Below are 72,089 nucleotides of genomic sequence, written 5' to 3'. Positions count from 1 at the left end.
ACATGACAGTGGTCGGTCTGATCTCGAAAGGTGACGAGGCAGCCAACGGGGAGGAGGTCCAGAGACTAACGGCTTGGTGTGAGGACAACAGACTGCAACTTAACATTTCAAAAACAAAGGAGATTGTCATCGACTTTAGGAGGAATTAGACTGTGCCACACGTCCTCTACATCAGAGGCGAATGTGTGGAGAGGGTCCACACGTTCAAGTTCCTGGGAGTACAGAGCTCCGATGACCTCTCCTGGACACACAACACCACAGCAGTGGTAAAGAAGGTCCACCAGCGTCTGCACTTCCTGAGGGTCCTCAGGAAATTCAACCTGGACAGGAAGCTGCTGCTGGCCTTCTACCACTCGTCCATTGAGAGCCTGCTGACGTACTGTGTCTCCACCTGGTACAGCGGCTGCACTGAGGCGGACAGAGTGAGGCTCCAGAGGACAGTCAAAACAGCGCAAAGGATTATTGGCTGCCCTCTCCCCTCACTGTCGGACATCTACACCGCCCGGTGCCTCAGAAGGGCTCTCAACATCGTCAAAGACAATACCCACCCAAACTCACACCTGTTCGACCTGTTGCCCTCTGGCAGGCGCTACAGATGCATCAAATCAAGGACCAATAGACTGAGAAACAGTTTCTTTCCGAGAGCCATCTCCATTCTGAACTCTCACACACACACGAGAAGACCCTTACCTTGCAGAACAGCATTGTGATGTGTTTTTATATACCCTATTCAGTACTAAATTCCATTGCACTCTCTTATTTATTTATCTAATTTATATATTTGTCTGTATTATTGTTGTATTGCACTGGAGAGGGGAGCCCTCTAATCTCGTTGCACACTTGAGTACAATGACAATAAAGGGAGTTCTATTCTATTCTATTCTAGTTCAGTTTTTCACCTTTTCACACAGCGTAATGAAGGCCAGTTGAGCAAGTGGAACAAGTGATTTTATTGATGATTGTGGAAGGCAGCAATTTCATAAGCACCGTTTCTTCTCACACCTTTTCCATTAAGTACGATTAAAAAGACAACTGAAAAGCATAATGTTAAAAAATGTTATTCCAGGCAAAGGCAATTAATTTCATTTAAAATGTTTCATATAAAAACAAAAAAAAAATCGTCACTCAGACACAATGGTTCTTCTGGCAATAATCACATTGGCTTAGTGTCAATAAAAGAGCTTTGCAAAATTAAATTTATATTACATTCAAAATCACATTTACATCTTACCACAAAGAGTCAGTTCCTTCAGTTTTTTGTTGTCTTTTTTTAAGCTTCAAGGATTGCTGCTATTATCACCAGCACAATTGTGACTCTCCGCATGCTTTATAGTGAAGAATGTTTTAGCACAAACGCTGCAACTGAATGGCTTGTCTCCAGTGTGTGTTCTTGTGTGGCTCGTTAAATGCGACTTACGATAGAAACTCTTTCCACAAACTGAGCAGGAAAAGGGTTTTTCTGCACTGTGTATTCTTCTATGACTTGTTAAAGTTGATCTTTGAGAGAATACTTTGCCACAAACTGAGCAGGAAAAAGGTTTTTCCCCACTGTGTGTTCTTCTATGTTTTGTTAAAGTTGACTTTTCAGAGAAGCTTCTGCCACAAACTGAGCAGGAAAAAGGTTTTTCACCACTGTGTGTTCTTGTGTGTTCTGTTAAATATGTCTTTCTCGATAAGCATTTTCCACAAACTGAGCAGGAAAAAGGTTTTTCACCACTGTGTGTTCTTGTGTGATATGTTAAAGTTGACTTTACAGAAAAGCTTTTGCCACAAACCGAGCAAGCAAAAGGTTTTTCACCACTGTGTGTTCTTGTGTGGCTTGTTAAACGTGACTTTCGGGAGAAACTCTTGCCACAAACTGAGCAGGAAAATGTTTTTTCTCCACTGTGAGTTCTTGCATGTCTTGTTACATTAGACTTCTCAGAGAAGTATTTTCCACAAACCGAGCAAGCAAAAGGTTTTTCACCACTGTGTGTTTCTGTGTGACATGTTAAAGTTGACTTTACAGAAAAGCTTTTGCCACAAACTGAGCAGGAAAAAGGTTTTTCACCACTATGTGTTCTTGTGTGGCTTGTTAAATGTAACTTTCGGGAGAAACTCTTGCCACAAACTGAGCAGGAAAAGGGTTTTTCTGCACTGTGTGTTCTTCTATGACTTGTTAAAGTTGATCTTTGAGAGAATACTTTGCCACAAACTGAGCAGGAAAAAGGTTTTTCACCACTGTGTGTTCTTGTGTGGCTAGTTAAATGTGACTTTCGGGAGAAACTCTTGCCACAAACTGAGCAGGAAAATGGTTTTTCTCCACTGTGTATTCTTCTATGTTTTGTTAATGTTGATTTTAGAGAAAAGCTTTTACCACAAACCAAGCAGGAGAAGGGGTTTTCTCTACTGTGTATTCCTGTGTGGATTTGTAAATTTGACTTTCTTGAGAAGTATCTTCCACAAACTGAGCAAGAAAAAGGTTTTTCTCCACTTTTTTTGTGCGCTTTTAAAGACAACTTTGAAGTTAATGAGTCAGTGTGACATGCCCTTTCACCTTTAGCTTGCCCATTATCATCATCATTAGTATCATCATCATCGTCATGAGCGTCTGGTGTGTCCTCATTATGTACTTGTGATGGCCCCCAGTGGTCTTCATCACCTTCTGTTGTCACATGATGACTTGAACTGCTGCTTGTAGGCTCCGCCCCTCTGTTGTCCTCACTCTCATCCTTGTTTTCATCTTCAGTCTTTATAGGGACAACGTTCAGTGGTGACTTGTTGATCTCCTCCTCCTCCTCCTCCTTTTTGATGTGAGTCAAGTCTGGCTCCTCTTTCACAAAACGGAGATCGTTTTCACTGACCTCTGTCGGACACAAAAAAAAACCCACACATTTGGTTTGGTCGAGTCAAACCTCATGTGGCGACTATTTTTTATATAGTTCCTACCGTGCTAAATTGACTTGTGCATGCCGCACACGGAGCAATGCGTGCGACCCCGATTTGGACCGGACCATGGGGACATTTCACAAAATTACGTCCTACGATGTAAGCCTCCCGTTAGCCGCACAACAGTGATAAACGAGCATTTAAAAAGGAAGCATGTTGCGGCTGATGCCCGATTTAATTCCTGACATAGTCACAGACGTTTCTGGAAGCGAACTGAAGTTAGCACACACAGGCTATTGTGTGCGTCTGATGGAACACCTGTTGTGGGACCCTAACATATTGATGGGGGCCACCGCAACATAATGTCATTGATAAGAGGAATCCTTCAAGCGAAATACGTTTTCAAGTATTTCATTTTGCATTTATAGATAGTTTCATCGTGGGTAGTTTTTGCTTTCATGATAATCTGGATACCTAAAAGAATTCAAGGAGCCCTGGCATCATAGTCGCTATTTATTGCATGATTTACGTAAGTTTTTTTTTTTTTCCCAAAATGACATTTAGCCTGCTAGTACGTTCCGACATTACCCTTTTTATATTTATAAAATTTATGTTTCAAAATAAATTTCAAAACAAAATTAACGTTCGAAGAGTCAAAATCCCTACACATCGGCTGCCAGGATGGCCGAGTGGTCTAAGGCGCCGCGTTCAGGACCCAGTCTCCCCAGGAGGCCTGGGTTCGAATCTCGAATTTCCCCATTGTGGGACTAATAAAGGGAATATTATTATTATTATTATTATTATCATAAATGAAGCAACAACACTTTCACTCTGACTTTCATGTTGACATATTTGAATAATGACTGTATATTTTAAAGTTATCCAATATGTATTAAAATTAGACTGAGATACACCATAATATTTTAAGAGTTCACTGAATTATTTTGTAACCGCAATGATGTATAACAGCCATAGGGTGTCAGTAATGAGTAACAAAGGAACACAAGACCTCCCACTGATACATCATCATTGTCATTTGCATAAATTCTCAAGAACTTTGAGTTGTGGGGGGGATGCAAACCACCTGGGCCACAGGAACTTTATTACCAGGAACTAAATGTTCCTGGACTTGTTGGTGGAAAAGGGGGTTTTGACGTTCTCCATTTTTAAGCCCATAGCAAACCAAAGATGCAGATGCATTCCTTGCAGCATGCACTTGTTCACTGATGAGATCCGTGCAACCCTGGATGGATGCATGAAATGTATTTTAAATGATTGGATGGGGTGAAACTATGCACATGTGCACAAAACAGTGCAGAGCCACCGGAGGTTTATTGACTCTCACCCGACCAAGCCAGTACAAAGTTCATAAATAAATAAGACCAATACGTACTTGATTTAAAAAAAAACTCAATATTTTGTGTTTTAATGTTTTCGCCACAGTGTGCACATATTTTAGAGTCAGGCAGAATTCCTTCCGGAAGGAATTGCTTGAACAAGATATAAAAACCAGAAAATGTAAAATGTTAAATAATGAGTTTAAATTTGATATTCGGAAAAACATTTGGTTATTCTTTGGCATTTATTTTTCCGCACTGATTTAATTTGGCATAAACAAATGTTCAGCAAACCGACAAGTAGAAGGCAATATTAAAAAATAAAACGGCAATAACCTTGAACGCATTTCCCCAAACAACTTAATGTTGTGATGCATATTTTTGACGATAGAAAGTCGTTCTTGACAAAGCAAATGAGAGTAAGACGTGTAAAAACCTGCTTTGTGTAGCACAACACGAGGCTGCTTGCTAACTTCGCCCAGCAGTTGAAGATGTTGCTCGTTCTCTTCTTTTATTCTACGAAGTTCCTCTTTGTACTTGGGTGTCGTTCTTGCACACATTTTCAAATGATAATTCCCAAAAATCCGCACTTGATCTCTGCTTGGCGATGAGTCATGTGCCTCTTTTTGTTAGCGGCTAGCTAGCTAACAAGCCAAGCTAACAAGCTAAGCTAACTACGCCGAAAAGCATCAACGCGCGAAGATGAGGTTATCGGGACACAAAGACTTAATGAATTATGTCGTAGTCCTTTAGAGTAGCACTGGACATCCTGTAAAAAAAATTACAGTCAGTTCTACACTAAATCAGAAAAATCTAGCAGTGGCTGTTTTTGTTCCGGTGTGGACGGGTCGGTGGATGTGGTCGAGGTCCTTCGGAAGCTGCGCGCTTCCTTATGACGTCATCCTTTAAGCGCGTATTTTTCAAATATATTTCTTTGCTGAAGGAAAAAAACGACGCCAGAGTACGGAGCCCCTCTGGTGCCACAGTATGAGAAAAAAATATTTTTTGCTAATCTGTACCCACAGTTTAGTAATCTGTACCCACAGTTTAGTCATCTGTACCCACAGTTTACTAATCTGTACCCACAGTTTAGCTAATCTGTACCCACAGTTTAGCTAATCTGTACCCACAGTTTAGCTAATGAGCTAGCGTTCACGCCCATGCCATGACGTCAAACGTTTGTGGGTGTTGCTTGATAGAGCAGTACCCACAATTCAGCAAATGAGCTCCCGTTCCGTCGTATACGCGGTCGTATATCTCTCAAGGTAAATTCTATTAGATGTTATATTGATAGTACGAGAGTATAGTGTGTTCTGCATCGCTTAAAGACTTGTAATTCCGTGATTTATGTTCACGCCCATGCCATTCCGTCAAATGTAAGTAAGGTGTACATCGCTCTAGTTCGTGACTGTTGCTTGATAGAGCAGTATTAGCAGCGAACGGCTACATTTAGCCTCCGTGTTTTCTATTCGTGCGTCACGTTTTAAACAGTTTTCGCGCATTATTTCGCTCGCCACAAGTCACCCAATCATGACAACCGTCACCCTAGCCACGGTTTGATTTTATTGTCGTCTTTTTGGCGTATCAGCAGGCATCAGTGGTTTTAGTCGAGCCCTCGTCGGAGAAGTGTACAAACACTCACTAATCACCACAAGAGGAGACAAGTACGTCTCTGACATTCACTGTAAGTACATTGTCTAAAGTTACTTTTATTTCACGACAACAATTTGTTGTGTTTACTGCCGTGCTTGTCGTAAATTGCTTAATAACTCGCTTCTGGGCTATGTTGGGTTGCTAAATATGGCTGTATAATGAAACTGTGAAACGATGGAAACAATCATGCATTCTCATCTATTCATTTTGTCAGGGTGACATGACATTTTTGTAAACGTGCAGAATCATATTTTCAAAGTACAATACTGTAGTTTTACTTTGCATCTTGTCTCTTTAATTGCCTTGAGACGATGTGTAATGCAGCAGTAGAGCCATTTTACTCCTCTGTTTCAGAAGATGGACTTGAATTTTCTAAAATTTCTCCAAGACCAGCGAAAGTTAGATGATAAAGTCATTGCCACCTTTATCGAGGAGAAGGTATGTACAACAGGCAATAACATGTCATTTAACCAATGTGGGTGTTTAAGGAAAAATGCTTCGGGCATATTATATGTTGTGAGACATGGTTGATCATAAAAAGAAAATTGTAATGATTCAAATTTTTCTATTCTTAATATCAATCTCAATAATCAAGTTTAATCCACCCAAATGGATTTGCATTTCTTTGGGGCAGGTTGTAATTCTAGTAGAAGCATTTAAGTGTAAATGAAGTACACACACATTGACAAAAATGTTGTCTGTTCATGGAAAGAGGGAAACGACATATATAACAATCATAATACATAAAAATAAAAAGGAAAAATAACCATTCATAATCGGACATTGATTTTTTTTATTGTGGTTCATTGGAATTGTTAAAAAAAATCAAAAATTTTGAAACAGGCCTTGACAAAAATTATGGTAGAAAACACATTTTGTTGCAGAACCTTTTGAGGAAATCACGACAATCAGATTATTTATGTAATGAAATTTCAATGAGATGTGTGCAGCTCTCATTTTGTCCCTGTCTCCATATGCAAACCACGCCAGTTGTTTTACGTTTATATATATACAGTTCGAAATGGAGTAGGAAGAAGTATAAACTGTGTTCCTACCCCTTTACACCATTTCTAATTCATATTTATGAATGATGTTTAGCGTAGTTAGTACACTATTGGAGGTTCAGCCAATCATTTTTCTACGTTGCTGTTCAAAATGCGTCTTACTTTCCATGTTTTAAAATGATTGCTGGTCATGTACTTTGTGTATTTTTAAAACTTGTTTCATTACCAATGTTCTATTTTTCCTCAGATTGATTGCTATGCTGTCAATGCGATGACAGACCAGCAGCTCACAGAATATGTTCCCAAAGCTGGAGACCGAATTGCAATACTCCAATACTGCAGAAGAGAAGTAGCTGCGCTTGAAGGAACCAACACAACAATATCCAAAGCAACTGAGTCTTTGATTTCAAAAATTCAACAAAGGCGGGGTTTTGACAATGGCCGCACAGATGAGCGGGTGAAAAAAATGTCTGGCAACACTAATGCTATGAAAGAACACCGCAACTACCAAATGGGCCTATTTGAAGAGACTCAGGACCGAATTGTGCAAGTTAGAGAGAGAAGAGGAGGAGGCACAAGACATTTAAAGGCCCTGAAGAATGCAACAATGTCAGAATTAATGGAAACAGGCAAAATTTTTTTTTCCAAATGGAAAATCAAAACTAGGGAGGGAAAGCGATTTTGAATTTCTAATACGGGACTTCACTGAAGAGATCATTTCACCACAAACAACATTAAATGAGCAGTATGAAAAGAGAAAGGTGAAAACATTACGGCTTTATTTGTCATGCAAAAGAGTTGGTGCTGATGCCCCTGCAAAAGTGCTTGATGAGCCACATGACACCGCTTCTGTGCATTTTACTGCATTGGAGGAAACAGCCAAGGTGCCTCCATTGGACAGTGAAATGGTGGGAGCAGTAGGTGGACTGTTAGAAAATGTTATTGCTGATGAAGAAATAGTCTTCAGACATTCATTTGCTGATTATGCCACTTATGATGTCGATGACACCCTCGACGACACCATCCCCATGGAGCTGTTGGTTGAAAATCCATCCCCAGGGCAAGAATCTCATCCACTTAAAGCAAGAAAACTTAAACTGCACAGGGGAAATGTTTTCCATGAATTAAATGCAGCCTTTCAAAACGGCACTGTAACTACTGATGAGCTGCTGGTGGAGATCGAGATGTTCCAACCCAATGGAGCAATGGAAAAGGGAGAAGATAATGGTGGTGTGTTACGTGATGCCTTAAGTGAATACTGGGAAACATTCTTCAGTAAATGCACTCATGGAAGCACAATGAAGATACCAATGACACGACACGACATGAAAGACGAATGGGTTAACATTGCCAAAGTTATGGTCCTTGGATACAACATTGTGCAATATTTTCCCATAGCATTAGCCAAGCCCTTTATTTTGTATTGTCTCGGCGTTGACCTGATGGAGAATGACCTGCTTTCGGCATTTTTAGACACAATTCCTACTGAAGAAAAACAAGTGGCTGAACAAGCGATGATTGATTTTTTTGTCTATCGCTGGATCTGAGGAGTGGATGGATTTCCTCGACACTCACGAGGTTAAAGTTATTGTCAATAAGAGGAACGTGAAGAAGACTTTAATTGAGGTGGCACATAAGGAACTGGTTCAAGATCCCGCCTATATTGCTGAGTGCTGGTCCAGTATATTGAAGGAACTGAAATTACCTGTCACGATCCGTCTTTCGGCGTCTCCAGCAGGTGGGCGTGGCCCGGCGGCTCCGCTCCGGGAAGCGGCCACGAGCGAGACGCGCTCCCGATCGCCACAGCTGAATGTCATTAAGACACTAATCATTGGACTACTTAAGCAGCCGACGCGGACATACCCGCGTCGGATTATTGTCCCACGTTGCTCATGCTATTGCTCATGCGCTTGTTCACAGATTGTTCTGCTCGCGATTTGCTCTTGTTCTGTTGTTTGCGTTTTCATGTTTTGAATTTCACCAGCTACTTTTCGGCTCGCTTTAAGTTTATCGTCTCAATTGGATTTTGTCTTCACCCTTTCGTGGTAAGCATTGTTTTTCGGTTTCTTGCGTTGCAAGCGTTTTCTGTTGATCCCTTATTTTTTCCTGGAGTGACTCGGTCTCCCAGCGTTTTGTGTTTCGCCTCTCCGGCGGCTGTACTCATAGAACCCTTGCGGTTACTAAATTTATAGATAACTGCATCATAGTGATTATTGTGTATTGCTTGACGGCTTCCAATAAACATCCTGTCAATCAATTCCTCCTGAGTCTGCGATTAAGGATCCACCTACCACAGCTTTCCAGCCTCGGCTGGGAAGCGGTCCTGACATTACCACTGGGAGGCCTGGATGAAGTATATGGTAGCCTTACCCCAACACCAAGAAGAGTAATCACCATGTTACAGCATGAGGGCCTCAACATGAGAGAAATGCAGAGTTTTGAATTTCTGAAAAAATTCATCAGGAGTTGCAACGAACATCGGCTCAAGAAACTTCTTCGATTTTGTACTGGTAATCTTTCACATCTTTACGATTAATCCTAATTCTGTCATTTGTTTTCACTTGTCAAATTTGATATGTATATGTATATGTATATGTATATGTGTGTGTGTGTATATATGCCAAAAGAAATGTGCCCTCAGCTGACTTTGAAACACGGGGGGGCAAAATTTTTGATTTTTGGGCCACAATGGGTTCTCTTGACAGAGGGGCCGGACCAGCAACACTTGGATGGAGTGTTTTGGTAACCTCACTTTATCTGAGAAAGAAAATACATATCGTATATAGAGAAAATATATGCTCTAATTTTAAATGAAAATGAACGAAAACATTGCAACAAAATATCTGTCTTAGGGTGTGTCTCCTAGTGGGCACACTTATCAGAATTACGGGGAAAATAAAACATGAACAAGGTTTATTTATTTAATTTTTTCAACTTCGGCGGGCCTGATGTAAACGTTTAATAAATACACAGCTATTGAAGGCAATGATTAGAGAGCCTTCATTTGAGGTGATAGACACGAGTGTTCTAGTATAGAGTTGGTGGTGGTATGTGGTTCTAAACTAATATTTTATTTTTGTTTTCCAAAGGTGCAGATCTTTTAGTGGCTGAGAAGATCCATGTGCGATTCTTTGAGGCTGAGAACCTATTTACACGAAGACCAATGTCCCATACATGTGGCTGTGTTCTGGAGGTGGCCAACAACTATGGGTCGTACCCTGAGTTGTCTGAGGAATTTGGGAATGTACTTGATGCCAACATGTGGGTGATGGACATAATTTAGTGTCTGATCTGCAAAATCTATTCCCATATACTCTTAGAGGGTTTGGCGGCTGTTTTGTCTGGAATTTGTTCATAATGGTATTTTATAATGTAGTTGCATGGTCTGATTCATGGGGGCCAGATTTACTGTTTTATGCCGGTATTTCATACTCTTGGACTGCAAGTCGAGTTGTTTATATTTACTGACTCATTGTTTGCATAGTTGATTCTTTGCAAAATTAGGAAGCAATTTTGTTGTGGTAAGACACAATTTTGTTGACTATGGTTGTTATGCAACAGCTTTAAGACGTGTTTTTTTTTTTTGGTTTTTATAAAATTGCTCCACTGCTTGTATTGCAAGCAGATAGTTGTGTCGCTGGGGTCGACTACGATGTCTTGTTTTACACAAATTTTATAAAAATTAAATGTGCAACTGCTCCTATCTGAATTTTTTTCTCAGTTAAGACAGTGACATTCACTCAGCTCTCAGACAGACTGTATGTAGGAGACATTATTTGCTGAATTGAGTACCCAAATCTCAAGTCTACAGTTATCAAGTTGTCACCTTGTTGCTGTCTGATTTGACAGTGTGCATTTGTGTGAATTTGACCACTTCGCTTCACATAAATAGTTTCCACAAATACATTTAAGGATTGAATAGCAGTTTCAACTCAAGATACTTTGGCTACCTGAAAATGTAGAAGACAATCAATTTTACTTTTAGAATTTATTTGAATCACACACGTGTATTTTAGCGAGCTTGAATGTGGCTTTTTAAATACCAATCAAAGATCTTTACATGTTGGCTCAATGCATGTCAATATGCGGAGGAGTTTGCAGCAATTTATTTATTTTACAAAACCATAAATCAGCAACAGTTAATTTGGGTAGAACCATCAAGCAAATTACAAAATATATGTACAGTATATATCAAATGAATTTCAACAATTCTCTGTACATTTCCCATGTATGTACAAGAATGGGTGCACACACAGTCACAATAAGTGTACAAAAAAATATTCTAAGTAAAATTACACATGTTGTAAAACACTTGATAAAATCCATAATGAGCAGAATGCTTCAAACTTAAAACAATTTGTCATTTAGTTATGGGAGGGCTCCATATAAACAGCAGTTGAGGTGTGGCGAGGGGGCACACACACCATTAGGGGGTAAGACAGGGCACATTGATTAATGGTGTGATACGTTATGGATTGTAAAAGGACTTTGAAGCCTTTTACACCTGGACTGCATCCATTAAAGACCTAAGTGTCAGGAGGCGCCTTGCGGCGATGAGGAGGTGGACCCAAGAAGCGAGGAAGCAGGGGTAGGTGAAGCTTTAAGGAGATTTATTGTGGAGCTTGGTGGGGACGAACAACGGGGCGTGGGCAAGGAAACAACACAGGCAACTGAACGAGACTAACTGGACGATGACAAGGACCAAACACGAGACGGGAACGAGCCAGGCGGACAGGGAACGAAGACAAGTGCAACAACGGGAGCGAAGCGCAAGTCGTGAGAGTCCGAGGTGACGTGGCAACAGGAGGCAAACAGGGTAATGACCCGACACTGCGTTGTCGGTCTGGAAGGTTTAAATAGTCCGGGTACTTAGGGGAGCAGATGGGAAGCAGGTGCGTGATGATGACTAGGAACAGGTGCGTGATGATGACTAGGAACAGGTGCGTAGCTGGTGAGAACGAAAACAATAACAAAGGCACATGGCAGGGAGGTGATGAAAACAATAACAAAAGGCACATGGCAGGAAGGAGGGAAGAAAATAACAACAAAAACACTGACGTGGCAGACACGGGTCATGACAGTACCCCCCCCTCAAGGGACGGCTTCCAGACGGGCGGACGTCCGGGAGGCGGGACCAAGGCCCGCGAACTAGGCTGGTCTGGCGGATGTCCAGGGGGCCAGACCAGCGAGTCCCGACGGGGCCATTCGGGCGGACGTCCGGGAGGCGGGACCAAGGCCCGCGAACTAGGCCAGTCTGGCGGATGTCCAGGTGGCCAGACCAGCGAGTCCCGACGGGGCCATTCAGGCGGGCGTCCGGGAGGCCCGATCAACAAGTCCACCCGTGAACACTCAGGCGGACGTCCGGGCACACCCGAGACCGGAACGTGGAGCGGCGGCTGGTCGTCCAGCCCCGCCGAGTCAGGAACGTGGAGCGGCGGCAGGTCGTCGAACCCCGCCGAGACAGGAACGTGGAGCGGCGGCAGGTCGTCGAGCCCCGCCGAAGCAGGAACGTGGAGCTGTGGCTGGTCGTCGAACGCCGGCGGGACGGGAACTTGGAGCGGCGGCTGGTCCTCGAACCCCGCCGAGACAGGAACGTGGAGCGGCGGCTGGTCCTCGAACCCCGCCGAGACCGGAACGTGGCACGGCGGCTGGTCCTCCAACCCCGCTGAGACAGGAACGTGGAGTGGCGGCAGGTCATCGAACCCCGCAGGGACAGGAACGTGGAGCGGCGGCTGGTCCTCGAACCCCGCCGAGACAGGAACGTGGAGCGGCGGCTGGTCCTCGAACCCCGCCGAGACCGGAACGTGGCACGGCGGCTGGTCCTCCAACCCCGCTGAGACAGGAACGTGGAGCGGCGGCAGGTCATCGCACCCCGCCGGGACAGGAACGTGGAGCAGCGGCTGGTCCTCGAACCCCGCCGAGACAGGAACGTGGAGCGGCGGCTGGTCCTCGAACCCCGCCGAGACCGGAACGTGGCACGGCGGCTGGTCCTCCAACCCCGCTGAGACAGGAACGTGGAGCGGCGGCGCTTCGTCGGGAGCCGCTGTGACAGAGACGAGAAGCGACGGCGGGTCGTCGTCCACCGCCCAGGCAGGAAACTGGAGCGCCGGCGAATCGTCGAGTTCCGCCGAAAAAGGAGCTTGGGGCGACGGCGGATCGTCGAGCACCGCCGAGGCAGTGACGGGAAGCAATGGCGTGTCCTCGGGCGCCGCCGGGACAGGGAATTGGGTTGGCGGCGGGCCGTCTGGCACCGCCGAAGCAGGGATTTGGAGCTGCGGCGGGCCGGGCGCAGCGGGGACCGGGACTGGTAGCGGACGCAGGGCGTGCCCCGCTGCAACAAGGACTTGTGATGGACGCAGGGCGTGCTCCGCCAGAACTGGGACTTGTGGCGGACGCGGGGCCTGCTCCGCCGGAACAGGGACTCGGGGCGGACGCAGAACGTGCTCCGCCGGGATAGAGACTTGTGGCGGACGCATGGCGTGCTCCGCCGGAACGGGGACTGGTGGCGGACGCAGGACGTGCTCCGCCAGAACAGGGACTGGTGGCGGAGGCATGGCGTGCTCCGCCGGAACAGGGACTTGGAGCGGACGCATGGAGTGCTCCGCCGGAACAGGGACTTGTGGCGGAGGCATGGCGTGCTCCGCCGGAACAGGGACTTGGGGCGGACGCATGGAGTGCTCCGCCGGAACAGGGACTGGTGGCGGACGCAGGGCGTGCTCCGCCAGAACAGGGACTTGTGGCGGACACAGAACGTGCTCCGCCAGAACAGGGACTGGTGGCGGACGCAGGGCGTGCTCCCCCGGAACAGGGACTGGTGGCGGACGCAGGGCGTGCTCCGCCGGAACAGGGACTGGTGGCGGACGCAGGGCTGGGTCCGCCGGACCAGGGATTTGAAACGCTGGCGAGGCGCCGGAGCGGGGGTCAGCAGCTCTCGGGAGGCCAGAACGGGCCCCCGCAGCTCGGGGTGAACCGGGACAGGGCGTATCAACTGGCGGGGAGCCGGAACGGGGTTCAGCAGCTGGCAGGAAGTCCGGACGGGACTCCACCGCTGGGGGGGAGCCGGAACAGGGTTCAGCAGCTGGCAGAGAGCCGGGACGGGGCTCGGCAGCTGGCGGGGAGCCGGGAAGGGGCTCGGCAGCTGGCGGGGAGCCGGGACGGGGCTCAGCAGCTGGCAGAGAGCCGGGACGGGGCTCAGCAGCTGGCAGAGAGCCGGGACGGGGCTCGGCAGCTGGCGGGGAGCCGGGAAGGGGCTCAGCAGCTGGGGAGGAGCCGGAGCGGGGCTCAGCAGCTAGCGGGGAGCTGAGACGGGGCTCAGCAGCTGACGGGGGGCCCGGACGGGACTCGACCGCTGGGGGGGAGCCGGAACAGGGTTCAGCAGCTGGCAAGGAGCCGGGATGGGACGCTGCGGCTGGAGAGGAGCCGGGGCAGGGCTCAGCAGCTGGCGGGGGGGCGACAGAGGGCCGGGCGCAGCAGTCGGACCGGGCACAGCCGAACCGGGGGCCCTGATCCCTATCAGCCTGCCGCCATAGGGAATCAGGGGAATGGGGAACACGAGGGACCGAGGTTACTGGGGCTGGTGAACGTGAGCTAGGGGGTGCCAGGGGAACGTGAGCAGGTGCTAAAACCGATGGTGAACGAGGTGTGCGACGTGACCGTGACTTCCGAGATTTTGGACGTGAAGCGCGCGAGGTGGAGTGGGAGGTGGTCTTGAAAGACTCGAACGAAAAGGGTGTCAGGAATGGTTCGGGGGGAAGAAGGTGACTGGTACTAACTGTGTCCGGGGTGCGCTGAGCGTCTAACAAGGCGTAAATGTAGTCGGCATCGTACTCGTGATCCGAGTCGACAAAAACGTGCGGGGCGTAGTGCTCAAAAACTTCTGCTAAATCATTATCAACTAAAGCGTGAGTGGGTGAATTGGCCTGGTGATCAAAATTGTCGTCGGAATCGGAATCAATGGTACAGTGGGGAGGAAGGTTGGGAGGGAAGTCGAGGGCGTTACCGTGAAACGAAGACGAGGTACGGGGCTGGTCGGCAGGCTGGTGAGGGGCAGGCACCGGAGGCTGCACGGTCGGTGCAGCTGACGTGGGGGCTGCATGGGTTGCTGCAGCTGACGTGGAGGCGACGTGGGTTGCTGCTTCTGACGTGGAGGCGACGTGGGTTGCTGCAGCTGGCGTGGAGGCGACGTGGGTTGCTGCAGCTGGCGTGGAGGTGACGTGGGTTGCGGCAGATGACGTGGAGGCGGGACCCCTTTCAGCCAGCTGTCGGTCGGCCAGCTGTGCCAGCCTCATGCTCTCCACCATCTTGACCTCCAGCTCCGCCATCTGAGCTGTCAGCTCCATGATAGCCTCCCGGGGTGGTACCGCGGCGGCGCCCTTCTCCGCGATCGAGGCCACCTGCTCCGCTATCTGGGCCAGTCGTGCCCCCAGCTCAGCGCGGCGGGAGTCCAAAAGGTAGGTGGTCTTTTCGAACAAGTCCTCGTAATCTGGGGAAGCGGGGAGCGTGGCAGACGTGGCGCTGAGCTGATCGGCGGGTTGGTGGGGGGGGTCCGTGCGGCGGTGTCCATGACGCCGCCGCGAGCCCCTCGCTGGGTCCTTCTTTCGAGGTCGGGTCATTCTGTCAGGAGGCGCCTTGCGGCGATGAGGAGGTGGACCCAAGAAGCGAGGAAGCAGGGGTAGGTGAAGCGTTAAGGAGATTTATTGTGGAGCTTGGTGGGGACGAACAACGGGGTGTGGGCAAGGAAACAACACAGGCAACTGAACGAGACTAACTGGACGATGACAAGGACCAAACACGAGACGGGAACGAGCCAGGCGGACAGGGAACGAAGACAAGTGCAACAACGGGAGCGAAGCGCAAGTCGTGAGAGTCCGAGGTGACGTGGCAACAGGACAGCCAGCTGCTGAGTCCCGGCCCGGCTCCTCGCCAGCTGCTGAGCCCCGTCCCGGCTCCTCGCCAGCTGCTGAGCCCCGGCCTGGCTCCCCGCCAGCTGCTGAGCCCCGTACCGGCTCCCCGCCAGCTGCTGAGCCCCGTTCCGGCGCCTTGCCTCCGTCCCAAGTTCACGTTCCGGCGGAGCATGTCGTGCGTCCGTCCCAAGTCCTCGACCCGACGGCGCACGCTCTGCGCCTGTCCCAAGTTCCTGCCTCGGCGGTGGCCGATGAACCACCGCCGCGTCACGCTCCTGTCTCGGCGGGGCTCGACGACCAGCCGCCGCTCCACGTTCCTGTCTCGGCGGGGCTCGACGACCAGCCGCCGCTCCACGTTCCGGTCTCGGCGGGCCTCGACGACCAGCCGCGGCTCCACGTTCCGGTCTCGGCGGGGCTCGACGACCAGCCGCCGCTCCACGTTCCTGTCTCGGCGGGGCTCGACGACCAGCCGCCGTCCCACGTTCCTGTCTCGGCGGGGCTCGACGACCAGCCGCCGCTCTACGTTCCTGTCTCGGCGGGGCTCGACGACCAGCCGCCGCTCCAAGTGCCTGCCTCGGCTGCGCCCGCCCCATCGCTGCTCCAAGCTCCGGTCTCGGCTGCATCCGGCGTCCCGCCGCCGCTTCTTGTCTCAGCCTCGTCAGCGGACTCCATGCGGCGTTCGGGTCATCCCGGACGTCCGCCTGAATGGCCACCCTTGGACTTATGGGTCTGGCCTCCCGGACGGCCGCCTGAAGGGCCACGAAAAGACTCGCTGGTCTGGCCTCCCGGACATCCGCCAGACCGGCCTCGAACTCGGGTGGTGGTCCCACCTCCCGACCCCTTCCGCCCACCCTCATTTTTGGACTTCGTTTTCGTTTTTTCGGCCTTGTTTAGGACGTCTGGAATCCGTCCCTTGAAGGGGGGGTACTGTCATGACCCGTGTCGGGCATGTCTGTGTTTTTGTTGTTGTTTTCTTCCCTCCTTCCTGCCATGTGCCTTTTTGTTATTGTTTTGTCAGCTGTGTAGGGGCGTTTCCCTCTCAGCCGTCTCGTCCTCACCAGCCACGCACCTGTTCCCTGTCAACCATCACGCACCTGATTCCCATCTGCTCCCCCTAATTACCGGACTATTTATCCACCCCTTGCCGACAGCTCAGCGTCGGAACATTTCTCCTGCTACGCCGCTGTATGGACTTTTACTCCGTTTGGACTGTCACGACCGCTCCCTGATCTCCTTCACGGCCATGTTCTTGCTCTCGCTCCCGCTCATGTCCCTGGGTTTTGTCACTGTCTTGTTCCGCGGCTTTTGTTCTGTTTATTCACGTTTAGTTCGTCTTAGTCATTTTGCACCCTGCCACGTTTGTTTGTCCACGCCATGTTGTTTGTCCTCATTTGATTAATTTAATAAATTCCCTTTAGTTTACCCTTTTCCCGGCTTCCTCGCATTTTGGGTCCACCCCCCTCCTCGCCGACCGGCGACCCTGACAGGGGGGGCGCGAATCTTTTTCTTCTTGGTAGGGGCGGGCGTGAAATAATTGAGAGGCACTGCGAGTATATGCCGACATTATATTCATACAATCTTGTAGCCCGAGTGAACCACAGCATTGTTGCAAGTTTGGTCAGAGAAACTTAAACGTCCCACTGCTGTTCCAGCAGCGGCTTCTCGGGGCAAAGGCGGAAGTGACGCGTGAGATGACTCGCCAATGTGGCGTTAATTTTGTTATTTTGTTAATTTTTTTTATCAACCGAATTAAAATATTATATAAAATAAATATTAAAATAGAACAGCCAGGTGTAAAAAAAAACACTGAGGCAAATAAATATATTTGGAAAATACGCGCTTAAAGCATGACGTCATAAGCAAGCGCGCAGCTTCCGAAGGACCTCGACCACATCCACCGACCCGTCCACACCGGAACAAAAGCAGTCCACCGCTAAATTCTTCTAATTTAGTGTGGAACTGACTGTAATTTTCTCAAAGGATGTCCAGTGCTTCTCTAAAGGACTACGACATAATTCATTAAGTCTTTGTGTCCCGATAACCTCATCTTCGCGCGTTGATGCTTTTCGGCCTAGTTAGCTTAGCTTGCTAGCTAGCTAGCCGCTAACGAAAAGAGGCACATGACTCATCGCCAAGCAGAGATCAAGTGCGGATTTTTTGGAATTATCATTTGAATATGTTTGAAAGAACGACACACAAGTACAAAGAGGAACTTTGTGGAATAAAAGAAAAGAACGAGCAACATCTTCAACTGCTGGACGAAGTTTGCAACCAGCCTCGTGTTGTGCCACTCAAAGCAGGTTTGTACACGTCTTACTCTCATTTGCTTTGTATAGAACGACTTTCTTTCATTAGAAATATGCATCACAACATTAAGTTGTTTGGGGAAATCGTTCAAGGTTATTGCCGTTTTATTTTTAAATATTGCCTTTTACTTGCAGGTCTGCTGAGCAATTGTTTATGTCAAATGTAATCAGTGTAGAAAATCTATGCCAAAGAATAACCAATAGTGGGGGGTGAACTCCATGTTTTCCCAGTATAAAATTTACATTTAAAATAACAAAATAACATTTCCTGGTTTTTATATTTTGTTCAAGCAATTCCTTACGGAAGGAATTCCGCCTGACTCTAAAAATGTGCACACTGCCGCGAAAACGTCAATGGTGGTTGATCAATTTTAGTGAATAAAACACAAAATATAGATATATATTTTTTAAATCAAGTACGGATTGGTCTTATTTATTTATGAACTTTTTACTGGCTTGGTCGGGTGAGAGTCAATGAACCTCGGGTGGCCCTGCACTGTTTTGTGCACGTGTGCATCGTTTCACCCCATCCAAACATTTAAAATACATTGAATGCATCCATCCAGGGTTGCACGGATCTCATCAGTGAACAAGCGCATGCTGCAAGGAATGCATCTGCATCTTTGTCTTACTATGGGCTTAAAAAGGCTGAACGTCACAACCCCCTTTTCTACCTACAAGTCCAGGAACATTTAGTTCCTGGTAATAAAGTTCCTGTGGCCCAGGTGGTTTGCATCACCCCCACAACTCATAGTTCCTGGTAATTTATCCAAATGACAATGATGATGGATCAGTGGGAGGTCTTGTGTTACTTTGTTACTCATTACTGACACCCTATAGCTGTTAAGCGTCATTGCAGTTCCAAAATAATTCAGTGAACTCTTAAAATATTATGGTGTATCTTAGTTGAATTCGAATACAAATTCCAAAAACGTCTGTGACTATGTCAGGAATGAAATCGGGCATCAGCCGCAACGTGCTTCCTTTTTAAATGCTCGTTTATCACAGTTGTGCTGCTAAAGGGAGGTTTACATCGTAGGACGTAATTTTGTGAAATGCCCCCATGGTCCGGTCCAAGTTGGGGTCCACGCATTGCTCCGTATGCGGCAGGCACAAGTCAAGGTAGCACGGTAGAAAATAAGACAAAGTCGCCGCCTGAGGTTTGACTTGACCAAACCAAATTTCTTTCTGTGTCCTTCAGACGTCAGTGAAAACGATCTCCTTTATGTAAAAGAGGAGCCAGACTTGACTCACATGAAAAAGGAGGAGGAGGAGGAGGAGATCAACAAGTCACCAGTGAACGTTCTCCCTGTAAAGACTGAAGATGAAAACAAGGATGAGAGTGAGGACAACAGAGGGGCGGAGCCGACACGCAGCAGCTCAAGTCATTACGTGACAACAGAAGGTGATGAAGACCACTGGGGACCATCACAAGTACATAATGAGGACACATTATCAGACGCTCATGATGATGATGATGATGATGGGCAAGCCAAAGGTGAAAGGGCATGTCACACTGACTCATTCACTTCAAAGCTGTCTTTAAAAAGTCGCAGAAAAACACACAGTGGTGAAAAACCTTTTTCCTGCTCGGTTTGTGGCAAAAACCTCTCTCGAAAGTCTCATTTAGTAAGGCACACAAGAATGCACAGTGGAGAAAAACCTTTTTCTTGCTCAGTTTGTGGCAAAAGCTTCTATCAAAAGTTTGATTTAACAATCCACACAAGAATGCACAGTGGAGAAAAACCTTTTTCTTGCTCAGTTTTTGGCAAAAGCTTCTATCAAAAGTTTGATTTAACAATCCACACAAAAATGCACAGTGGAGAAAAACCTTTTTCTTGCTCACTTTGTGGCAAAAGCTTCTCTCGAAAGGCACAATTAACAAGGCACGCAAGAACACACAGTGGAGAGAAGCCTTTTTCATGCTCAGTTTGTGGCAAAGGATTCTCTGAAAAGGGAAATTTAACAGCACACACAAGAACACACAGTGGAGAAAAACCTTTTTCTTGCTCAGTTTGTGGAAAATGCTTCTCTCAAAAGGCACAATTAACAAGGCACGCAAGAACACACAGTGGAGAGAAGCCTTTTTCATGCTCAGTTTGTGGCAAAGGATTCTCTGAAAAGGGAAATTTAACAGCACACACAAGAACACACAGTGGAGAAAAACCTTTTTCTTGCTCAGTTTGTGGAAAATGCTTCTCTCAAAAGTCAAGTTTAACAGAACACACAAGAACACACAGTGGAGAAAAACATTTTTCTTGCTCAGTTTGTGGAAAATGCTTCTCTCAAAAGTCAAGTTTAACAAAACACACAAGAACACACAGTGGAGAAAAACCTTTTTCCTGCTCAGTTTGTGGTAGACGCTTCTCTGTAAAGTCATATTTAACTTGCCACACAAGAACACACACTGGAGAAAAACCTTTTTCTTGCTCAGTTTGTGGCAAAAGCTTCTCTCAAAAGTTTGATTTAACACTCCACACAAGAACGCACAGTGGAGAAAAACCTTTTTCCTGCTCAGTTTGTGCCAGGAGTTTCTCTCTAAAGTCGCATTTACGAAGCCACACAAGAACGCACAATGGAGAAAAACCTTTTTCTTGCTCAGTTTGTGGCAAAAGCTTCTCTCAAAAGTTTGATTTAACACTCCACACAAGAACGCACAGTGGAGAAAAACCTTTTTCCTGCTCAGTTTGTGCCAGGAGTTTCTCTCTAAAGTCGCATTTACGAAGCCACACAAGAACGCACAATGGAGAAAAGCCATTCAGTTGCAGCGTTTGTGCTAAAAAATTCTTCACTCAACGTATTGCTGAGAGACACGATTGTGCTGGTGAGAATTGCAGCGATCCTTGAAGCTTAAAAAAAAGGAAAACAAAAAAACTGAAGGAACTGACTCTTTGTGGTAAGATGTTAATGTGATTTTGAATAAAATATGAAAAATTTACTTTTGCAAAGCTCTTTTATCGACATTAAGCCAATGGGATCAGCGCCAGAATAACCAATGTGTCTGAGTGATGATTTTTTTTTGTGTGTTTACATCAAACATGTAAATAAAATTAATTGCCTTTGCCTGGAACAACATTTGTTCACGTTATACGTCTTTTTAATCGTACCTAATGGAAAAGGTGTGAGAAGAAACTGTGCTTATGAGATTGCTGCCTTCCACAATCATCAATAAAAACACTTGTTCCACTTGCTCAACTGGCCTTCATTACGCTGTGAAAAAGTGAAAAACAGAACTTGAAGTTGAACTATAAAAAGAACCAGAAAGAGAAACGCAAATAGTCTCAGTTTCTCTCAAAGGTTTTGGTATGTCAGGAGTTGGCAACTTGATGGCGACTGGAGTCAGCGCTGGTTTTCTCGCTGTGTTTGGCTGGCTCGTATATGTATGGTCCATTGAACAAAACTCAAACTCTTGAAATATCCCCTCACATACATTTAATATTACACTTTATGAATAAATTTCTGACTGGCTAAATACACTTTCTAGGTTGAGCTCTATCAATCGTTTGGGGTTTGTTGCGAAGCAGAATCTCACTTCGGAAAAAAACTATCATTTTGTCAAATATACCAAATTTTTTTTTTCATGCTATATTGTATTTTTTATACATTGGATTATTTATATATTGAAATAGGAAAATATTAAAATTTAAAATTGGAAACCACATACAGCCTTACTTCAATTAATAATAATAGAAACATTTTATAAATATTGAACTAATTGAGAAGAGTCCTGATCTTGAAATAAATCTTGAATTATAAAAAAATACTAAAAAAATAATTCAATAACCCGACCCTGGATGAGCGGCAGAAAATGGCTGGATGGATGGAATAATTTAAATTGCACACATATTCAAAAGAACAAATATGTTAAGAAATATTCAAGTGTGAAATAAAAAGGTTTAAATTGTTGAGAATTTTACACACTAAAATAATTGAATAAATGTTGTATTATTACATAAGAAAGCTTAAATATACATTGAAATAAATGAAAAAAAAAGTTGTGTATTTTTAAACGGCCTAATTTAGATCTGGGAAGTAATTCTCTTTATGAAACTATGAAGGGACTGGAGCTCACAGAAGTGACCAGTCTTGGTTCTGAAGTTCCGATGTAACCAGATACTGCCCTGAGAGAAAATGGGCCTGAGCATTGTTTATGGTGGGGGCAATTCTCTCGCGAGGTCAGTGACCTTCCAGGGTATGGAAGTAATTTTAGGTGGTCACGAGTAGACTGGTCGTATCAAAGGGGAGACGCGTCTGCTCTCCCTCTGCGGGACTTTTGGAGGGAAATCCCGAAGACTAGCGGGATGGGAATGCATATGCAACAAGGGAAAATTAGATATTCATGTCCTATTTGGGCATTCCCTAGAAGAAGGGAATGTCTGAGAGAGGAATCGCACATGTGCGGAGCGCACACACGTTTTTGGGGAGACTTCTTTTGACATCAGCATGTGACGAGAATAAAATCTTTCTTCTTTCTTTTGTTCTTTTTCATCACCAATCCAGCCTTGCTCGGCTGCCTCTCCTGAAGGCAGCAAGGACCCACACTTCAAAGACAAAATATACTACATATTGAAAGAAAAATAATACTCAAATATTGAAATAAGTATAGAATTGAATGAATAAACAACAAAGAAATAAATACCTCCTGGAAAATATTATTTATCAACATTCGTCAAAGCACAACATTTCGATCAGATTGAGTTCTTTCTTGCAAATTCTTAAACAATCGTAATTTTTTTACTTTTAATTTTTAAGTTACTTCAGTGCATTTCACACCTGAGCATTCAGTGAAGTCCTACTTTGTCCTACTTGAATAAATCCCCAACAAAATACCATAATTTATGACACCACGGCTGGACAAATAATATCCAGAAACACACTTACGCACCACTGAGTGAGTGTTGGACGATATAGCTTCTCTTGAAAGGTCCGACTTGAAAATGTCCTTGCAAGTGTATCTGCAATTAAATCCACAGGACCTTTTCAAACTTGTCTTATCTTCGGGTTCATCATAAACAAAGGTGTTGAATACCTCGATGGCCTCGGCTCCGGCATTGGTTCGCAAAAGGGCTATTTTTCTTTCGTCCGCTCTGTTTCCGACTCCCACGGCAGCAAGGTAGAGCTGGAATTGTTGCTTGAAAGCCCGCCAACTCGCGTCCACATTTCCCGTCATTTTCAGCGCTTCTGGTGGCCTTACGGAGTCCATCTCGCGTCAGTCCTTTTCTTGACCCGCGACCTGGTACCATGTAATGTTCTGTCTTCTATCTTAAGAAGTCACGCAGGTAACGTGATGCTGCAAGCTTGTGTCTCTTTATTTACTGACTTGCATTCTTGTCTATGTGCATCCACACTTGTTCGTCTGTTAACCAAACACACACCAGGCAATACTGCCAACTAGTGACTAATGATATAACTGCTATCATTACAGTTATTGTTGGAGTTGGGTCACCGTGGAAATGAGAAGTAGTTAGTAAATCAACCTTTAAAAGCCAAACTTACGCCAATGCGTGTTCGGTTTTTGTACTCAAGAAGAAAAGGGTCAAATAAAGACTCAACAATTGATTAGAGTTCCGATATTTAGTTTCTTCCATTTCTGGAGTTCAGGAAATAGTACAAAGACAGATATCTGGGCGGCTTTTTCTTAATCTCACGAGAAAACTGCACTCGGGCGAGCACAGTCGAAAAATGCGCACCATCTTTCAGCCCAGCTTCAGTTTTTATAGGAGTTTTTTATGTCAAGGGTAATGTAGGTTGAATAAGTCATCCTCGCTCCCTCCCACGGCACGGGTCCACGTCCAAGGGAAGGTCCTCCCCAGGTTAGTCATCGTCTGGATAGTTGATTCCCGTCTGGTCCCCAAGACTGACACGCCAAGGCTGGCCTTCTCCGGCGGGCAGTCTCTCCGTCTCTCCAGCTGGCATTGCTCTGGAATCTTGTCGGTGTGCATGTGTGTGCAGGTATACGTGTAGGTGCGTGTGAATGTGCAAGTGTATGTGTGTGTCTCTGTATGTGCGTGTGCTCCAATCTCCAATTGTTATGTCTTTCGGAATGTGTTTTTTGCGATAGTGTCTGTGTGACAGCTCCAGTGCCCAATTTGATATGTTTGCATCTCTACCGCCAATGTGGAGAATGTGCTTCATCGTATTTGTCCATGAAGTGCTGTGAATGTGAGGGCAGCTCATGGAAAATGCTATGTGCGCAAATCTATTCTCACTACTGAGAATTTCAATAAAGTTCACACATTTCAACTAAGTACTATAAATTTAGCATATAAGAATAATATAATAAATCAGTAAACATCAGGCCTACAATCCCAGTCAATATTATCGATGCACTGTACTTCTACTTTCATTTGATAAATGCTTTTTGTTTAATCAATGTTTAAAATATTCAGTAAATATGAACCAGCTAACTTTAATAATCGACATTCTGTCCCGTATGTGTTCAAAATAATGCCAGTAATCGTAATACAATCCTTCAATCCCCGCCGAAAAATATTTTACCATCAAAATGAAAACGCAACCTGTGGCCACAAAAAATGCATGCGGCAAGAAATATACTATGACCCCCCCCCTGTCAACCCCACCCCCTAGTGGGGTTGATCCCAATCAAAGTTATATGAGACAACAAAAAGTAACAAATTAACTAGTGCCGTCCCGCAATTAAATTTCTTAACTAAATAATCGCAACACTACCGTAATTAATTGCACTCAATCACCTTTTTAAACTTGTTTGTGAAGCTTGTATCAGTCACTTGAATAAGATATTGTAATTAACGTAGACCCACCAAATTTTATATCGATTTCAATTCCCAGACTGTTGTAAAAGCTTTTTTTGAATATAATTTAGACAGTGGCATCCTCACAGGCATTGCCCCCAGAAACAATTTTCCAACGTATACATTTAGTTTTGCCGATAATCACCACAATCCAGCAGTGTTGGTTCGCATTTATGTGCGAATGATAATATATGATAAGATATAATATGGCACAATGTTAGAATTTGGCTTTGCAAGATGGGCAAATTATTCCTGAATTAAAGAAAATTTAGTTCACTGAGTTCAAATATCTAACTGTTTAGAGATTATAAATTAAGCCCTGAGCTAACGCTCCAATTTTGACCGTTTTTTGGCAAATCTTCAAAGCAAACCAAATGAAATAGTAACCATTTATGATAAAAATAAAAAATAAAATGAAAATCCCAAAACTAGAATTACGCAGATACCAAATTAAACCATTTTTTACGGGAAGAAAAGGTGCTCTCCAAGACGTAGACAGCTCCAAGAACCGCTGCAGTCTTCACCTCCTATTGTCTCCCGAATGCCTCCCTCCACCTCCAGGCTGTGCCAACTCTGATTCTGTCAACTGGGCGAGGGTGTAGAGACAGTAAAACAATTGGGGGAGCTGTGGAGCCGAGCCCCAAATCAGTCGGGCCCTGGGTCCACAACACCTCTAGCAGAGACGCACACAGAGCTACCTCTCCCGAGTGACCCGTTTCGTGAAATTTTGAAATTTAGTCACGTTCCCAAAACCGAAGAATTTGTAGTGGGTGTTGAAATATGATATCCTGATAGTGACGCGGAGTATTCAACATTCGTAATAGACGTCTGAACCCAGCCAACCGCCTCTACACACCGCTTTACCATGGGGCCTAGATCTTTAGTATGAAGACGCGCATCAATAGTCAATGTGATTTGTGGCTCAGCAAAAGTAAACAATTCATACCATTTCTGCTGCTCAGGGACAAGGCACGCATGCGAGGCAACGCCGGTAGACATAACACATATATAATCCGAATGCAAGATGAACTCCTGACTAAATTTGGATGAATGCATTTTGAGAAACCAAATCATGTGTGCGATCATATGTACAGTGTACAATGTACTGGGTCAATTGGTGAATGGGTGGAGGTTGGATCAGGAACAGGGCATACCCACCGCGGGAGGATGGAGAACCAGGTTTCGGAGCTGCCCTCAGATGTTTCAGTTCATCCAGTGGAATGGAGGAGAGCACCACATATGCGCCCCCCAACGGATGTGCACAGTCAAGTTCAGTCCCATCCGGAAATGCCACTCGAATTCCAGTGTTCGTTCAGTCAATGGCAGTGACTCAGGCAATCTCGAGAGTCCACAAGGAGGATCGTGTTGTTACTCACTGGGAGATGCGGAAAGAGCTCACAGCGCGTGGAATATTTCACCCCAGTATCAAGCACCATCGAAAACTTGTCCATCCACCGTCCCCTGAATGCAGGGACCTGCCAGTCCTCGAACGCTAAAGCTCCGCGGCCCCCTGTCATGGAATGGGGTACCAGCGGGTTGGTGTCAAGAGTGCGTTGGGAGTGGGTAACGGTGGCGCCCCCTGCGCTGGTTGAGCTCTGGGCGACAGGAATGGCACCGGACCAGAGGATGGCACATTCCAGAAAGTGGCTCGGTATGGACAGCTCATCACCCAGTGACCCCGCAGCAAGAGCACACCCCACTCACAACCCCCGTCTATAACCACCCCTACCTCTGTTACCGCAATCCCGACCTCGTTGACCGGCCGGGTACGGACAGCCAATCTGCTGTGGTGCCGCGTCACCTGAACCTTGCCTAGGAGCAGCAGAAGCGGAAGGCGCAGGTGCAATGGGAGCTGCATGCATTAGCTGCCCCACCCCTTTTTTTTCATTTTTTTATTTTATAATTTTTAGCCCTCTTGGCCACCTGAACCTGCAAGTACAACAATTTTTAGTAACGCTCCTTAATCCAATCCCACATTTTCATTTTCTGATGTCGTGCAAAATGATGTAAAAAAAAATGTAATATCCTGAGACTGATTAGCATTTTTTCATTGATGGACTGTTTCACATGATGTCCGTAACCGGAAGGACACGCCCTAAGGACGGCCAACTGGAACAGCTGCGGAATGACGACATTATTGGATGGGTCACTGCCGGAAGTCTCACTCCATTCACGTTTCGCCCTGGCCACATAGACCAGGCCTGTCTCCTCCGCTCCCCACCTGAAAGATACAGCAACATCGGCCCCAACGGGGCCAGAAATATCTGATGCACGGCACGGCCAATCTCACCTGAGGTGTCCCCATTCAGCCGGTGACCGTCATGCTGGTCTGTAGGTCTGGCCTCGGCCTCAAGTAAGGACAGTTCCTGACAAGTAAATTTTGTCCCGCATGTAACTCTGTAATCCCCTCTACGAAGAACCTACCCTTGCGTTAAGTGAGTATTTTTCATAAAAACAGCACCACCGCCAACTTAACTGAAATTAACCTCAAGTATCACCGCTGTGGTGCCGTATATTATGGAAAAGTCTTAACAATACAACACAATTCTGCTCTATCCTGGACTGGGTGTGTGTTATCTAGTCGCACACCCAATGTGAATAATAATAAAACCTGCGGAGCACATGAGCAGGCTAAAGCAACAACTATATCTTAATCTGTTTTCATGGAACCTAACTTAGAATATCTTATATCTCCCTCCTTGTTGAGGAGAAACTCCGGGATGGGCGTGATGCGGCGCTATTTGAAGCGTTCTCCGACCTTCTGGTCACACAGGTCACATGTCACCTAGAACCTGTGGAGAGAACTGGAGGAGTGGCACTTGCCAGTGAGAAGGGGTAAATTACCTCCCTTCTGAAACGTTCAGTTTTGCATAAATTTTGTGTAATAACGTCAATCAATCATTCACTTGATGCTTGAATTTGATTAGTCCAATCTGTCTCCAGTAACAATTTGAAAATCAGTACTTGGGAGTGCAATTAGGGATTCAGGTTGATCAGACCTGTCCGCCCATTGCATCCTACGTGCTGTTAGGGCTTGCCGGTGCCCTCAATCAGGTTTCTTTCCTGAGGCCCGTCCCTTAAACATTCACTCAAACCACTTAGACATACAAACACTTTTTCTGTCACACTTTCATTCACCAAAAAGATACTTTCCAATTCCACACAGAGACCCCTCCCTCGGCGCGTCCGCCTTGATTACACTGAGATTTGTGCTGGCAGAACCTTAATTTTGCCTCAATTTAGCCAGCGTATGCCAAAATTTACAACTGTGTGTTTGTGGATTTTCCCATTCAGTCCCCTGTATCTCCAGGACGTAGCTGATGATACTGCACCTGTGACGTCAAACACCTCATAGATGTGGATGTTAGCAGTCTGGCATTTATGGAATGCTGTCATATCCCTTAAAATTTGTCATGTCAGAGTTCGCGTCGTACAGTCATAAAACGTCTGTCGTCTACCTTTGTCACATTTAATACACATCAGTTAATAAATCATCTTCAGAACTATTTAATCCAACTTTATATTTGGTAAACCAATCTCCAATTGCTAGATATTTCCTGTTCCAAGGATTTTCTTTCAACATGTTCATAGAATATTTCACTTAAAACCTATCCCAAAATCATACACCCTTTGCTTAAAAATTTACATTTTAATAAGATTGTCGCCGTTCTGCTGTTCTTTAGGTGTCTCTTGTATGTTTTAGTGTTTGTTTATTTCTAATTTCCTGCAAATTTTATTCATCTTCTATTAATTACTTTATTACCTAATATTGAAAGTGGAATGCGCTATATCAATTAAGTTGTATGTTCTTTATGTCCAAAAATGTTAAATCCCACTGTGCGTTTGTGGATTTTCCCATTCAGTCCCCGTGAAATCGTTTCTCCTGTTCCTCCTGGACGTAGCTGACGATCCTGCACCTGTGACGTCAAACAGCTCATAGATGCGGATGTTAGTCTGGTATTTCTGGAATGCTGTCTTGTCCCTTAAAAGTTGTCATGTCAGGGCTGGTGTTGCATCGTCATAAAACATCTGTCGTCCACCTTTGTTACATTTAATACACATCAGTTAAGAAATCAGCTGCCGAACTATTTAATCCAACTTTATACCTGGTAAACCTCTCATCAATTGCGAGACATCTCCTGTTCTAAAGATTTTCTTTGAACATGATCAGAAAATGTTTCAATTCAAACCTATCCCAAAAACCTAATCCTTTTGTGTCATGGTCCGTCTTATCCTGTCATGTTTTTGTTTTGTGTTTGCCCAGCTGGAGTGGGGGCGTTTCCTTTCAGCACTTGTTCCTGTTCATGTCGTCATTGCTGGAGAGATGCGCCCACCAGCCACGCACCTGTCACTCGTCAAGTCATTGATTACTGCACTATTTAAACACTCCACGCTGACTACTCAGCGTCGGAATATTCCTCTTGCTCATGTCCCAAGTTGTGAATTCTAGACACCTCGTTATTGCATTCCGTGTAACTTGTTCCCGTTCATTGTTAGTGTTTCCGTTTTCTTTTATTGATTTTCTCGGTTGAGCTCGCTCATCAATTGGTTTTCCTTGCCCTTCTGTGGTAAGCGATTTTTGTTCATTTTGTTCCTTGCCTTTTGCAAGCCTTTTTCGTTCCCGTCGCTATTCCCCTGGTGTCAGTTTTTCCACTCGCGTCTTTAGTTGCACTTTGTCGGTATTGCGTATGATTTTATATATATATAGTGTTCCTGTTTTTGTAAAAATAAATATCTTTGTTAAAATTCATCTCTCTGTGTCTGCGCTTGAAGAGTCCTGATCCTATTTTCCAGCTGTGATGGAAAATACCATAACAAAATATTCCGACCATGGACTCTGCGGACACAGAGAAGATTTACAAGGCTCTGGCCAGCCAAGGACGATTGGTGGGACAGCAGGAGACTGAGCTTGCGGACCCCCGCAACGCAGTTGGCCAGCTGGCCCACCGTTTTGAGAATTTCGATGCCCGCATAGGTAGCCTGCTGTCACGCACTGTCTCGGGTTCCGACCCAATTGCCTTTGCGACCGGAGCTCTCCCGCCCGGCTACCACAGTCGCGAGCCAAATTTACCTCACCCCTCCCATTATGGGGGGGAACCTGGCCTTTTTGGGGAGTTTATTCATTAATGTAGGTTAAATTTCGATCAAGAGCCCCTCACGAATGTTCATGACAGCACCAAGGTAGCATTTATGATGAGTCTCTTGACTGGCCAAGCTAGTGCTTGGGCCATGGCTGTGAGCAATGCCCGACCAGACCTCCGGTCTTCTTTCCCTGCTTTCCTGGCTGAGTTTCAGCGGGCATTCCATCACACAGTTGAGGGAAAGGAGGCTGGAGGTGAACTGTTAGATTGCACTCAGGGCAGCCGATCGGTGGCTGACTATTCCATTTCTTTACGCATTTGCACGGCGGAAAGTGGTTTTGATGACTGTGCCTTAGGAATAAACTCGGCTTTAAAGGATGAGCTCGCCGTCCGCGAGGTTACGGCATCACTGGAGGAGCTCATCAGCCTGGCGATCCGTCTGGACAAACGCCTGAGAGAGAGAACCGAGAGAGAGGAGCAGAGCAGCTTCACACTGAGCCAGCGCACCCCCGGGTCCTAGTGCCTCTTCCTTCTGATGAACCTATGCAGCTGGGAGGAGGTCGGCTGGATGCGGTGGAACGACAGCGATGGCTCAGGTCGGGGTCTTGCTTCTACTGCGGCTTACTGGGCCACCGGGTGTCTTCATGTCCGACACGACCCTCACGCCGGGCACCACCACAGAAGCAAGGATAATTCTGTAAGTCGGCTATCCGCCACCTCGAGCACCCCGACTCCGGGGAGGAGAACTCAAGCCTCGAGGTCAGAGGACAAATGGACATACGACCTGGGGACACTAAAAGACTTGAGATGGACGGGGAAATTATTGGACTAAGTGCTAGTATCCACATTCGTGCCCTCGTTGATTCGGGAGCGGATGATTGTTTCATTGACCCCGGGTTGGTCGCTAAATTAGGTTGCTCGGTCAGAGAATTAGGAAAACCCGAGAGAGTTTGCGATCTCGACGGGCGACTCCTGGCGGATATTAAACGGGTAACGCAACCGTTAACCTTAAAATTATCAAGTAACCACGTAGAGAAATGGTCCTTTTTTTGTCATGCCCTCCAGAGCAGCCCCGATTGTTCTTGGGTTACCCTGGTTGAGGTCTCACAAACCGGTAATAGATTGGGGTAGGCTGTCTTTTGAAAATTGGAGCCTTTATTGTTATGCCCATTGTTTACGCTCAGTGGAAGAAGGACTAAGTACCCGTGCCACGCCACTTGAAATTATTTGCTTAGATAATGTTCCTGAAGTTTATCATGACCTCCGCTCCGTTTTCAGCAAAGATAGGGCTCAATCCTAACCCCCGCACCTTCCATATGATTGCGCCGTCGAGCTCCTTCCGAACTCGACCCTTCCTTCTGCTCGCCTGTATAAGTATCCCAGCCCGAGCAAACAGCAATGAAAGAATATATCACCAACACCCTTGTGGTGGGATTGATTCAGCCTTCAAAATCCCCGGTGGGATATGGATTTTTCTTTGTAGAAAAGAAGGATAAGACATTACGCCCTTGTGTGGACTACAAGAGTCTGAACGATATCACATTGCGGTTAAAAATCGCTATCCACTTGCGGTGCTGGACTCTGCTTTTGCTCCGTTGCAATCAGCAACAGTGTTTTCCAAATTAGATTTACAAAGTGCTTACCATTTGGTGAGAATACGCGAGGGGGATAAATGGAAGACAGCCTTCAAGACGTCCTTCAGGCATTTTGAATATTTGGTAATGCCTTTCGGATTGACCAATGCCCCCGCAGTTTTTCAGAGCCTAATCAATGACGTCTTAAGAGATATGTTGAACGTCTGTTGTTTTGTTTCTCTTGATATTTTAATCTTCTTGAATTCCGTGGAGAACACCAACGACACGTCCGGGCCATCTTGCAACGTTTACTTGAAAACAAGTTGTACGTCAAGGTGGAGAAGTGTGAGTTACACAAGAATTAGGCCGATCCGGCCAAGACCCGCGCTGTGGTAGATTGGCCGACACCCACTAACCCTAAACAGCTGCAGCGTTTCCTGGGTTTCGCGAATTTTTACCGCCGCTTTATTTAGAATTACAGTCACCAAGCATTACCCCTCACTCGTCTCACATCCGTCAAGACAATCAGCCGCGCGGGGAGTACGACAGCCTCTTTACAGGGGCCAAGTTCTCCGCAGCCACAGCATGGAGGTAAAAATACAATTACTATCGGGAAAAATATTTGACGGGTTATTGTCTTATTTATTTCCATCCATTTAAACTCAAAATATCAAAAGGAAAACGCATAAGAATGGCGAGACCCACTATAGCAATTTTAGTTTCCATTCATCAGCCATTTGTGTTTGAATTAGATTTGCGCTAACACGCAGCTGTTTATTCTAGCACAGAATGTGCCCTGTATAAATTCCATGTACCTCCTGCAATGTGCTCCCCAATTACTGATATTAATGAATAATATATGAATCACCCTCCACATTAACATGATAAAACGCACTGAAACGGTCATGAACTAATGTACTGAAGTACATAAATCTGCATGTTACCCATAACACCAGGATTTCTGACTAATATTTGCATCTTTTTTACCCATTTTATCTTCCTTTATTTTTGCATGCATTTTTATTTATTTAATACAGGACCATCGTGGAAAAGCTCGAGCTGCAGGGCAAAGTGACGCCCCTGCAGGCAAAAAAAAAATGGGATAATTTAAAAATGAAGTATAAAGTATGGAAGTCCACATTTCTTTTTCTTGTGTGTGAAAATGAAGATATAATTGTTTTATCTTTTTGCTTCTTTCCATATAAAGGATTGCAAAAACCCAGGGCACTGGCGAAGGGGTGGCAGGGAGAGCTACTGCCGATACTTGGCCCTGGTTTGACCTTATGGATGGAGTGCTCGGACAGAGACCGTCCATCACCCCCCCTGTCCTAATTGCCTCCATCCCTGAGGAAAGACCAGGGCCAAGTCAGGCCAGCCCGGAAGAACTCCCAGGGCCAAGTCGGGCCAGGGTGACGCAAGAGGAGGAGGAGGAGGAGGAAGAAGAAGTCGTAGAAGAAGAAGAAGAGCGAGGCCAACAGCCGGAGCAACGACCGAGAGGGAGAAAGCGAAGGAGAGAGGATGAAATGATCAAACTATCCAGACTCGACTTGGCAATGCGGAGACAGGAATTGGAGAGACAGAGGTTGGCAGAGGAGGGAAGGGCAACTGAGAGGAGGGAGACGAAGGTTTTCAGTTTAATGGAAAAAATTATTGATCAAAATAAAAATCAATGCTTGGTGTTTAAGACTAAAATTTAGATAACATTCATTTAAAATTAAACAAAAACCGGGGTACTTTCAAAACAGATGAACTAGTTCGTATCCCAGTCACATCTTGAGATCAGCTTCTTCAGACAAAAGTGAAAAAGCCCAGGTTTGTGAAAGACCAAAACATTTACAATAATATGAAGACTCCACCATGTCTGTTTTGCTTACAAACTTAATTTATTGAAAAACTGGTGGACAAACAAGGCATAAATTAAGTACATTATAATTCACAGTAACTATTCACAGAAAATAAAAAAGCATTTCCCAGTTCAGAACTGTTGCAGGATAAACCTGAGTGTGTCAGTGCTGTTTTGCCAATTTTCGCCTGAGCAGGGACTCATTTGGAGCATGGATGGAACCTTTCTTCCAGGACCCATGACATGGATGGGGCACGAGCAAGAGTCCTGATCTTCCTCTCGTGACTTGAAGTGGGGCATCATACCAGTTGCAATGTCCACTACATCATCCATTACGTGGGGGTTTGCAGGGATGGCTGCCATGTCACGACAAAAAATGGGATAGATTTATTAACCATTCATTACATTGTATATGAATCTATTTTTCCATCTTCTCATATTTTGCCATGTTTGTGTGTCTGTGCTCTTTGATGATTCAGTTAAAGATTATTTTGTGCCAAAGGTGTGGTGCACCTCCAGGGTGTGGAAAAAGATGGCCCGGAATCTCACCTTCATCATTCCAAAGGCACGCTCAATTATTGAGCGTGCCTTGGAATGATGAACGTTGAAGCGCCGGGCCCCCACGCCCTGCACCGGCCGCTTGTAAGGAGTGATGACGGGGGAGTGGTCGCTGGAGGCACGGATACCCTCCATCTGCCAAGATGAAGTGCCCTGGAGGAGGATACAGCCCTCTTTGGTAAAGAGGGCTGTGCCGGAGGACCCTGGAGTCGTGGACTGATCCAGGCCAACCCACGTATATGTCCAGAAAGCGACCCTGATGGTCACACACAGCTTGCATGATTATGCTGCTGAAAAGCTTGCGGTTCTTGTAGTCATGACCATCAGGGCCACTTGGAGGCTTGATTCGGACATGACAACCATCTATTGCTCCAGCAGCTCTTGCAAATGCATGGTGCTTCGCCAGCCCTGCAAATGCCTGGGTCACTGCCTGAAGGTCTCCTGCAGTGTTGGGGAAGTGGATGACTCTGTGGCGAAGAGCCACCACTTCCCCAGTGACCCGGTGGATGATGTAGTGGGCAGTGAACCGCGGCATCCCAAATGCTCGTGCCACCACCCGATATGATGCCCCACTCGCCAGCCAGAAGAGAAAGACAAGGACCTCTATCTCAACACCCCATCCATGTTGTCGGTCTTGGTCCAGGAGGTTCAGCAACACTCTGAAAGAGTCCCTGCTCAGGCGAAAGTCTGTTTGGAGATCCTCTCCATTGAAAAAACAATCCAACACTGGCACACCCAGGTTTATCCTGCAGTATGGACTTCTTGGCTGTTAATGTTTTGAATAAAAAAAAAAAAAACATGAACGCATTAATTATTGTACTTGTTTCGTTTGCTTGCATCATTCCTACAGTATCACCAACTTAATTTTAATAACTCTGGCCCTAAACTCTCTAGTGGTATTCTGGTGTTTTGCCATATGTACAAACTAATCACGGGGACAATAAAGCCGTCACAAGTATCTAAATTCATAAAAACTCTTTCAGAATGTATATAATTATATCATTTCCATTCGATATTTGTTCTATTATGAAGTTAACACATGTACTACTGAAGTTGTACTACTGATGTTTTTAGCTCATCTGTAACCATCACGTTATAACCCTATTGACCTGTCAATGTTGGTAATAGTGTGAAAATGCTGATAGACGGATTTAGAACTTACTTCATTCCTTCGATAAAGGACAACTCTGCGATGGGAAAGCGTGATCCTCCTCTCCTCAAGAACAAAATGGAAATAAACCAAAAAGTGAAATAAAATGAAGAAAAGTTCGGGTTCCATCGTTTAAAATGAAATAATACAAATGTTTTGCTAAGCCGATGCCTTCGGTCTGGCGCTCGTCGCAGATTATCCATTGATTATCCAAGCCGTTCATAAATCCACCACAAATACGTATCACCTGTGTCGAACAGAGGAGCAAAGTATATGGGGGCGTAACGTAAATGTTGCGCCAAGCGGCCTTGGCTCCATGGAAACGAAGACCAATTCCAAGGCTGGATTCGAAGGTCGCACGTGACAGCCGTGAATTTGGACACCACGCGCGGTCGTGGCGCGCCGAAAGTGACGTCATGCGGCCGAAAAAGCAGCCTTCGGAGGTCGCAGCCTGTTAATTTGGACACGGCCATATTCTTGCTTTTTTTAAACCACAATGGCCGAAGGAGGGAAAAGTGTGGATTTAATTTCAGATCCACTTGCAAGGACATTTTCAAGTCGGACCTTTCAAGAGAAGCTATATCGTCCAACACTCACTCAGTGGTGCGTAAGTGTGTTTCTGGATATTATTTGTCCAGCCGTGGTGTCATAAATGATGGTATTTTGATGGGGATTCATTCAAGTAGGACAAAGTAGGACTTCACTGAAGGCACCTTAAATTACTTCCATACCCTGGAAGGTCACTGACCTGGCGAGAGAATTGCCCCCACCATAAACAATGCTCAGGCCTATTTTCTCTCAGGGCAGTATCTGGTTACATCGGAACTTCAGAACCAAGACTGGTCACTTCTGTGAGCTCCAGTCCCTTCATAGTTTCATAAAGAGAATTACTTCCCAGATCTATATTAGGCCATTTAAAAATACATGACTTTTTTTTTATTTCAATGTATATTTAAGCTTGCTGATGTAATACTACAATATTTATTCAATTATTTTAATATGCAAAATTATATCAATTAATTTAAACCTTTTTATTTCACACTTGAATATTTCTTAACAAATTTGTTCATTTGAATATGTATGCAATTTAAATTATTCCATCCATCCAGCCATTTTCTGCCGCTCATCCAGGGTCGGGTTATTGAATTTATTTAATAGATAAGTATTTTTTCTAATTCAATATTTATTTCACGATTAGGACTCTTTTGAATTAGTTCAATATTTATAAAATGTTTCTATATTTCTTATTAATTGAATTAAGTCTGTATGTGGTTGGCAATTTTAAATTTTAATATTTCCCTATATCAATATATAAATAATCCAATGTATAAAAAATATAATAGAGCATGAAAAAAAATATTTGGTAGATTTGACAAAATGAGTTTTTCCAAAGTGAGATTCTGCTTAGCAACAAACCCCAAACGCTTGATAGAGCTCAACCTAGAAAGTGGTTTTAGCTCGTCAGAAATTTATTCAGAAAGCGAAATATTAAATGTATGTGAGGGGATATTTGAAGAGTTTGAGTTTTGTTCAATGGACCATACATATACGAGCCAGCCAAACACAGCGAGAAAACCAGCGCTGACTCCAGTCGCCATCAAGTTGCCAACTCCTGACATTCCAAAACCTTTGAGAGAAACTGAGACTATTTGCGTTTCTCTTTCTGGTTCTTTTTAGAGTTCAACTTCTAGTTCAGTTTTTCACCTTTTCACAGCGTAATGAAGGCCAGTTGAGCAAGTGGAACAAGTGATTTTATTGATTGTGGAAGGCACCGATTTCATAAGCACAGTTTCTTCTCACACCTTTTCCATTAAGTACGATTAAAAAGACAACTGAAAAGCATAACGTTAACAAATGTTGTTCCAGGCAAAGGCAATTAATTTCCTTTACATGTTTGATCTAAACACACAAAACAAATCATGATCACTCAGACACATTGCTTCTTCTGGCACAGATCACATTGGCTTAATGTCAATAAAAAAGCTTTGCAAAATTGAATTTATCATATTTTATTCAAAATCAAAATTTACATCTTACCACAAAGAGTCAGTTCCTTCAGTTATTTGTTTTCTCTTTTTTAAGCTTCAAGGATCGCTGCTTTTCTCACCAGCACAATTGTGAATCTCCGCATGCTGTTTAGTGGAGAATTTTTTAGCACAAACGCTGCAACTGAATGGCTTGTCTCCACTGTGTGTTCTTGTGTGGCGTCGTAAATGCGACTTTCGAGAGAAGCTCTTGGCACAAACTGAGCAGGAAAAAGGTTTTTCTCCACCGTGTGTTCTTCTATGTTTTGTTAAAGTTGACCTATCAGAGAAGCTTTTGCCACAAACTGAGCATGAAAATGTTTTTTCTCCAGTGTGTGTTCTTGTGTGAATTATTAAATGAGACTTTCGAGAGTAACTTTTGCCACAAACTGAGCAGGAAAAAGGTTTTTCTCCACTGTGTATTCTTGTGTGGTATTTTAAACTTGATTTTAGAGAAAAGCTTTTACCACAAACCAAGCAGGAAAATGTTTTTTCTCCAGTGTGTGTTCTTGTGTGGCTTGTTAAATTTGCCTTATGAGAGAAGCATTTTCCACAAACTGAGCAGGAAAAAGGTTTTTCTCCAGTGTGCGTTCTTGTGTGGATTGTTAAACTTGAATTTTGAGAGAAGCTTTTACCACAAACTGAGCAGGAAAAAGGTTTTTCTCCAGTGTGTGTTCTTGTGTGGATTGTTAAATTTGCCTTATGAGAGAAGCATTTTCCACAAACTGAGCAGGAAAAAGGTTTTTCTCCAGTGTGCGTTCTTGTGTGGATTGTTAAACTTGAATTTTGAGAGAAGCTTTTGCCACAAACCGAGCAAGAAAAAGGTTTTTCACCACTGTGTGTTTTTCTGTGCCCTTTTAAAGACAACTTTGAAGTTAATGAGTCAGTGTGGCATGCCCTTTCACCTTTGGCTTGCCCATCATCATCATCATCATCATCATCATTAGTATCATCATTGTCATAAGCGTCTGATGTGTTCTCATTATGTGCTTGTGATGGCCCCCAGTGGTCTTCATCACCGTCTGTTGTCACGTGATGACTTGAGCTGATGCTTGTAGGCTCCGCCCCTCTCTTGTCCTCACTCTCATCCTTGTTTTCATCTTCAGTCTTTATAGGGAGAACGTTCACTGGTGACTTGTTGATCTCCTCCTCCTCCTCCTCCTTTTTGATGTGAGTCAAGTCTGGCTCCTCTTTCACAGAACGGAGATCGTATTCACTGACGTCTGCAGGACACAAAAAGACAAATTTGGTTTGATCAAGTCAAAGCTCATGCGGCGACTTTGTCTTATATTGTTTCTACCGTGCTACCTTGACTTGTGCCTGCCACATACGGAGCAATGCGTGCGACCCCAACTTGGACCGGACTATGGGGGCATTTCACAAAATTACGTCCGACGATGTAAACCTCCCTTTTGATGCCCGATTTCATTCCTGACATGGTCACAGATATCCTACGATGTAAACCTCCTTTTAGCAGCACAACAGTGATAAACGAGCATTTAAAAAGGAAGCACATTGCGGCTGATGCCCGATTTAATTCCTGACATGGTCACAGACGTTTCTGGAAGCGAGCTGAAGTTAGCACACACAGGCTATTGTGTGCGTCTGATGGAACACCTGTTGTGGGACCCCAACATATTGATGCAGACCACGGGGGGCCATCACAACATAATGTCATTGATAGAATAGAAATCCTTCAAGCGAAATATGTTTCCAAGTATTTCTTTTTGCATTTAGAGATAGAACTAAATGTTCCCGGGCTTGTTGGTAGAAAAGGGGGTTGTGACGTTCTCCCTTTTTAAGCCCATTGTAAGCCAAAGAGATATAGATATAGATATATATATATATATACACATACATATATATATATATATATATATATATACATATATATACATATACATATACATACATACACAGTGGAACCTCGGTTCTTGACCATAATCCGTTCCTGAACCCTGTTCGAAAAGCGAATTGTTCGAACACCGAAACCATTCCTTTGCTGCTTGCACTGACTTTCTTTGGAGGCATGATTAGGGGCTAAAACACTTCGTACACCTATATAAAACGCGAGAGCAAAACGCAGCACGTCCGCACACGACAACAGTTGGTCACGAAGAGAGCAAGAGAGCGATCTACACCCGTACGCCGCTCAGCATCCCACCCTCGCATACGCACTCATGCGTCATACCGGCGTTCGAACTCCGAGGTTTGTTCGAACTGCGAAGCAAGAATTTCTCCATTTTTTTGTTCGAACTCCGATTAGTTCGACCTCAGAGTCGTTCGAGAACCGAGGTTCCACTGTATATATATATTTTTTTTAAGCATTTTTGAAGGTGTGCCGCTACTTCGCGGATTTTCAGTTTTCGCGGGTGGTCTCGGTCCCCATTCACCGCGATAACCGGGTTTTTACTGTCCTTCCAACTGACTCCTTCCGCGACTCGCACACTCCCCTTCTCTTCTGGTCAAGTGCGCAATCTCCCTTCTTCAAGTGCACACTCTCTCACGTCATCAATCGGGATTGCGCGAGACATCCCGCGACCGACAAAATAAGCACATTGTCCATTACATGCGCCACACCAATCAAAGGCAAACAGTATTAACAATACAGCAGAATGTCAAACGATACATAATTATTAACCATATAACTGTGTATATCATAAAGCCATCACAATTAACATTAGTTCAGAAAATATCCCCTTCTGAATCACAACTCAAAGGGATGATTCAATAAACATGCGAACTTTCAGAACACCCATGAACACGTCAACTATAATTTAGCTCTTCTTTTTTAACTAACTAATACAGTGATTCTCAAATAGTGGGGCGCGGTGCGATGCTAAGGGGGGCGCATGAATTGATGACAGTGCTCCACACAGCCAGCAGCTAATCATATCACAGCGGGGCGTGTCCTATTTTTCCACTTTTGTGCTGAACAGACTGCAGTTTTCACCCAGGAAATCCATTCAGCACGACATTAAAAAACGACAACGCCGTTCATTCTTCTCGTCTAACAAAAAGAAGCACACGAGTTATCGCTAAGCAGAGATCAAGTGCGGATTTGTTGAGATTGGCGTTTGAAAATGTGTGAAAGAACGACACCCAAGTACAAAGATAAGATAAGATAAGTTGTCCTTTATTAGTCCCACAATGGGGAAATTTGAGGTGTTACAGGAGTAAAGATATAGATCACACAGAGTCGGCGGCGTAATGTAGCCGTTAATGTATAACATTAGCAGCAGACATTCATAATAAGCATGCGTATCTAGTGTAAGGAAACACTCCTAATGCCTGTCCATTATACAGGGGGGGAAACACTGTAATGATAAAAACTACTGAATGATTGGAAATACTGCAATGATAAAAATATTGCAATGGTAAAAGTACTGTAATAGTAAAAGTACTGTAATGGTAAAAGTACTGCAATGATAAAGTATACTGTAATGGTAAAAGTACTGCAATGATAGAAAAATACTGTAATGATAAAAGTGATAAAAGTACTGTGATAGAAAAAGTACCGCAATGATAGGAATACTGCAATTATAAAAGTACTGCAATGATAAAAGTACTGTAATAGTGAACATCCTGCAATGGTAGAAATACTGCAGAGATAGAAGTACAGTAATAAGAATACTGTAAAGGTAAACAAAATACATCATTGGTCAATATTTAAATACACCCTTGGCTGAAAGTACAGTAGTAGTTTATATTGCATCCTAGGACTGCACAATTGCACTAATGCCCGCCCGTTTGTAGGCCTGACCCAATGTTCATGTTAAAAAGTCTGACAGCAGTCGGCAGGAAGGAGCGGTGAAATCTCTCTTTGGTACAGCGAGGGTGTAAAAGTCTATCACTGAAGGAGCTGTGGAGTGTTCTCAGAGTGTCATTGAATGGGTGGGCTGGTTTGTCCAGCATTGATGACAGTTTTGCCGTCATCCTCCTGCCCCCCACTGAGTCCACAGAGTCCAGGGAGCAGTCCAGGACAGAGCTGGCCCTCCTCACTAGTTTGTCCAGTCTTTTTTTGTCCCGGCCCGAGATGCCTCCTGCCCAGGAGACCACTCCATAGAAGATGACTGAGGAAACCACCGAGTCATAGAAGTTCCTGAGGAGTGTTCCCCGAACGCCAAAGGACCTCAACCTCCTGAGTAGGAAGAGTCTGCTCTGACCCTTCCTCCAGCTTGTCTCCCAATAAGGCGGGCTGTATGGTGTTGAAAGCACTTGAGAAATCAAAGAACATGATCCTCACCGTGCCCCCCGCCTTCTCCAGGTGGGAGAATGAAGTGTGGAGCAGGTAGATGATGGCATCATCCACACTGATGCCAGGCTGGTATGCGAACTGGAGTGGGTCCATTAAGGAGCTGACCAGGGGGCGCAGATGGACAAAGAGGAACTTTGTGGAATAAAAGAAGAGAACGAGCAACATCTTCAACTGCTGGGCGAAATTTGCAAGCAGCCTCGTGTTGTGCTGCACCAGTGATTCTCAAATAGTAGCGCGCGGTGCGATGCTGAGGGGGGCACGTGGGACCCTGGCGAACATGCTTTTTTGCATGGTTTTGGGACCGAAAAAGGCGATCTCAGGCAATGCGAGTTTGAGCTCGTCAAAGCTGTTTGTACCCCGAGTTCACGCAGAACTGGTTTTAAAAAAAAAAAACGTGTCGCCCTGTCACGCAGTACTGATTAACAAAAACAAAAAGCGTCGCCCCGTCGCTCGTTGACCCGGAAGTGATTTATTTCGCCGCTCCTTAAATGCCCCGCGCCAAGCTATCTTGCGCAGCAGCAGAGCGAGCAAGGAGGCGCTAAGCGCGCTAATCGCTAAAATGAATTGCTTCGATGGACGCTCGACTTTTAAAAGAAGTCTGACTTGAACTGCGTTCGGGCGGAGAGCCAGCAGCTATGAACAGAAATGTTGTATTGCAACCATTACGTATCCAAACAAAATAAGACGATGGCTACGTGAGGAAATGGCTGACGTCATCAAAACGAAGCGGTTTGACGTCAGATTGTAAACATAAAAAAAAATGTCTAGTCAACATATTCAAACATGTGCTTTATGTTATTTATATAGAATTTTTGTTTGAAATCCCCCTGGCTCTTTTTGTCTTTTCTATCTTATCTATGTATTAATAACTGTTTGGTTTGTTCATGTTAATAAAGTTCAGAAAAACTAAACAAAAACGTATAGTAAATATTTATCATTGCATCAATATTCGCACCACAGAGGGCTGAGTTTCGATAGCCTCACAATAGTCGTTCTCAAAATGATGTTTTTTTTTTAATCAATTTATCTTTGTTAAGGGATATTTCATTGACAATCCAACATCAATATACAAAGAACATGTACATTAGTACGAAATGTAAAAATATTGTGGTGGTGGGGCGCGAATTTATTTTCTTCTTGGTAGGGGGGGCGTGACAGGAAATAATTGAGAACCACTGAACTAATATAACCCCGTTTTCCTCGACCCATGAGTCAGTATTCTTGGAAGTGGATTATCCGCAGACTAAAAATCTCTAATTTAATTTATATCAATTAACTGTAAATCAAAAGTCCCCTCATAACATGATAATTCATCATATTCCTGTCATTTCCATCTCAAAATGTCGTTCCATTAATTGAATTACCGTAGTATATCCGTCGCCAAACTGAAGTATGGAACATTAGATGTTTTTTTTTCTTTTTTCGTTTTGCATAACCTTTAACCTTGCATGTTCTGTTTCAACAAAATTGTATCTCTTTTCAGTATCCCTGTTTCATGAGTTGTTGCCGAGCCAAAAAGAAGGAGTTCAGAGAGGAATTTCACCCTCAGGGGCAATCCCAAACTTTTGTTTCCAGGACATTGTAACACTCTGGGCTGGTTTATAGTTCTTCTTATTGCAATTTTACTGCGTTCAGTCTTCCTCTAGACTGAATACGTTCTCGTGTTTGCCAAATAGTTAATCCTAGTTTCTCACTTTAGCTTTTCACAGTCAATATATGAACTTTTTCAACTGCACAATCACTTCATTGAGGTCTAATTATCAATTGTTTACCATAGTCAGACTTTTGCCGTCAAAGAGACCTGTTCCTGAACCATATGTTAACGTTTTCATCACTCAGGGCGTTTCCGTGTTGACAAATCACATTCCACGGAACATGCATTAATCCTTTTATGATCTTAGATTTCTCTATTTAAATCACCGCTTCTTGCAATGATTAATTTCACCCCAATGATTATGTAGCCAATTATCTTTCTCATTCTAATTTTGCTTTAGTTATTATGCAAATTTTTAAACAGATTTTTTATGCTGCATCTTTCAATGCACACTAGGACGCACACGCATTAGTTGAACTGATAAAACGGAATATCAATGCAATCACATACGGCTTTTAGAAGGGGCAATTCTTTCTACAAAGGAGGGACTGGAACTGGTTTATAACTATCACCCCTTATCTCCTGCGTGGGGGCTGCCTGACTTCCTGGTCCCACAGTAGATGGTAGCCAGGTTTTTGATTTTGGCGTGGCCTTGACCAGAACACGAGTAATCACAGGGTACGTATCTGAACAGCGTATCTCTTGCTACGTACCAGCGAAACCGTCGGGCCCTCCACACAACGGTACGCCTCGATCCTTACTGTGTTCCATGCCGCAAAGTGCCCAATACGATACGTGGAAGCGCGCTGCTCTTCATTATTTCTATTTTCAGCTCATCATTTTCCTGCTAAAATTTACACCCTGGCCAGGTTCTGTGCTCAAACTGAGCTTATTCACGACTATGTTGTCTATAGCTATAGTTTTACACTTCTTATTTCTCATCTCTTTAACCACGAGACCTTTCTTTTCTTTATCTTCTGCACATTTCTCCCGCACTAGTCCCCATTTACTTAGTTCCTATCATCATTTTTTAAATTGATTTATTTTTTTTTATACTTTTTCGAATGTTCTTTCAAAGTGCGGTTACTTTGGCATTTTTTAATGTCTTAATCATTATAGAGGCCTCTTGTTTAAACAATAATTGAAACTAACACAGGGACATTTTCCATGACCAACCAGCCAGCAGACCCACACGCACAAGCTTTCTTTCACGACCCCAAAAGCCCCGACCGCTTGGACACAGGCGCACAACACCCATTGTGAGGAAAAGCAGCTCACCTAAAGTTCAGCCGGCCGGCTGTTGAACGCCTGCGCCCCAGCACCCTGAGACCCTCAATGGAGCAAGAATCCTGTTTGTGACGCCAAAAATGTGGTATATTTTGTTGTTGATGTGCGGGTCTGGCTCAGCTTCCCTCCGGACAGGTCGCTGAGCATGGCAGAATTGGTGATGGAAAAAGATTCTCTGAAATAGTAATTTTGGTTAGAAAGAGATTTTATTTTCGTCACATGCTGATGTCAAAAGAAGTCTCCCCAAAAAGAAAAAAGGGAAAGGTGTCCCCTCTCTCCGGCCTTCCCTTCTTATAGGGAATGGCCACACCGGACATGAATATTGAAGGTTTGTACAGTGAAACCCCGCTACTTCGCGGTTCACCTTTCGCGGGTTCAGTGCTTCGCGGGTCTAAAAAATATTCGGGGGCATTGTAGTTTCGCCGAGCGGCACGTCGGGGCGCTGGAGCGGTTAGACGGCCGGCGTGCGCCGAAGAAGAGCGTGGGAGAAGAAGAGAGTGGACAGAGAAGAGCGACATTTCGCCTCGCTCGGGGCCTTGCGAGAGTTCCGGAGGAGACCGGCCGGCGTGCGTGCGTGGCAGTCAAGCCGTAGAGGAACAACCTCCGCCCGTTTCGTTCGGGACCGGTGTCGTGCCAAAGTACTTTCCCCCTGCCAAAATCTGTATACCCTGCGCGCACGCATTGACTGAAGGCGGCGCGATGTTACTACGTTTGTTTTCATTGAAAGGCACGAAGAATGTATGAGTTTGTGTTTTTGATTTGCTTTCATTTAAACTAGGGTTTCCATCAGTGGTAGTCTTAGTCGGTGCGGTTTTCAGCACACCATTCGCTACAATTCAACACGTCAAGTAAGCGTTTGACTGCGCCAAAATCGGGTGGGGTGGGGGGGGGGGGGTGATTCCCTCCATTTGCATTCGTTAGACCAAAGAAATTTCGCAATCAATGAAGCTACCATACGGGAATTTCAGTGATTAAAACACGATGAAAAGGGGAGAGGATTTTGTGACGTGGGCTATATCGTGTTTCCAGCGAGATCAAATTAAGTGTCAACATACACATAGGTGGTATCCTGTTAGAGAACACGTAATTGTATTCCAATTGACTGATTTGTTTATTTTTTATAACCACCGATAGCTGCGTCAAGAGTAGCAAAAGAATAAAAAAATAAAGTCACTCGCGTTCTGCGTCGGACTCGAGGTGCATTCATTGACCACTTACGCAGTAGGAAAGTTACCAGGGGTGACTGATTCTGGCAGCCTCTGCCACAATAAGTACCCCCCCCTCTAATCACAAAAATTGACCCCAACCATCAAGTGACTTATTCTGTGTACCTATTGGGTCATTTTGAGTATGTGTGGCAAATTTGAGCAGGATCTCTCTTTTCTAGGCAAAGTTATCAGGGGGGGGGCTGCCAGAATCAGTCACCCCTGGTAACTTTCCTACTGCGTAAGTGGTCAGTGAATGTACCTCGAGTCCGACGCAGAACGCGAGTGACTTTATTTTTTTATTCTTTTGCTACTCTTGACGCGGCTATCGGTGGTTATAAAAAATAAACAAATCAGTCAATTGGAATACAATTACGTGTTCTCTAACAGGATACCACCTATGTGTATGTTGACACTTAATTTGATCTCGCTGGAAACACGATCGCCCACTTAACTCATTGTTTTGAAACAATTCTGATACTGCTTATGATCAATTACAGCATCAATAAGAGTGACTAGTAGCGAGACTGATGCCCAATCGTCAGGCTACAATGGGTTAAGCTGTCTGTTATGTCCAATCAGACAAGCGTGAGCCCTTGAGTAGACACTGCTTACAATCAATTACAGTATCAAATAATATAATAGTCACAACTCATGATCAATTGCTATGACTTATTATTAACTTCAGGATCGCGGATCATCTGCGACTTACATGGACAACAAACACTTCACTGCGTTAAACAAGCGGCACATTTTATTTAACCCACAGTATAAAGTGTACAAGCAAGCAAGCAAGCAACAATTGTATTTCAGCTCATAGATTACATGCAAGACATAAATCTCATTACCGTGTGCTGGAAGGACGGAGAGCCCCGGCGTCCTCAGTAATGCGAGCAAAAAATACGATGCTGGGCGTCCGCGCGTAGAACCCTCAGCCGACTCTACTTTCGTTTTGCCTCCGTCACATTCTTATAGCCAATATCGCACCCCAACCCCTCCCGTTCGAGTGCGCTTTGATGGTTCGCATGGCCCTTCGCACAACTTTGGCCTTTGCCAATCCTCACTCCCTTTTCGTTATCGACTGTACCTTTTCACATGAGTCAGACATTCCTGGTGCTTAGGCCCTGTACGAATTCTCTCCAATTATTCCCGTTCTCATAACACATAGATACAACCTGTGCAAATTCTCATAACACATAGATGCAGCCTGTGCAAATTCTCACAACACATAGACACAGCCTGCGCAAATTCTCATAACACATAAACACAGACATCTACTAACGCGTGTATATAGGTATAAAATGGTTATTATGCAGCATTTATGTGGTAAAACAACATTAATAAACCATATTTCACTTCATTCCACTCCTGGTGTTTTACCACCAATTGATGCAAACAGGTTCCACTAATTTATTAACCCGTTAACGTGTTGTTCCCAATTATCCAATATCCACTGAAACCATGGTACATTATATGAGTGAGCAAAGCAAAACCAATGATGATCCTGTAAAGCATTTACCACCACATGAGTCAACATGTCTATGCGCGTGGTACAATGGATTTCTCGCCTGGTATATTCATTTCCAATCCGGCGGACATATTCAAAGATATGCCCTTCTTCTTCTAAATTTAAAGTTAGTTCACACACATAACGGTTATACCAAGAATTGACAGTTTCAATTTTTATTCTCATGGTTCCATGCAATGATATATTTCTTTTTCTACTTCTAATCGAATTCGTCGAACATAAACACAAATTCCAATATTGCATAGCGTAGTCAAAGCGATAGCTATTAAAACCAAAATCATTGGTGGAAGCAACGTTGCCCTAGCAGTTTGTGACAAGCCTGAAAATATGTCCCACCAATGGTGAGCAGACTGTTGCTGAATGATTTTAGCAGCATGCAAAATTTCTCCTTTAGCCATCAATGTCGATACCATCAGTTGGGAAACATTGGACGCATGTGACTTTATCAATTTCTTTACCTCAGTGGATCGTTCCAATGCGCATTTGAAACGCTCCAAAGAGATTTGCCATGGTGTGCGTAGCACTTCCCATTGTACAGCCGTAAACCGGCTAGCAACTGTGTAATTTGTCAACCAATACGTCCCGTTTCCCCACTGAGGTATGCGGCCCCACCTGCCACAAAATGTCCCTACTAGGTTCCCTCGACCAATCGCACAAGGTGAAGTTTACGTTGGTTAAGCAAGGATTAACAAATTCATGATGCAATTTACAAGCTAGTCCTTTATCAGTGTTTTCGCAAAGATCGGTATTAAAGGTCTGGTTTGTGTTTGGGTTCACCACAACTCAGAGGATATATTCCAGACACTACGCCACTCCTGGTAATTTCCTGTAGTCATTACTCGTACGAAACGCTCTTTTTGCATCTGCGCATGTAGGTTTTGTATGCTACATGTGGTCCAGTTTAGCTGTTTAGTTACATTGGTTAACACTTCACTAGTGGCGTTCCACATATTTAATTCCCATTTAAATACATTTTGCCACAGTTTAGCATTTTCGTTTTGTCCCACTATTGAATTAGGAAGCCACATTCCTACTTTTAGTAGGGCATCATGAGTTCCCTGTCCGGTCCCAGCTAATTTATAGCGTGTCACTTCATTATCAAAGGTGTTAGATACCCCCAATAACCTTCCGGTTCCCCCATATAAGGTGTCGTGTTAACACTCTCTCTTCTTTCGAACACACGTGGGAAAAACAGGGAATACAACTTTCCAATACATTTTCGTAGTTATTGCTGATTGTGCCAAGGGTGTACATGTATCAATTATAGGTACCAGCTGGGTGTTTGCAATGTGTGGGGGGGGGGTCGCTTTACTAACGCCTCTCCCCTTCTCTGGGATGAGTCATTTGGAATCACCTGCAGTCTCCACCGGGTCCATCTTACTCGTACTATCACCCCCCCACAGTTCCCGTCCGGGCTCCGCAAGCATGGGTCGTCTTGCTCGACAGTTAAGTCGGAAGCATTTATAATCACTGCATTTCTTGTTAACACCATTGCCCAGTTCTTTCCTTGACGGGTCGGATCACACTCTGCTCTGAACCAAAAGCTCTTGACGTCTCCTTCCATCGTACCTGGTTTCACTGCGCACAGCTCCACCCTGGACTTGATCCAGATTCTAGTTCCGTTACGAAACAGCCATTGGATTGATTCATTTCCAGGACTCCAGAATACTGCATCAGCGGTGAGGTTGGCCACTGCACACAGCCCGCCCCCCGGACACGTCACTCCATCCTGGGTCACGTTGACCCCCTTGACCCTCTCACTGCCGGTCAGATTCCATGACAGCGGGCCCTGCATTCGGGGGTACAGAAGGCGTCCGGTCGTTTGCTCCCAGGAGAGTTGGACCATGGCACCAAGGTCAAGGAAGAGGATGACCAAGCAGCCGACACCACCACCGTACCGGACTTCGATAACGGCCATGGCGTCTTGATCCGTTGCCGGCCCGTCCCACAAACAACTCCCACCACGTCATCCACACCGGCTGTAATGAACACAGTTAGTTCCTACAATTGAAAGGCACAGATTAGTTTTCACGTAAATAACACATTTTTCTTCTCCTTCAAATAAGACGCTCACTGTAGCGTCGTCTCCTTGTGCAATTATCTCAGCAGCCCGGGGGGGCCCTGAGTTTTGTTTTACCCAAAACTTAGCTCCGGCCCTGTCGGTTGAGCCAAAGCCCCCTGAGCCTCGTCCAGATCTTATCACTGGTTTAGGAATTTCCTGAACTGTTGTCATATTGCACGGTTTTATTACCAACTGGGCGATTTTACTGCCCTTTCAGGTGCAAGGTCATTCCAGCCAGTATGTCCATTCCAATTATCCATTCTGCGATGGGTGTAACCACCACTTCATATTTCCGAATTGGCATGTGTCCAATTTTCAAAGGCAAAGTTACTGCCTTTCCATTTATAATTTGTCCCCCTATTCCTTGTACCGGGACTAGGGTGCCCTTCATTTTGTTGGGATTTCCTTGAATCAACGAGGCCTCCGCCCCTGTGTCAACCAGTGCCAAAACACATTGAACCGAATTATTCCAATAAATTGCTAGCTTTACATGGGGTCGAATATCACCGACACTCCATCGTTCTGACAATTTTGACTGGCTGGCAACAAAGGCTTGACCTTCATCCTATCCTAAGAGATCAAAGACTTGAGACCTCTTGCCTTTGTTTTTTCCTCTTCGAACGGCTGCAACATACCTTTCATCCTCACTGCTGCTTTCCAAACATTCCTCTCTGTTCCCCTCCACGGGAGGGGCAGAGGGCACAGCTGGTTTCATCATATCTTTAAGCAGTCCTGTCAATTCTGCAAGTTCAGAACGACCGGATCGTTCTTCAAAGCGCAAACAATTAACTTTAAGTCCTCTTTGTCTGCACCTGGCCATCAAAAACTCGTTTGATTGTCCATCAATCTCCGAATGAGGGACTCCCGCGTCTATTAACGCTCTCCACATAGCGCGTCTGTCCCCCTGATCCAGCCCAATTGCATCTGCACCTTCCTCGTACAGACGTCTGATCCATGAGTCAGTGGGCTCCCCACCACGCTGTTTATATTTGGTGGAAATTTGTGTGATTTCGTCCTGTGAATAATCTTCCTTAGTTACAGTTACTCGCGGTGCGGGTTGAGGAAACTCCTGTCTCCGCACAATGGGGTTTCCTTCAGCGTCCACTACGACAACCCCATTAGCATCCCGCTCGACATCCACAATAGGCAATACCACATTTTGCTCTTCACGCCTGCGTGCTATCGGTTTTATTTGCAAATGTGATAATTTTGGATAGAGGGACTGCCCGGTGGCAGGGGCTGTTACTTCAACGTCACCATCCCCCCATATATCTCCTTCCCAGCCCTCCGGCTCCCATTCGCCCGCAAGATCTCTCGTAAACGCCCGTATTTGTTACGTTTCAACGCGGCGATCAGTTTTCCGCTGGTTAGCTCGTGCTTTCTTGGAAATATGCACAATTGTTTTTTCCAACACAGAATTTAATCTAGATATTTCCTTCTCTAGTTCTTCGATCTTATTGTTCTGCATTAGAATTTCTTGATCTTTACGCGCACCAGCGAGGAGAGCAGCGTCTAACGCCTTATTCTTCTCCCGCCATGCTTCTGCACAAATCCACATCATCTTCCGCACACCCCCCAAAGGCGCTCTTTTACAGACCACCACCTGAGTCAGTAAATCCTTAACTGACGTCGGGCTGGCCCCCACTGGCATGTTAACCCACGGACCAGGGCGTCCCCCATTCCGCGTCAACAATTTCCCAATTTCTCTAAACTCATGACTGTCCCACCCCGGCACTCCCGAGACGCAGTCAACAAACCCCCCTTCGGGTCCTCTAAACTCACGACTGTCCCACCCCGGCACTCCCGAGACGCAGTCAGCACGACTGTCCCACCCCGGCACTCCCGAGACGCAGTCAGCAAACCCCCCTTCGGGTCCTCTAAACTCACGACTGTCCCACCCCGGCACTCCCGAGACGCAGTCAGCACGACTGTCCCACCCCGGCACTCCCGAGACGCAGTCAGCAAACCCCCCTTCGGGTCCTCTAAACTCACGACTGTCCCACCCCGGCACTCCCGAGACGCAGTCAGCAAAACCGCCTTCGGGTTCATCCAAAGTTTTACTCTTACTCAAACAACAAGCCATGTCCAAGTCGCAGTTTTCCCGAGATCATGCCGACAACGCCAAAAATGTTTTGAAACAATTCTGATACTGCTTATGATCAATTACAGCATCAATAAAAGTGACTAGTAGCGAGACTGATGCCCAATCGCCAGGCTACAATGGGTTAAGCTGTCTGTTATGTCCAATCAGACAAGCGTGAGCCCTTGAGTAGACACTGCTTACAATCAATTACAGTATCAAATAATATAATAGTCACAACTCATGATCAATTGCTATGACTTATTATTAACTTCAGGATCGCGGATCATCTGCGACTTACATGGACAACAAACACTTCACTGCGTTAAACAAGCGGCACATTTTATTTAACCCACAGTATAAAGTGTACAAGCAAGCAAGCAAGCAACAATTGTATTTCAGCTCATAGATTACATGCAAGACATAAATCTCATTACCGTGTGCTGGAAGGACGGAGAGCCCCGGCGTCCTCAGTAATGCGAGCAAAAAATACGATGCTGGGCGTCCGCGCGTAAAACCCTCAGCCGACTCTACTTTCGTTTTGCCTTCGTCACATTCTTATAGCCAATATTTCATCCCAACCCCTCCCGTTCGAGTGCGCTTTGATGGTTCGCATGGCCCTTCGCACAACTTTGGCCTCTGCCAATCCTCACTCCCTTTTCGTTATCGACTGCACCTTTTCACATGAGTCAGACATTCCTGGTGCTTAGGCCCTGTACGAATCCTTTCCAATTATTCCCGTTCTCATAACACATAGATACAACTTGTGCAAATTCTCATAACACATAGATGTAGCCTGTGCAAATTCTCATAACACATAGATGTAGCCTGTGCAAATTCTCATAACACATAAACACAGACATCTACTAACGCGTGTATATAGGTATAAAATGGTTATTATGCAGCATTTATGTGGTAAAACAACATTAATAAACCATATTTCACTTCACACCTGTTGGGCCATCCACTGATCACTCAAAATATGTTTCCAAGGCCAAGGGTCAACATGACTATGAATGAATTCCAACAACTGATTAATCAAATAATTGGTAACAATTAAATTATAAACTATTTTTGTAAAGGACAAACAGGCAATCATTAGTTGCGGCCCCAACACTATACATATGAACAACGTGTCAAACCATGCATGTATAATTATGTGACTTAATTCAAAACAAAACTTGGAATTTCTTGAGTTTATATAAGCATATTTATTTGACAAGAAAATATTTTTTGTTATGAACAGTGAGGGTGAAGGTAAGACGTGGCAAAGTTAAATACATTGAAAGGACATGTTCATTCATAATCGATGTTTGTCTCAAAAATTAACTCACCGAATATCCGTTCATCTAACACCAACCAAACATCCATCCTATGCTTGTGGACGTTTTTATTCAATTCTGTTAAAAATAATTATAATTTTGTCACCATTTAAATAGAGAAATCTAAGATCATAAAAGAATGAATGCATGTTCCGTGGAATCTGATTTGTCAACACGGAAAAGCCCTGAGTGATGAAAACGTTAACATATGGTTCAGGAACAGGTCTCTTTGACGGCAAAAGTCTGACTACGGTAAACAATTGATAATTAGACCTCAATGAAGTGATTGTGCAGTTGAAAAAGTTCATATCTTGACTGTGAAAAGCTAAAGTGAGAAACTAGGATTAACTATTTGGCAAACACTAGAACGTATTCAGTCTCGAGGAAGACTGAATACAGTAAAATTGCAATAAAAAGAACAATAAACCAGCCTAGAGTGTTACAATGTCCTGGAAACAAAAGTTTGGGATTGCCCCTGAGGGTGAAATTCCTCTCTGAACTCCTCCTTTTTACCCCCGGCAGAAACTCATGAAACAGGGATACTGATAAGAGATACAATTTTGTTGAAACAGAACATGCAAGGTTAAAGGTCATGTAAAACGGGAAAAAAAAAAAACATCTAATGTTCCATACTTCAGTTTGGTGACGGATGGACTACGGTAATTCAATTAATGGAACGACATTTTGAGATGGAAATGACAGGAATATGATGAATTATCATGTTATGAGGGGACTTTTGAGATACAGTAAATTGATTTAAATTAAATTAGAAATTTTTAGTCTGCGCATAATCCACTTCAAAGAATACTGACTCATGGGTTGAGGAAAACGGGGTTATATTAGTTCAGTGGTTCTCAATTATTTCCTGTCACGCCCCCCCTACCAAGAAGAAAATACATTTGCGCCCCCCCACCACAATTTTTTTTACATTTCGTACTCATGTACATGTTCTTTGTATTATAAATGTTGGATTGTCAATAACATATCCCTTAACAAAGATAAATCGAAAAAAAATCTATCATTTTGAGAACGACTATTGTGAGGATCTCGAAACTGCGAATATTGATGGGATGATAAATATTTACTACACGTTTTTGTTTAGTTTTTTTTACTTTATTAACATGAACAAACCAAACAGTTATTAATACGTACATAATATAGAAAAGACAAAAAGAGCCAGGGGGATTTCAAACAAAAATTCTATATAAATAACAAAGCAACAGTTTTAATATGTTGACTATACATTTTTTTTTTATGTTCACAATCTGATTGACGTTGAACCGCTTCGTTGTGATGACGTCAGCCATTTCCGTGTTCCAGCCTGAGAGCGTCTGCTAAAGTGCTCACGTAGCCATCGTCTTATTTTGTTCGGATACGTAATGGTTGCAATACAACATTTCTGTTCATAGCTGCTGGCTCTCCGCCCGAGCGCGGTTTGAGTCAGACTTCTTTTAAAAGTTGAGCGTCCATCGAAGCAATTAATTTTAGCGATTAGCGCGCTTAGCGTCTTCTTGCTCGCTCTGCTGCGGCGCAAGATAGCTTGGCGCGGGGCATTTAAGGAGCGGCGAAAGAAATCACTTCAACGAGCGACGGGGCGACGCTTTTTTTTTTTGTTAATCAGGACTGGGCGACACGTTTTTTTTAAAACCAGTACTGCGTAAACTCTGGGCACAAATAGCTTTGACGAGCTCAAACTCGCATTGTCTGAGATCGCCTTTTTCGGTCCCAAAACCATGCAAAAAATTATATTCCCCAGGGTCCCACGCGCCCCCCTCAGCATCACACCGCGCCCCACTATTTGAGAATCACTGTATTAGTTAGTTAGTTAGTTAGTTAGTTGGCTGCCAGGATGGCCGAGTGGTCTAAGGCGCCGCGTTCAGGACCCAGTCTCCCCAGGAGGCCTGAGTTCGAATCTTGAATTTCCCCATTGTGGGACTAATAAAGGGAATATTATTATTATTATTATTATTATTAAAAAAGAATAGCTAAATTATAGTTGACGTGTTCATGGGGATTGAATATGAATCATAAACAGAAGACAAAACCAATTGGCATTGGCATTTGTAAAATATGATGAGGGATTAAGTTAGTGAGCTCTTATGGGAGACGGGGCGAGACGCGAATGGATTGAAGCTTCCGCCAGTGACCCGTCCAATAGTGTCACCACCACACAGCTGTGCTGGTGGCCGTCCTCGAGGGCGTGCGCCTCCCAGTTACTGACATCATGCGAAACAGTCCGTCAATGAGAAACTGCTAATCAGAATGAGTAGAACCCCCGTTTTTGCATCGATGAAAGAAAATATTGTATTGGATGGAGAAAAAGAATTGTTACACTTGCAGGTTCAGGGGGACAAGAGTGCTAATTCACCCGGAAAAGAAAAAAGAATATGGAAAAAATAAATAAAATAAAACAGAGGGACCAGCTAATGCAGCAGCCGACGCATGCAGCTCCCATTGCGTCTGCTCTTTCCGTTTCCGTTACTCCTGGGCCAGGTTCTGGTGACGCAGTGCCACAGCAGGCTTGTTGTCCGCACCTGCCGGTCAACAAGGTCACGTAACAGAAGTAGGGGTGGTTATAGACATGGGTTGTGAGTGGGACGTGCTCTTGCTGTGGGTTGTGGGGTCACTGGGTGATGAGCGGTCCAAACCGAGCCACTTCCTGAAATGTGTCAGCCTGTGGTCCAGCGCCATGCCTGTCACAAAGAGCTCCACTAGCACAGGGCCGCCACCGCTACCCCCTCCTCCGACAACGCTTCTATGGCTTCCAAACGCACACTTGACGCCTCAACCCGATTGGGACCCCATTCCACGATAGGGGTGCCCGCGGAGCCTCAGCATTCAAGGACCGGCAGGTCTTGGCATTCCGGTGACGACTGATGGACAACAGTTTTTGATGGTGGAACAAGATGTTCCACGCTTTGCAAGCTTGACGAGCAACAGTGAGCAACAACACTGTCACCCTTGTGGGACTCTTGACATTGGCCGAGTCACTGCCATGGACCGAACCCGCACCTGTGAAACACTGGAATTCGAGTGGGACTGAATTTGACTGTGCACATCCGCCGGGGGAAGCATATGTTGTCCTCCGTTCCAGTCGACTGGGCAGCTCTGAGACCAGAGTCTCCATCCTCCTGCAGGTGGTACGTCCTGTTCCTGCTCTGGTCTGCGCGGTGTAGCCGCCTCCACCCATTCAAAACACCAATTGGTCCTTTGCATTGAACACTGAGTTATGATGATTTTGTTTGTCAGGATGCATTCACCCAATTTCGAGGGTCAGAAGTGCATCTTGCATTAGGATTATGTATTTGTGATGTCTACCGGTGCTGCCTCGCATGTGTGCCTTGCCCCAGAGCAGAGGTAACTGTATGAATTGTCTCTGTTCACTGAGCCACAAATCACATTAACTATCGGTGCGCATCATCATACTAAAGATTTAGGCCCATTGGTGAAGACTTTTGGCAGAGTTAATTTAAGATGTAGAATACCCCATGTCACTAGCAGGGTGTGGTGTTTCAGCACCCATTCCGAATTCTTCTGTTACGGAACATTTTCCGAATTTCTTGACAGTATGGTAGACAGTGAATGGGTCACTCTGAAGCGAAAGCTCTGTTTGCGTCTCTGCCAGAGGGGTTGTGGACCCGGGGTCTGACTGATGTTGTGCTCTGCTCCACAGCTTCTCCAATTTGTTTTTGCTATATCTGCAAAAGTTTTTATATTATTGTGAAAGAAATTAAGTTTCAAAACTATGCTTACGGGTTAATAGAAGGTCACAAAAACATGGACCTCTTAAACAGGAAAACGTGAGTTCAGTGGTAACAGAGTTGTGTCTATGCTGGCAGTTTAGCAGGAAGTCACAAAAACAGATGCACGTCTTGAACCGTGTTTGACAGGAAACCGTTTAGCTCGCATTTAACAAAAGTATGACCCAAACATGTCTTGTAAGCTGAAACCGTTCGAACAACAGGAAGAGTGTGGACGGGTGTGATGAAGTCGAAGTGTTCATGTTTTTCCATTCTTTATGAGTTTGCATATACAAATTGCTTTGCTGTGCTTCAATAAAACGCCGCACAGGAGCGGGAACGCTTTTCTCTTTGCCGGACTGCTCCTCCTCAATCTTGGCTGGGTGATTCATTTGTGCAGGCTTGTCTCGTTTTTTTACAATAACTTCTCTGACATATCTTGTTCAAGCAATTCCTTCTGGAATGATTCAAACTGACTCTAAAAACTCTGCACACTACGGCAAAAATATCAATGGCGATTGATAAATTTTAGTGGATAAAACACAAAGGGTTAAGTTTTTTAAAAAAATCAAGTACGTATTGGTCTTATTTATGAACTTTGTACTGGCTTACAATGGTCTTAAAAAGGGAACACGTCACAACTCCCTTTTCTACCAACAAGCCCAGGAACATTTAGTTCTATCTCGAAATGCAAAATGAAATACTTGTAAACATATTTCACTTGAAGGATTTCTTTTCTATCAATGACATTATGTTGCGATGGCCCCCAGTGGCCCCCATTAATAAGTTAGGGTCCCACAACAGGTGTTCCATCAGACGCACACAATAGCCTGTGTGTGCTAACTTCAGCTCGCTTCCAGAAACGTCTGTGACCATGTCAGGAATTAAATCGGGCATCAGCCGCAATGTGCTTCCTTTTTAAATGCTCGTTTATCACTGTTGTGCTGCTAAAAGGAGGTTTACATCGTAGGACGTAATTTTGTGAAATGCCCCCATGGTCCGGTCCAAGTTGGGGTCGCACGCATTGCTCCGTGTGCGGCAGGCACAAGTCAAGGTAGCACGGTAGAAACAATATAAGACAAAGTCGTCGCATGAGGTTTGACTTGACCAAACCAAATGTGTGTTTGTCTTTTTGTGTCCTGCAGACGTCAGACAAAATGATCTCCGTTCTGTGAAAGAGGAGCCAGACTTGACTCACATCAAAAAGGAGGAGGAGGAGATCAACAAGTCACCACTGAACTTTTTCCCTATAAAGACTGAAGATGAAAACAAGGGTGAGCGTGAGGACAACAGAGGGGCGGAGCCTACAAGCAGCAACTCAAGTCATCACGTGACAACAGAAGGTGACGAAGACCACTGGGGGCCATCACAAGCACAAAATGAGGACACATTATCATGCTCTCCTGATGATGATGATGACGATGATGGGCAGGCCAAAGGTGAAAGGGCATGTCACACTGACTCATTAACTTCAAAGTTGTCTTTAAAACCGCACACAACAACACACAGTGGAGAAAAACCCTTTTCCTGCTCAGTTTGTGGCAAGAGTTTCTCTCGAAAGTCAAGTTTAAAAAGGCACGCAAGAACACACAGTGGAGAAAAACCTTTTTCTTGCTCAGTTTGTGGAAAAATCTTCTCTCAAAACGCAACGTTAACAAGTCACACAAGAACACACAGTGGAGAAAAACCTTTTTCCTGCTCAGTTTGTGGCAAAGGATTCTCTCAAAAGTCTCATTTAACAAACCACACAAGAACACACAGTGGAGAAAAACCCTTTTCCTGCTCAGTTTGTGGCAAGAGTTTCTCTCAAAAGTCGCTTTTAACAATCCACACAAGAACACATAGTGGAGAAAAACCCGTTTCCTGCTCAGTTTGTGGCAAAGGATTCCCTCAAAAGGCACATTTAACAATCCACACAACAACACACAGTGGAGAAAAACCCTTTTCCTGCTCAGTTTGTGGCAAGAGTTTCTCTCGAAAGTCGCCTTTAACAATCCACACAAGTGCACACAGTGGAGAAAAACCCTTTTCCTGCTCAGTTTGTGGCAAGAGTTTCTCTCGAAAGTCGCTTTTAACAATCCACACAAGAACACACAGTGGAGAAAAACCCTTTTCCTGCTCAGTTTGTGGCAAAGGATTCTCTCAAAAGGCACATTTAACAATCCACACAACAACACACAGTGGAGAAAAACCCTTTTCCTGCTCAGTTTGTGGCAAAGGATTCTCTAAAAAGGCACATTTAACAAGGCACACAAGAACACACAGTGGTGAAAAACCTTTTTCCTGCTCAATTTGTGGCAAGAGTTTCTCTCGAAAGTCGCATTTAACAATCCACACAAGAAGACACAGTGGTGAAAAACCTTTTTCCTGCTCAGTTTGTGCCAAGAGTTTCTCTCAAAAGTCGCATTTACGAAGCCACACAAGAACACACAATGGAGACAAGCCATTCAGTTGCAGCGTTTGTGCTAAAAAATTCTTCACTAAACAGCATGCGGAGAGTCACAATTGTGCTGGTGAGAATAGCAGCGATCCTTGAAGCTTGAAAAAAATAAAACAAAAAACTGAAGGAACTGACTCTTTGTGGTAAGATGTAAATGTGATTTTGGATGAAATATAATATATTTAATTTTGCTAAGCTTTTTTATTGACATTAAGCCAATGTGATCCGTGCCAGAAGAAGCAATGTGTCTGAGTGATGATTTGTTTTGGTGTTTACATCAAACATGTAAATAAAATTAATTGCCTTTGCCTGGAACAACATTTGTTAACATTATGCTTTTCAGTTGTGTTTTTAATCGTATTTAATGGAAAAGGTGTGAGAAGAAACTGTGCTTATGAAATCGTTGCCTTCCACAATCATCAATAAAAATCACTTGTTCCACTTGCTCAACTGGCCTTCATTACGCCGTGTGAAAAGGTGAAAAACTAAACTAGAAGTTGAACTATAAAAAGAACAAAGCTCACCCCTATGCTTGGAAGGGGGGTGGTGACTATCCAAGTGGGGGGACTATGCATGAACTTTCGGGTGTGGGTTGCCGCGGTACGCGACCCCTGCATCATAGGACTGGACTTTCTACGAACAGCCCAGTGCGTCCTGGACCTGGGGAGGAACACGTTGGCTTTTCCAGGAGGCCCCACGGTTGAAATGGTGCGCCCTACACAGCCTGAAAAGTCATTCCTTCCGACGTTGAGCGCAGCCTTTGCACAGCAGGAGTCTGATCCCACCCATGAACCGCTGGCTCCTATGACTTCTCCACCCACATCAGATGCCCACATTGATGAGCATTCCTCTCCCCCGGCCCCGTGGTCCATGACAGGTGGAGTGGACAGATTGACGGCAGTGCGCGAAGTGTGGAAGCGCAACAGTGATGGTTTAGAACCCAAGCAACAGGACGAGCTGTGGCAACTGTTGTGGGACTTTAAGGACATTTTTGCGCTGACAGAAGAGGAGGTGGGCAGAACAGACTTGGTGCAGCACGAAATTGACACGGGGTATGCACGACCTATCAAAGCACGCCCCCGCCGCCTTCCCCTTGCACATCAGGCAGAAGTGGACAGCGCAATTGAGGAGATGCTGAAAGCTGGTATCATTGAGCCATCTGACAACCCTTGGGCCTCAGGGGTTGTCAAGGTAAAAAAAAAAAAGACAGTGAAGAAAAGGTTCTGTGTGGACTATAGACCCTTAAACAGCGTGACCAAGAAAGACTCCTATCCACTGCCCCGCATTGATGAGACTCTGGATCTGGTGTCTGGATCGTCCTGGTTCTCCTCATTAGACCTGCGCAGTGGATATTGGCAGGTGCCTCTCAGCTCGGAAATCAGGCCAAAGACTGCTTTCTGTACTGACAAGTGCTGCTTCATGAGAAGAGAGTTTGAGTTCCTGGGACACAAAGTTGGAAGGGAAGGCATTAGCACTTTGGAGAAGAACGTGCGAGTCGTGAGGGACTGGCCTACTCCCAGCAACCTGCGTGAACTGAAGAGCTTCCTTGGGCTGGCATCCTATTACAGGCGATTCGTGCGGGGTTTCTCATGTCTAGCTGCACCGCTTTTCCACCTGCAGCGGAAGGACACTGACTGGACTCCCGAGTGCAGACGAGCCTTCAGCTCGCTAAAGAAGGTGCTGACGGAGGCACCCATTCTCGTCCCCCCAGACGCCAACCTGCCGTTTGTCCTGGACACTGATGCCAGCAATGTCGGAATAGGGACGGTTTTGAGTCAAGTGGGGGCAGACGGGGAGAGAGTAGTGGCATACTTCAGCAAAACCTTGAATAAGGCTGAACGGCGTTATTGTGTCACACGAAGGGAACTGCTGGCAATTGTGAGAGCCATTAGCCATTTTCGATATTATCTGTCCTGTTTACCCTTCACTGTACGCACTGACCATGCGGCACTCCAGTGGCTATTGTCTTTTAAGGAGCCTGAAGGACAGATTGCACGCTGGCTTGAAGAACTGGCCCCATATGTCTTCCAAGTTGAGCACAGGGCAGGAAATCACCATGCCAACGCTGACGCTGTGTCTCGACGCCCTTGTGCACTTGCTGGCTGCCGCTTCTGCGAGAAGAGAGAGACCCGAGAGAAGAAACTTTGTGGTGATGAGCAAAGTCCCGCGCATGATCATGTCGACCCGTATGTAGGGAGGTGCAGGTTGTGGGGGCACCTGAATGGAGGAAGCAGCAGCAACAGGATGTTGACCTCCGACTTGTATTGCAGTGGGTCGAGTCGGGTCAAAACCCTGAGTGGGAGGAGGTCGCTGGACACTCGCATGCCACTAAAGGACTGTATTCAAAGATTGGGACTCTTCAAGTCAAGGATGGGGTGCTCCAGAGAGCTTGGAAGGAGCCTGCTACTGGGGAGGATAGATGGCAGGTGGTCGTCGCCAGGGCTCTGAGAGAGGCTGTGTTGAAAGCCTCTCATGGTCAGGACACTTTGGTGTGTTGAAAACACTTCGCAGACTCCGGCAAAGTTTCTATTGGGCTCAACTAAGGCGAGATGTTGAGGACTTTTGTCGCCGTTGTGACCTCTGCACCGCGCACAAGGGTCCACCAGGCCGGTCTCGTGCCCACCTCCAACAGCTAGCAGTAGGCGCTCCGATGGAGAGGATTGCGGTGGACATAATGGGCCCATTTCCACGCACTGACACAGGCAACCGTTATGTCCTAGCTGCTTTGGACTATTTTCCGAAATGGTCAGAAGCATATGCCATCCCCGACCAAGAAGCAGAGACTGTTGCAGATGTGTACAGGATTCCACTTCATGTACACCTTCCCTGCTCATGTTTGGGCGTGAGCTACGGACACCAGTGGAAATGGCTTTTGGCAGACCCCCTGATACACCAGTCGTGCCACCAGGACCGGAGTATGCCAGGAGACTTCAAGACAGGTTGGAGTCAGTACATGCCTTTGCTCGTGACCATTTACAGAAGGCAGGTGTAAGGCAGAAAAGGAACTATGACATGAAGGCCAGAGGGACGGACTTTAAGGCTGGAGACCTGGTTTGGGTGTACAGCCCAAAAAGGAAAAAGGGCAGGTGTCCTAAATTGGACAGGCAGTGGGCGGGGCCGTGTGGCGTGCTGGAGAGGATAGGAGAGGTGGTGTACAGGGTGCAGCTGCCACCTGGTGGCAGACGGGTAGCCCTCCACAGAGACAGACTGGCCCCATATAGAGGTGATGCCGTTCCACAGCAGCAGTTTGGGTCGCGGACACACTCACAGTGGGTATCGAATCCCACCCCTCCAAGACACCGGATTGTACCTCCACTCTCACCCCCACAGGCAGCTACAGTTGAGGACTCATCGCCTGATGCTACACTGGCTGTTCCGAGCGGACATGCCTCGGGGCGGCCTCAGCTACAGAGGAGACCACCGGGTCACCTCAGTGACTTTGTTGAATGACGCCCTCGGGACGAGGTTCTTAATAAAGGGGAGGGCAGTGTAGCGACTTTGTAAATAGTTCAAGGGTTCTGTGTTTTCCTCTTTTCTGTGGAGGCTGTGAAGGCAGCAGGGGAGTGAACGTTATGTTGTTGTCGTTGTGTTGCTCTCTCTCTGATCGGCGTGGTTGCGGCCAACAGCAGCCGTTTTCGGCTTAATAATAAAAGCGTTCGCTGATGGACAAATTGGCCTGATTTATTATACAACGTTACAATACTTATGCTGTTGCTTTATGTTATTTACGAAGAATTTTTGTTTAAAATCCCCCTGGCTCTTCTTTTTGTCTTTTCTATATTATGTACGTATTAATAACTGTGTTTGGTTTGCTAATGTTAAAGGTTTTTTTTACAGAAAAACGTACGAGTAAATATTTATCATCTCATCAATATTTGCACAACAGAGTACTGAGTTTCGAGATCCTCAGAATAATAGTTCTCAAAATCATATTTCTTAGGAATTTAGCTTAGTTAAGGGATATTTTATTGACAATCTAATATCGATCTACAAAGACAGAACAAAAAATTTATGGTGGGGGGAGCGAATCTTTTTCTTCTTGGTAGGGGCGTGCGTGAAATAATTGAGAAGCACTGCGAGTATATGCCGACATTATATTCATACAATCTTGCAGCCCGAGTGAACCACAGCATTGTTGCAAGTTCGGAAGAGAAAAGGAAACGTCCCACTGCTGAAGCAGCAGCAGCTTCTCGGGGCATAGGCGGAAGTGACGCGGGAGATGACTCGCCAATGTGGCGTTAAATTAATTATTTTCTGAATTTTTTTTATCAACCGAATTAAAATATTATATAAAATATATATTAAAATAGAACATCCAGTGGTAAAACAAACACAAAGGCAAAGAAATATATTTGAAAAATACGTGCTTAAAGCATGACGTCATTAGCAAGCGCGCAGCTTCCGAAGGACCTCGACCACATCCATCGACCCGTCCACACCGGAACAAAAACACCCACCGCTAAATTCTTCTGATTTCGTGTGGAACTGACTGTAATTTTCTCAAAGGATGTCCAGTGCTACTCTAAAGGACTACGACATAATTCATTAAGTCTTTATGTCCCGAAAACCTCATCTTCGCGCGTTGATGCTTTTCGGCGTAGTTAGCTTAGCCTGTTAGCTAGCTAGGCGCTAACAAAAAGAGGCACATGACTCATCGCCAAGCAGAGATCAAGTGCGGATTTTTGGGAATTATCATTTGAAAATGTGTGAAAGAACGACACCCAAGTACAAAGAGGAACTTTGTGGAATAAAAGAAGAGAACGAGCAACATCTTCAACTGCTGGACGAAGTTTACAACCAGCCTCGTGTTGTGCCACTCAAAGCAGGTTTGTACCCGTTTTACTCTCATTTGTTTTGTATAGAACGAGTTTCTATCGTTAGAAATATGCATCACAACATTAAGTTGTTTGGGGAAATGCGTTCAAGGTTATTGCCGTTTTTATCTTTAAATATTGCCTTTTACTTGTCGGTTTGCTAAACATTTGTTTATGCCTAATGAAATCAGTGCAGAAAATAAATGCCACAAAATAACCAATAGTGGGGGTGAACTCCATGTTTTTCCCAGTATCAAATTTGAACTGATTATTTAAAATTTTCCACTTTCTGGTTTTTATATCTTGTTCAAGCAATTCCTTGCGGAAGCAATTCTGCCTGACTCTAAAAAATGTGCACACTGCGCCGAAAACGTCAATGGCGGTTGATCAATTTTAGTGGATAAAACACAAAATATTATTATTTTTTTTTAAAATCAAGTACGTATTCAGTGCAGAAAATATATGCCAAAGAATAACCAATAGTGGGGGGTGAACTCCATGTTTTTCCCAGTATAAAATTTACATTTAAAATAACAAAATAACATTTTCTGGTTTTTATATTTTGTTCAAGCAATTCCTTACGGAAGGAATTCCGCCTGACTCTAAAAATGTGCACACTGCCGCGAAAACGTCAATGGCGGTTGATCAATTTTAGTGAATAAAACACAAAATATTAAGTTTTAAAAAAAAAAAAAATCAAGTACGTAATGGTCTTATTTATGAACCTCGGGTGGCCCTGTCGAGTTTTGTGCACATGTGCGTAGTTTCACCCCATCCAATCATTTAAAATACATTGAATGCATCCATCCAAGGTTGCACGGATCTCATCAGTGAACAAGCGCATGCTGCAAGGAATGCATCTGCATCTTTGGCTTACTATGGGCTTAAAAGGGAGTACGCCACAACCCCCTTTTCTACCAACAAGCCCAGGAACATTTAGTTCCTGGTAATAAAGTTCCTGTGGCCAAGGTGGTTTGCATCTCCCCCACAACTCATAGTTCCTGGTAATTTATCCAAATCACAATGATGATGTATCAGTGGGAGGTTTTGTGATACTTTGTTACTCATTACTGACACCCTATGGCTGTTAAGCATCATTGCAGTTCCAAAATAATTCAGTGAACTCTTAAAATATTATGGTGTATCTTAGTCGAATTTGAATACATATTCCAGAAACGTCTATGACTTTGTCAGGAATTAAATCGGGCATCAGCCGCAACGTGCTTCCTTTTTAAATGCTCGTTTATCACAGTTGTGCTGCGAAAGGGAGGTTTACATCGTAGGGCGTAATTTTGTGAAATGACCCCATGGTCCCGTCCAAGTTGGGGTCGCACGCATTGCTCCGTATGCGGCAGTCACAAGTCAAGGTAGCACGGTCGAAACAATATCAGACAAAGTCGCCGCATGAGCTTTGACTTGACCAAACAAAATGTGTGTTTGTCTTTTTGTGACCTACAGACGTCAGTGAAAACAATCTCTGTTCTTTGAAAGAGGAGCCAGACTTGACTCACATCAAAAAGGAGGAGGAGGAAATCGACAAGTCCCCAGTGAACGTTGTCCCTATAAAGAATGAAGATGAAAACAAGGATGAGAGTGAGGACAAAAGAGGGGCGGAGCCTCCAAGCAGCAGCTCATGTCATCATGTGACAACAGAAGGTGATGAAGACCACTGGGGGCCATCACAAGCACATAATGAGGAGACATTATCAGACGCTGATGTCGATGATGAGACTAATGATGATGATGATGATGGACAAGCCAAGGGTGAAAGGGCATGTCACACTCACTCATTAACTTCAAAGTTGTCTTTAAAATCGCACAAAAGTACACACAGTGGAGAAAATACATTTTCATGCTCATTTTGTCGCAAAAGCTTCTCTCGAAAGTCACATTTAACAGCGCACACAAGAACACACAGTGGAGAGAAGCCTTTTTCCTGCTCAGTTTGTGGCAAAAGCTTCTCTCAAAACGCAACGTTAACAAGACACACAAGAACGCACACTGGAGAAAAATCCTTTTCATGCTCAGTTTGTGGCAAAAGCTTCTCTCAAAACACAACGTTAACAAGCCACACAAGAACACACAGTGGAGAGAAGCCTTTTTCCTGCTCAGTTTGTGGCAAAAGCTTCCTGCATAAGTCAACTTTAACAATCCACACAAGAACACACAGTGGTGAAAAACCGTTTTCCTGCTCAGTTTGTGGCAAAAGCTTTTCTGTAAAGTCAATTTTAACATGTCACACAAGAACACACGGTGGTGAAAAACATTTTTCCTGCTCAGTTTGTGGCAAAAGCTTCCTGCGTAAATCAACGTTAACAATCCACAGAAGAACACACAGTGGTGAAAAACCTTTTTCCTGCTCAGTTTGCGGAAAAAGTTTCTCTCAAAAGTCTCATTTAGTAAAGCACTCAAGAACACACAGTGGTGAAAAACCTTTTTCCTGCTCACTATGTGGCAAAAGCTTCTCTGAAAAATCAATTTTAAAAGAACACACAAAAACACACAGTGGTGAAAAACCTTTTTCCTGCTCAGTTTGTGGCAAGAGTTTCTCTCGAAAGGCACATTTAACAGAACACACAAGAACACACAATGGAGAAAAACCTTTTTCCTGCTCATTTTGTAGCCAAACCTGCTCTCGAAAGTCCAGTTTAACAATCCACACCAGAACACACAGTGGAGAAAAACCTTTTTCCTGCTCGGTTTGTGGTGAAAGCTTTTCTCGAAAGTCTCATTTTACAAGCCACACAATAAAGCTCACTGGAGAAAAACCTTTATCCTGTTCAGTATGTGGCAAAAGCTTCTCTAATAAGTCAACTTTAACAAAACATAGAAGAACACACAGTGGAGAAAAACCTTTTTCATGCTCAGTTTATGACAAGAGTTTCTCTCAAAAGTAATTTACGAAGCCACACAAGAACACACAGTGGAGACAAGCCATTCAGTTGCAGCGTTTGTGCTAAGAAATTCTCCACTAAACAGAGTGCTGAGAGACACGATTGTGTGTGGTGAAAATTGCAGCGATCCTTGAAGCTTAAAAAAAAGACCAAAAAAAACTGAAGGAACTGACTCTTTGTGTTAAGATGTAAATGTGATTTTGAATAAAATATGATTCTTCTGCCCTGACCATGTGTAGAACTGAAAATATGGTGTAGACAGCGAGCTAAACAATTTTCCAATAAAAACACAAAGAGGAGAGTCTTGCTTCGCGTTTTTATGGAAGTCCTTTTTTGTGAAACTGCAACAAATACAGAGAATGACAGAGAAAACAAGTGGATAAGTAAACAGATCTGAATATATATACAGTAATACCCCGGTTATCGCGGTTAATGGGGACCGAGACCACCCGCGAAAACTGAAAATCCGCGAAGTAGCGGCGCACCTTCAAAAATGCTTAAAAAAATAAATAAATATATATATATATATATATATATGGGTAGAGAGAGAGAGAGTGAAATTCATGTTATAACAAAAAAAAAAAATTATTATTAAAACTTGTTTTTTTTATTCCCCAGCCATTATTTTCGTATTTATTCAATGACTTCTTTTTGTATTTATTTAATTACTTCGACTTTTACCTGCTGGTATGCCGTCCGGTGTGCCCTGTGAATGTTATGATCCTCCAGCAGAGCTGGAGGATTGAGCAGGACTCTCCAAACACAGACACGGGAAAAAAGGTGGTGATACAAAGATATTTATTATTATCACAATATAGTCAGTGTAATCAGCGCGTCTCGTAGCAGCTGACGGCATGGCGCAAGACGATCGCTGGAGGAACGCCCACACAGCTGAAAAAACAAAAACACACGCGGCATGACAGGCACGGATCATGACAGTGAAATGAAAGGTGGCATTCTTCATTTATTCATTTATTCATTCATAACTGACAGCCTCACGCTCCGCTCCTGCCCGGGCGGAAGGTGCTCCTCTTCGGCTTACTGTGACGCGAACATGCCCTCCTCCTCGGGAGCTTCCATTCGCTTAAACTTAGGGGCCGTTTGGAACCACCCGTGCCCGGGGAAGGTGCTCCTCTACGGCTTAACTGCCACGCACGCCGGCCGGAACTCTGGTACGGTCCGAACCGCGCGAAACGTCACCACCAATCGTGTCCGGGGGAACTTGCTCTTCTTCGTCCACTCTCTTCTTCGTCCACTCTCCTCTTCGGCGCACGCCGGCCGTCTAACCGCTCCAGCGCCCCGTCGTGCCGCTCGGCGAAACTACAATGCCCCCGAATTATTTTTAGACCCGCGAAGCACTGAACCCGCGAAAGGTGAACCGCGAAGTAGCGAGGGGTTCACTGTATTCAACACCTTTGTTTATGATGAACCCGAAGATAAAGACAAGTTTGAAAAGGTCCTGTGAATTTAATTGCAGATACACTTGCAAGGACATTTTCAAGTCGGACCTTTCAAGAGAAGCTATATCGTCCAACACTCACTCAGTGGTGCGTAAGTGTTTTTCTGGATAATATTTGTCCAGCCGTGGTGTCATAAATGATGGTATTTTGATGTGGATTCATTCAAGTAGGACAAAGTAGGACTTCACTGAAGGCACCTTAAATTACTTCCATACCCTGGAAGGTCACTGACCTGGCGAGAGAATTGCCCCCACCATAAACAATGCTCAGGCCTATTTTCTCTCAGGGCAGTATCTGGTTACATCGGAACTTCAGAACCAAGACTGGTCACTTCTGTGAGCTCCAGTCCCTTCATAGTTTCATAAAGAGAATTACATCCCATATCTAAATTAGGCCATTTAAAAATACACAACTTTTTTTTTTATTTATTTCAATGTATATTTAAGCTTGCTTATGTAATAATACAATATTTATTCAATTGTTTTAGTATGTAAAATTATCAACAATTTGAACCTTTTTATTTCACACTTGAATATTTCTGAACATATTTGTTCTTTTGAAAATGTGTGCAATTTAAATTATTCCATCCATCCAGCCATTTTCTGCCGCTCATCCAGGGTCGGGTTATTGAATTAATTTTTTAGTATTTTTTATAATTCAATATTTATTTCAAGATCAGGACTCTTCTCAATTAGTTCATTATTTATAAAATGTTTCTATATTTGTTAATTGAATTAAGTCTGTATGTGGTTTCCAATTTTACATTTTAATATTTTCCTATTTCACTATATAAATAATCCAATGTATAAAAAATATAATACAGCATGAAAAAAAATATTTGGTATATTTGACCAAATGATAGTTTTTTCCAAAGTGAGATTCTGCTTAGCAACAAACCCCAAACACTTGATAGAGCTCAACCCATTAAGTGTATTTTGCAGAAATTTATTCAGAAAGCATAATATTAAATGTGAGGGGATATTTGAAGAGTTTGAGTTATGTTCAATGGACCATACATATACGAGCCAGCCTAACACAGCGAGAAAACCAGCGCTGACTCCAGTCGCCATCAAGTTGCCAACTCCTGACATTCCAAAACCTTTGAGAGAAACTGAGACTATTTGCGTTTCTCTGTCTGGTTCTTTTTATAGTTCAACTTCGAGTTCTGTTTTTCACCTTTTCACACAGCGTAATGAAGGCCAGTTGAGCAAGTGGAACAAGTGATTTTATTGATGATTGTGGAAGGCAACGATTTCATAAGCACCGTTTCTTCTCACACCTTTTCCATTAGGTACGATTAAAAAGACAACTGAAAAGCATAACGTTAACAAATGTTATTCCAGGCAAAGGCAATTAATTTTATTGACATGTTTGATGTAAACACAAAAAAAAATCATCACCACTCAGACACAATGGTTATTCTGGCGCTGATCCCATTGGCTTAATGTCGATAAAAGAGCTTTGCAAAATTAAATTTTTCATATTTTATTCAAAATCACATTTACATCTTACCACAGTCAGTTGCTTCAGTTTTTTGTTGTCTTTTTTTTAAGCTTCAAGGATCGCTGCAATTCTCACCAGCACAATCGTGTCTCTCAGCAAGACGTTGAGTGAAGAATTTTTTAGCACAAACGCTGCAACTAAATGGCATGTCTCCACTGTGTGTTCTTGTGTGGCTTTGTGAACTTGACTTTACAGAGAAGCTTTTGCCACAAACTGAGCAGGAAAAAGGTTTTTCTGCACTGTGTGTTCTTGTGTGGGTTGTTAAATTTGACTTTACAGAGAAGCTTTTGCCACAAACTGAGCAGGAAAAAGGTTTTTCTCCAGTGTGTAATCGTGTATGTGTTTTTAAATTCCACTTAAAAGAAAAGCTTTTGCCACAAACTGAGCAGGAAAAGGGTTTTTCTCCACCGTGCGTTCTTGTGTGGCTTCGTAAATGCGACTTTAGAGAGAAACTCCTGGCACAAACTGAGCAGGAAAAAGGTTTTTCTCCACTGTGCGTTCTTGTGTGGCTTCGTAAATGCGACTTTAGAGAGAAACTCCTGCCACACACTGAGCAAGAAAAAGGTTTTTCTCCAGTGTGTGTTCTTGTGTGGCAAGTTAAATTTGACTTTACAGAGAAGCGTCTACCACAAACTGAGCAGGAAAAAGGTTTTTCTCCACTGTGTGTTTTTGTGTGTTTTGTTAAACTTGACTTTTGAGAGAAGCGTCTACCACAAACTGAGCAGGAAAAAGGTTTTTCTCCACTGTGTGTTTTTGTGTGTTTTGTTAAACTTGACTTTTGAGAGAAGCATTTTCCACAAACTGAGCAAGAAAAAGATTTTTCTCCACTGTGTGTTATTGTGTGTTCTGTTAAACTTGACTTTTGAGAGAAGCATTTTCCACAAACTGTGCAAGAAAAAGGTTTTTCTCCACTGTGTGTTCTTGTGTGTTTTGTTAAATTTCCCTTTTCAGAGAATCCTTTGCCACAAACTGAGCATGAAAAAGGCTTCTCTCCACTGTGTGTTCTTGCGTGCCTTACTAAATGAGACTTTTGAGAGAAGCTTTTGTCACAAACTGAGCATGAGAAAGGCTTCTCTCCATTGTGTGTTCTCGCGTGCCTTACTAAATGAGACTTTTGAGAGAAGCTTTTGCCACAAACTGAGCAAGAAAAAGGTTTTTCTCCACTGTGCATTCTTGTGTGGATTGTTAAATCAAACTTTTGATAGAAGCTTTTGCTACAAACTGAGCAAGAAAAAGGTTTTTCTCCACTGCGCGTTTTTGTGTGCCTTACGAAATGAGACTTTCGAGAGAAGTTTTTGCCACAAACCGAGCAGGAAAAAGGTTTTTCACCACTGTGTGTTTTTCTGTGCCCTTTTAAAGACAGCTTTGAAGAGAATGAGTCAGTGTGACATGCCCTTTCACCTTTGGCTTGCCCATCATCATCGTCATGAGCATCATCATCGTCATGAGCGTCTGATAATGTGTCCTCATTATGTACTTGTGATGGTCCCCAGTGGTCTTCATCACCTTCTGTTGTCACGTAATGACTTGAACTGCTGCTTGGAGGCTCCGCCCCTCTCTTGTCCTCACTCCCATTCTTGTTTTCATCTTCAGTCTTTATAGGGAGAACGTTCACTGGTGACTTGTTGATCTCCTCCTCCTCCTTTTTGATGTGAGTCAAGTCTGGCTCCTCTTTTACATAAAGGAGATCGTTTTCACTGACGTCTGCAGGACACAAAAAGACAAATTTGGTTTGGTCAAGTCAAAGCTCAGGCGGCAACTTTGTCTTATATTGTTTCTGCCGTGCTACCTTGACTTGTGCCTGCCGCACACGAATCAATGCGTGCGACCCCGATTTGGACCGGACCATGGGGGCATTTCACAAAATTACGTCCTACGATGTAAACCTCCCTATAGCAGCACAACAGTGATAAACGAGCATTTAAAAAGGAAGCACGTTGCGGCTGATGCCCGATTTCATTCCTGACATAGTCACAGACGTTTTTGGAATATGTATTCGAATTCAACTAAGATACACCATAATATTTTAAGAGTTTATTGAATTATTTTGGAACTGCAATGACGCTTATCAGCTATTAGGGTGTCAGTAATGAGTAACAAAGTAACACAAGACCTCCCACTGATACATCATGATTGTCATTTGGATAAATTACCAGGAACTATGAGTTTCGGGGGAGATGCAAACCACCTGGGCCACAGGAACTTTATGACCGGGAAATAAATGTTCCTGGACTTGTTGGTAGAAAAGGGGGTTGTGACGTTCTCCATTTTTCAGCCCATAGTAAGCCAAAGATGCAGATGCATTCCTTGAAGCATGCGCTTGTTCACTGATGAGATCCGTGCAACCCTGGATGGATGCATTCAATGTATTTTAAATGTTTGGATGGGGTGAAACTACGCACACGTGCACAAAACAGTGCAGGGCCACCCGAGGTTCATTGACTCTCACCCGACCAAGCCAGTAAAAAGTTCATAAATAAATAAGACCAATCCGTGCTTGATTTTAAAAAAAAAAACTTAATATTTTGTGTTTTATTCACTAAAATTGATCAACCGCTATTGACGTTTTCGCGGCAGTGTGCACATTTTTCGAGTCAGGCGGAATTCCTTCCGTAAGGAATTGCTTGAACAAAATATAAAAACCAGAAAATGTTATTTTGTTATTTTAAATGTAAATTTTATACTGGGAAAAACATGGAGTTCACCCCCCACTATTGGTTATTCTTTGGCATATATTTTCTGCACTGATTACATTTGACATAAACAATTGCTCAGCAGACCTGCAAGTAAAAGGCAATATTTAAAAATAAAACGGCAATAACCTTGAA

The 72,089-nt window shown here is 44.4% G+C and overlaps 2 protein-coding genes and 2 pseudogenes across 3 annotated transcripts; 3 read left to right on the top strand and 1 right to left on the bottom strand.

The window, feature by feature from the left end:
* Positions 1 to 5,499: 5,499 nt before the first annotated feature.
* LOC148342299 (uncharacterized) lies at positions 5,500 to 10,145 on the top strand (annotated as a pseudogene). Its single transcript, XR_015842014.1, has 5 exons — positions 5,500 to 5,889; positions 6,213 to 6,296; positions 7,110 to 8,567; positions 9,196 to 9,372; positions 9,952 to 10,145. The product of XR_015842014.1 is annotated as an uncharacterized LOC148342299 (transcript).
* Positions 10,146 to 15,935: 5,790 nt separating this feature from the next.
* On the top strand, positions 15,936 to 21,164 carry LOC148342298 (uncharacterized). The gene is made up of 2 exons (XM_088288125.1): positions 15,936 to 16,009; positions 19,628 to 21,164. The coding sequence occupies exons 1-2, from the start codon at positions 15,936 to 15,938 to the stop codon at positions 20,916 to 20,918; spliced, it is 1,365 nt and encodes a 454-aa protein (XP_088144251.1). The 3' UTR covers positions 20,919 to 21,164.
* Positions 21,165 to 46,936: 25,772 nt separating this feature from the next.
* Positions 46,937 to 48,235, bottom strand: LOC148342297 (uncharacterized; annotated as a pseudogene).
* A 12,375-nt stretch (positions 48,236 to 60,610) lies between these two features.
* On the top strand, positions 60,611 to 66,597 carry LOC148342296 (uncharacterized). Its single transcript, XM_088288124.1, has 2 exons — positions 60,611 to 60,665; positions 65,091 to 66,597. The coding sequence occupies exons 1-2, from the start codon at positions 60,611 to 60,613 to the stop codon at positions 66,299 to 66,301; spliced, it is 1,266 nt and encodes a 421-aa protein (XP_088144250.1). The 3' UTR covers positions 66,302 to 66,597.
* Positions 66,598 to 72,089: the final 5,492 nt, after the last annotated feature.

This window comes from Idiotropiscis lumnitzeri, chromosome 2, assembly GCF_059441095.1.
Source record: "Idiotropiscis lumnitzeri isolate Australia: NSW breed Sydney's pygmy pipehorse chromosome 2, RoL_Ilum_1.0, whole genome shotgun sequence".
NCBI classification, from domain to species: domain Eukaryota; kingdom Metazoa; phylum Chordata; class Actinopteri; order Syngnathiformes; family Syngnathidae; genus Idiotropiscis; species Idiotropiscis lumnitzeri.
The sequence above is the reverse complement of the archived record's forward strand: the minus strand, read 5'-3'. Positions and strand labels throughout refer to the sequence as shown.

Excerpts from the sequence above, each read along its gene's own strand:
- LOC148342298 (XM_088288125.1), top strand. The coding sequence starts at position 15,936 with ATGTCGTGCGTCCGTCCCAAGTCCTCGACCCGACGGCGCACGCTCTGC. Across the intron at positions 16,010-19,627 it reads CCCAAGTTCCTGCCTCGGCG|AAAAACACACAGTGGTGAAA; the intron begins GTGGCCGATGAA and ends AAAAAGTCGCAG.
- LOC148342296 (XM_088288124.1), top strand. The coding sequence starts at position 60,611 with ATGTCTTCCAAGTTGAGCACAGGGCAGGAAATCACCATGCCAACGCTG. Across the intron at positions 60,666-65,090 it reads CATGCCAACGCTGACGCTGT|CACATAATGAGGAGACATTA; the intron begins GTCTCGACGCCC and ends GGCCATCACAAG.